This window comes from Prunus dulcis, chromosome 1 (genome assembly GCF_902201215.1).
Source record: "Prunus dulcis chromosome 1, ALMONDv2, whole genome shotgun sequence".
NCBI lineage: Eukaryota > Viridiplantae > Streptophyta > Magnoliopsida > Rosales > Rosaceae > Prunus > Prunus dulcis.
This window is the reverse complement of record NC_047650.1, coordinates 14591840-14663127: the sequence shown is the minus strand read 5'-3', so window position 1 is coordinate 14663127 and position 71288 is coordinate 14591840. Positions and strand designations below refer to the sequence as shown.

Genomic DNA, 71288 nt, shown 5'->3' with positions numbered 1-71288 from the left:
ACAAATAAAAGTACGAAGTTAATTTCAATTAACTTCGTACATCACAACACATTGTGCTACGTCACACACAATTTAACAACATAATATAAATATAACTTCACAAAAAAAAATGTACACATAACAAACTAACTTTAACATTTTTAATATATAAAACGAATAAAATACCTTGTCAATCGTTCTCCACCAATCGCTAATTACAAATATCCCTAACGAGAACAAAATTAATAGCGTTAGTACGAATTTACATTAATACTTATAAACTAACGACAAAAAATACTTACCCGATGAACGTACTGAATTTCCAGCAGAGACAGCGGCAGAGAGGTTGAGAGAGAGGCAGAAAGGAATTTTTTTTCCTTTCTGCCTCTGCAATGACAGAGTTCTGATATGAAGAAGAAGGACTTTGCGCTACGAATCATACTATTCGTCGCGCAAAATGCCGTTTGTGAAAAACCATTTTTTCGTCGCACAAAACGAGTTTTTTTCGTCGCGTAAAAACTTGTCGACAAAAAAACTTTTGCGTGACGCAAGATGTTTGCGTCGCACAAGATTTCATCGCGCAAATTCTTGTCCTCGTCGCACAAAAACAAAATTCCGTCGCGTAACAATTATGTTTCGTCGCGCAAGAATGTACCGACATCTGCTTTACATGACGAAATATAGTTCGTCGCGCAAAAAAATATCTCCCCCTCAATTATTTTGGCGCCAAATTAAAAATGTCCTTCGTTTTCTTACGCGACGATAAATTGTTTCGTCGCGCTAACTTATCTTTTGCAACGAAACCTGTCGTCACATGAGTTTTCGCAGCCAAATCACCTCGCTTTTAAGCGACGAATTGTCCCATCGTCGCGCTATGTTTTCTTACGCGACGATTGCTCTCGCCGCGCAAGTGTTTGGCGCCAACAGAATACTCGGGTTTTTTTTCTCCCCCCTTTGCGCGACGAAGGTGTTTATATGTCGTGCTAAGAGGTTTTGTGCTTCGAAAACTTTGGTCGCGCAAGTTTTCATTTTTTTGCGCGACGATAGGTTTTCTCCGTCGCTTTATTGCTTTTTGCGCGACGAACATATGTACGTCGCGCAAAAGTTTGTCGTGCAAATAGTAAAACGTAGTAGTGTAAGTCCTTCAAAATATTCTGAATCCAAAGTGTCTCACATATTCCCAATTCCATGCCTCGATATTCTGCTTATGCACTAGACCGAGCAACTACATTCTGCTTCTTGCTACTGTAGGTAACCAAGTTACCTCCCACAAATATTAAGTAACCTGATGTAGAACGTCTATCATTAATCGATCCTGCCCAATCTGCACCTGTATACCCTTTAACTCTAAGGTGATTGTTCTTCTTGAACAATATTCCTTTACTTGGATTTCCTTTTAAATACCGTAATATTCTTATTACAGCATATGTTGCTCTCTAGGACTATACATAAACTGACTGACTATTCCCAAGACATGCCTAAGTCAGGCCAAGTGTGTGCCAAGTACATCAATCGCCCAACTAATCTATGATATCGTCCCTTATCTGTTGGCACTTGATTCATATCAATCCCAACCTTCCTTCTTCTAATGGCGTCTCAACAGGTTGACAGGTCAACATGCTTGTTTCCGGCAACAAATCTAGGGTATACTTCCTTTGAGACAAGAAAATCCTTGATTTGCAGCGAGATAATTCAATTTCCAGAAAATACTTCAAATCACCTAGATCTTTTATCTCAATTTCCAGAAAATAATTCAATTTGTAGATATTGAAATCGACCCACCAAAAATTGGAATTTCAATCTAAAATTTCATACCAAGTGGATCTTGAGAGTTAATTCAACTCAAAAACTACAAAAGAATATAAAATCTAGAAAATATTAGGCTCAACAAGAAATACAAAAGAATTTATAAAATAAAAAAAAGAAAAGAAGAAACAAAATCAAGGAAAATAATATTTGCTAGAAGGTGATGAGATGAGGTCCAAGATTGGAATATACAGCAGTAACACATCATACCTGGGCTAAGATGAGATCGAAGATGGCGTGTGCAGTTTGCATCAAGCCGTCGTCACTATCAAGAGAAAAGAGAGCTAAGCAATCTGTACATGGGAGGAAGACTCAATCACCATCGTCAAGAAATAGAGGAGTTGGCAGTTGAGATGGGTGGATTATTGGTCGCTGTCGAGAGAGTGATAAAAGAGCAGCTTTTCTATTTCAGAAAAACAAATCTCAAATTAGGGTTGAGATGGATAGATATGTTAGGATGTGGAGAGCACCATCATAATCTTTTCTATTTCTTTTTATTTTAATTTTTTGAAATATAATATTACCTATTACTTGCTGTGGCAGTTTTGAAAAATTGGCGCATCGATGCGCTAGGTCCACCGTAGACGTTGCCTTGGATCGAGCCGACTCGTCAGATACCCATTAGAAATATGTCATATTCATACAGGCATGTGACGAGACGAGTCGAGTCGAATATCATAGTGTTCTAGCTTGAATTGTTTAAAATTTGAAGCGTGATTTGAATTTTTTTTTTACTAGTTGAGCTTGATATGAGCTCAAATTGTATTGAGATAACTTACAATAATAAACTAACATCAAAGAGATTGATATTTAAAAAATACTTTTAAACATGAGATTCAAAAAATAAAAATACAAACATAATATATTAAGAATAATACAAAGTACTTTCTTTAATATAAAAATTACAAAGTACTTTCTTTAATAATAAAAAAAATTACAAAGCAGATATAAAACTTCAAAAAGAAGAAAGCAAACACAAATGCTTTGAGGTTTTTTTTTTTTTTTTGGATGTTGTTTCTTGGAAATTATTGTTCAATGCACAATTTCAACACAAAACTCTTATCATTGATATGTTTACAAGCTTATCAACAAAACATGTATTTGTTTCTTAAACGAACCAAGCTCGATTTGTCTTGTTCCTTTTATGAGCAAATTCGATTCAAATTCAATGTGAACTCGAGCTTTCTAAAGCCAGCTTACACCCTTGTATGTTAGTATTAATTGTTTTTTTTGGGTTACATTGGGAGGAAAAAAACTCCTTGGGGTTTCAAATCTAGGTGTCAAGCAGGAGGGAAGGGGGAAGCCGCCACTATAGTACCTACTTAAGAAACTCATCAGTGACTTGTGAAGAAGTAAATATATTGTGTTTTTTTGATTTTTGATTTTTTTTTATACTTTTGATTATTTAATTTGGACAATTTAGAATAGATGTTTCTTATGTATAATGTTTAGACAATAAACTTGTTGTAACATATAAATTTTTAAAATGATTTTTTTTCAAATTATAGATGAACCTGTCGTGTCACGTTTGTCTTTGCAATTCTTCACATGTTAGTTTAATGGGTGAGCTAATTTTTACTCTACGAAACAAATCTGCAAAAATGTAACATGTTGCCAAATATAGTTATAGAATGATGGTGTAATATGTGCTAAAAGTTTTTCTTTTCTTTTCATAGAATGTCAAGTAACTGAATACGGCTCTCACTGTTGACTAAAAAATTAAGAAAGCATATGAATTCCTAAAAAAATACTGTCTTTTTTTAATTCATGAAATTGTAAATGCAATCTCTAAAAAAGTATTGGCCTTTGTGACTGACGACCTTCAGGCCTTGGATATGGTTGAAACGAGTTGAGATCTTCTATTCTATACCAATATTTTATTTCTCCTCTCTGCCCCTTATGTATTTGAATGATATGTGTCCCAATTTATTATTAAAGAAACACTATATTTTTTAATTCATGTTGTTGTATTAATCAAAAAACAGATCTGGCTGAATGTTCCCCTCCTCCATCGTTCTCCCCCTCTCCCATCGTCCCTTCCTTACCAATGGCAAGGGTAAAAACGGAACTACAAAATATGGTGTTTCTTTAATAATAAATTGGGACATGTGTCACTCAAACACATAGGGGATAGAGAGGAGACAGAGAAATTGGGTACAAAAGATTTCAACTCGGTCAACCCAAAGTCAAGACACCGCAAGGACCAATTAGTAATTGTTTAAGGAAAAACTAGAGTCCAAACGTAATTGTTGAAACGTTTGTAGACATATTTGAATTACATAAAATATTGGGGTCCAAATTGTAAACAATAACTTTTCTAAACCTAGCCGCACGCACCATCTCATTCACAGCTGCAGCAAATTCGACTTGCTTCTTCTCTTCTCTCCCTCCCTCCACAATCTTTCGCTTCTCGTCTAAATTTCCTCTTGTTGTTAGTTTTCTCCGTCTTCTGAGTTTTGTAACAGTGGATTAATAAAGATTTGGTACTATGTCGGCAACGGGTTCTCACACCAACAAGACGTCGCAGAAAAAGGATCGTCCTCAAATAATTAAATTGAATAAAGCTTTGGAACTGGTATGATAATTTAATCCTCCACCACAATGTTGCTGCCTTGTTTGTGCTTCAGAATTGAAAATTTACCTATGTGCAGGCTAAAAAATGGGTTAATGACATGACTGAACCAGCAGAAGATGAGCATTTTGAAATACAGAGTCGACCTGCTAGGCAAGTTTTTTTTTATATAAATTTTTTTTAAAATTTTGGGGTGAAGGGAGTGTAATTATCTTGATTGGTTTTCTCAGGCTTGGACTAGGTGCTAAAGTTCCCCGGCCATCCAAATTTGTACCTTCAGATGATCCCCTTGAAAGGAAATTACACTACAAATTGGATGCTGGAAGAAGAGCTGCTGCCAAATTTGCCGAGGAGTCCGCCGCCGCATCCGCTGCTAGCGATGATGACGACGATGAAGATTTAGACAGCAGAACCAAAGCGTTTGAGAAGAAAAGACCTGCAGCTCCGGTGACACCATCGTTAGGGGGAAAGAAAAGGAAGAAAGTTAACCATAACACCCTTGTCAGAAGTTAATTTTAGAGATTGGGTTCTGTTGTTCTGGTAACTTCGTACAATTTCTTTATCTGTAATTATAGATGTTCAGTCAAGAAATCAAAGCTTGTGGATTCAGAGTATTTGCAAACCGTATCCATTAAGGATGTTTCATGCGACAACTGTTGCCCAGGATGCCGTGGGAGCCATAGTTTTTCGATGTGGCAGATTCTATGCACTATCTACATGATTTCAGTTGACAAAGTTGCAAAGCCAATTCATCTTGGATCCAGGATACTCCAGGATAGCTAAAGAAGATCTCCTCCTTATTGGTGAAATGTTGTTTCTCAACCTCTGGATGCACATATATGACTTGCTTTCCAACTGCCTCAACCAGAAGGTGGGTTGGTTTTCGGCATGGACAATAAGCCAGATTGTGTTTCACAAGTTCAAAATGCTATCTTTTTCATTTGACTCGGCCATAACTAAAGCATTTTCACTTTTGGGACTTCCATCTACATAGCTTAATATGGTATCTTCCATCAATTCTTGGAGAATGGCGTCACCCATGTCAACACCAATGGTCTCAATATCAAATCGAAGGTCCATCCACGTTCCAGTTCTTGACATGTCTTCTGTGACAATCTGGTCCGAAGTACGAGGGAATGGAAGCGGAAGGAGATGCCAATAAACTCATGTCCAGACCTCGTGTATAGCAGTTTTCAGGTATGGTACTGGCCTGTAGTGGTTGTATTGACAGCTCTACTGCAAATCAGTCAATGAGTTAACATTAACGAAGAAGTGCTATGAAAAAAAAAGGAATTCCAAGTCAATTTGTATTATAATGAACCATACCTCGTTGAGAAATGGTTTTTGAAGTCATCATCTTTGAATAGTGGCTCAAGAACTGAAACAGGGCTTGGCCGCTCTGCTATATTAATAGCACTTTCTAAATTCTTAAAATGCTTGGTGGTTGAAGAGCTGGAAAGGGATGCTAATGAAGAAGATTGCACTGGCTTCTCTTCATTTTCTTTTTCAATCTCTATATCACCTGCAGAAATTTTGTAAACGCTAACTAAATATCAAAGAATTTAAAAACAAGCGCAGGGACTTATCAATATGCTTGTCATTGAATATTGAACAGATGAAAGAATCGAAACCTTCAGGATTCATCTCATCGACCATGGTAGGATTGGTTTCTTCTACTTCATCATCATCAACCAGGTTTTCTGAGATAATTGGTATTGAGTTAGGAGGCTGTATTTCAGAATCAGGGTTGCTGTCAGAAACAGATGGCAGACTCTCTAAGTTGGGTGCTACCTGACCGATAGGGCTGGCATTTTTCTCTTGCTCAGGAGACCATGTATTCTCATTGGCCTTCCAAACTTTGTCATAGGCAGATAATCTCATCTGTCAGTAACAAAGCCATGCTCCAAGTCCTTTCCAGAACTGCCAAAAGGAGAAATGTTGTACTCAGGAAGAGAGAATCCTTCCCAAGGATTCATTTTGGCTTCAATGTGGATGTTAGATACCGCCTGGAGGCCCAGGATTCAGAATGACAATTCTCTTTGAAGTTTCAGAATTCTCATTTGCCTTCGTTGGTTTTTTTTCTTTCTCCTGAGGCTTGATCTTTATGACAAGCTCCTCAGATTGCTTTAGATCACCAAGCTTCTGTTCTGACAACTTAGACTCTGCAAAGGACTTGGATTCTTCGTCTTTCTCTATCTGAGCATCCTGCAAGTTTTGGACATATTTTGGCAACAGTGAGTTTGCATCTCGCAAAAGTTTAAAAAACAATTCCTCATCTGAACTTAAGACCTCAAGTGCATCCATTAGTTCTCTGAAGTGGTAAATTTTATCTTCTGTGAGATGTTTCCCATCAGTAAACTTCTGATTCATGATTCCTTGATTGCCACACATAACTCTTCAGAATCAGAGCGCTTGTAGTTTGATTTTGCAGGAGCTTCACCATTCATATGAGCGGCTTTTCTTGCTGAGTCTTTGTTTTTTTTTGTGGTCCTTTCTGATCTGGCTTGAATCAGACTGTTTAGTTTCTACTTCATCATTGCTCACTTTGACATTTCTTCTTCCATGAGTTTCTTCACACTAGGCTTGCAAACAAGCATCGGCTGTCACTATTGCTCTTAGGACAGCTAATAAAATATGTCCTGATAATTCGCAACACCCAATTTTACCAGTTCATATATTTTAGATATGTACGTTCTAATTTTCATTCGACGTAGAAAAAGCAACATAACGTAACCAAATCAAAATGATCTGGAATACTTTATCTAAAACGCAATAGAATTCCCAATGTTTAAACTCCAAAGCTCAACCACTCATCTAGCTCCAATCAGTTCACTGCCCATAAATAAATAAATAAAAGGCCAAACGCCAAACCAGAGTACTAACACAACCAAATCTGCTATTCAACCTACAAATTTTCACAGCGCCCTGAAATCCAGCTATATTCCCAACGGCACTAAATAAAAATTGGCACACCAAATCATCGAATCTGACATCAAAGCACCATAAATTGAAGCAGGAGACAAGGCTAGGGTTTTGAACAAAATACCAATTTTCAGGCAGGAGAGCTAAAGCTTTGAATTGGGTTTTCAGCTGCAAGTGAGGCTTGGGTTTTCTATGGAAATGGTGTCAAAAAGGCGAACACTTTCGGACAAAATTGGTGGCAAGTCTGGAGTAATTACTTCAGTGGGCAAGGTTCTAGTTCGAGTCCTAAAAAACTATCTTAACAAAAAAAAAAAATGGAGTTATTGATCTCATTTCCGAGTAAAATTGGTAGGGGAAATTATGGGTGGCATATGCAAATTCGAACGCATTCCTTACAATTTAATGTCATTTTTCCATGGTAATTATATATTTTTTTAAAGACTAGTTGATCGGTGATCCGATAAGTGAGTTATTCGATTTGATAAGTGAGTTGTTAAATACCAAAACCCTTACGAAACTATCAAACTTAAAAAAGAGAAGGGGGATTATATAATGCTACTCTTACCACATTTATATACCACATCCTTATACCATCTTATGTGACAGCTGAGGTGGACAGCCACATCAATTAAAATTATTTGATATTTTCTTTTCTTTTCTGATTTATACTAGTATTTGTTTTTCTAATTGTCTTAATTAAAATACACTTCATTGATTTAATTGATGTGGTATATAATATGGACATGCCACATCATGTGGTATAGAAATGTGGGATAAAAATGTGGTAAGTGTAGCATTACTCTAAGTTAAGGAATGAGGTTCATGAGGGCAATTTAGAAAGAAAAATGAGGTGTAGTGAGTAATTTTAAATTTTACTAAAAATTTTAGTGGGATATAAAAAGAATGTGGGTGCAAAGAGCAAATTTTAGGGTGCCAATAAAATCTTCCTAATAAAAAAATTATCTTCTTTAGACCATTCACAATGGACTCCCTAAACCACCTCTTTAGTTAAAATTTAGGGAGAATGTTCACCCGTTTTTGGTTTGATCCTGTGAAGGTAAGGTGAAGTTCCCTATTGACTCGAAAACCATTGACTGGTCAACAAGCCAACTCTCTTTTTGGGTATGAGCGTGCCACTGCTAGTAATAAAAAACCTCTAGCAGACTTTAAAAATAGATAACTTGCGCCCCAAGTTACTGATTTTGAACAAGCAATTGTGAATTTGGGTAAGGAATATCTCCCAAGTAAGTTCTTTTCCTGCCTCAGGCTGGCGAGGACTTTCACAATTTTTCACAGTACAAAAACTGGTAGTCCTGACCATAATAAATGATAAGAAAATAAACTGTTTTAGGCAGAATTGCCTATTACAAAGCTTAGAAAGATAAAGACCAACTCCAAGAAAGACCAAAAAAAAAAAAAAAAAAAAAAAAAAAAAACTTTGGACTTCAATTTCTGCCTGGATAGCTGCTTTTGATATGGACTGGACTGGGTGTATCTGTACTGCATTTGGACCATCAACACCTTCAACTGACAAGTTTCAGTTGTAGATCGATACCAACGTTCGAGTTTGGCAGAGCTTTAATCTATTTCAAGCCCTGGAAGGCTTTTGAACGGGCAGAATTGGAGCCTCTTCAGTCTGAAAGGGGCAGAAGTGGCTGGATTTAACGATTACTGAGCTGGAGCTGCACTATAATACCTGTTCTGCTTGATCAGGGCTTTCCATAAATTTGTTGAGGTTTTCATGTTGTGAGAACCCAAACTCTGCTTGACTTGGCCTTGTGCTGAACCAAATTTGTAACAAGAGAAATCTCGCTTTGTAAAACTACTTCTTTGAACTGAACCGAAACCAAAGATTTGAATTATAGCTGACTTGTTTCTTGTGGCTCAATGAGCTTTGGTTGCTTCAATGTTTGAAGGTTTTAAGATCAGTGGATCTTTTTGAGTTTGTTAATTGTGACTTTGACAGTTTTTGTCTTGATTGATCTTTTGGGTGTGGTGCTCTGTTCACCTCCTCTTATATTTTATAGGAAATGCTGGAGTGGGGTTCCAAATCTTTTTAATAATGGGTGGCAAATTTTTCAAAAGAAAGATCTTTTATTTTAAATGCCACAAAAAAAGGGGCAGTTTATCTATTCTGACAAAGAAAAAGTCATCAATAGTCAGTTCCTATGGTTATCACTTCCCTGCTTTTCCTAAAAGAAAATCTAATCCCTGCTTATTCTCTAACTGCCCTTTGGAAGAATGCAATCTACCACGATGGTCAGTTTGCTTTTTCATGATGAACAACTCCCTTGCTCCCTACTTATCTTTAAAAACGTAGTATGCTTATCTCTTGGAAATGCCACCTGCTTTGGTGCGGAATTTCTCTGTATATAAAAAGGGATTTTAATCTTCCTTTTGGCTGCGAAAATGGAGAGGTCTTCCTGTAAGACCATTCTTCATTAACTCCCTATCACTTCTTATGTTTCAGTTGAGAATTTTGACTTTTTCAAAGTTAGGAAGTCACGTGGGGGCTCTTTTGAGAAGAAATCTGCTGACTTGCCTTTTTTGGGGTAGGGATCAAATGGTGAGATCTTCTCAAAAGTTGGGTTTTTATCCAAAACTATGTGTATTAGTTCTTTGATTGCAAAATAATAGGATTTTATTCTTTTCAGATCATGGCTATATTTGTAATTTGTTCAAAAAAGGTCTGGGCTTTCCTAGTGTCTTGATTTTTCTTCTGATTCCTGTAAGTGAAAGCTTAAATGTTAGTTCATGGGCCTTTTGATAAAAGTGGGCCGCCGTACAGAGTTTTGGCCCAAACATAAGGTGAACTTTGGTGGCTGCAAAAAATGGCATGGGTTTCTTCAATTTTGGGCTGGGCGTGCAGAAATTAGGCCCAAACAGAGAAATTGAAAAAAACCACCTCCAACCATACTCCATATCCATATCCTAACATAGGGAGCATCCACAATGGACTCCCTAAACCACCTCCTTAGACAAATTTTAGGAAGGAATCGTAAAAATGCAACTCTAACCACGCTCTCTATCCACCTCCTAAAATATAGAGTCCTCTAGGAGCTCTTAAAATAGGGAGTCTGAGGAGAGAGAAAGGACTCCTAGTGGCTTCATATAATTTAATGCTGCTTTATTTAATGAGTATTTCAAACCTTTATTTAATGTTAACTATTTTATATTTTATATTTTAATAGAGATGAAACTATCAAAAAAGAGTTATAGTATTTATGACTCTCCAAATTAGGGAGTATGGTTGGAGTTGAAATTTTTTAGAGAGCTCCTAAAATAGTTTTCTTATATTCTTAGCCAAATTTTAGCTAAGAAATAGAGAGCATCGTTGTGTATGCTCTAAGAGCTCCTAAATCTGAGGAGAGAGAAAGGACTTCTAATGACTCTCTATAATTAAATGCTTCTATATTTAATATTATTTTAAACATTTATTTAATGCCAACTATTTTTTATTGTTCCTTTTGCATCTACACTTTATTCAAAAATAGAATTAAAAAATATTACAAACATTTATGACTCTTTAAACTAGGAAGTATAGTTTGAGTTGAAATTTTACAAAGAGTTTTTAAAATAGTTTTATAGTATTTTTAGCTAAATTTTAACTAAAAAATGAAATGAAAAAAGTTTATAGAGAGTATAGTTTATAGAGAGTTTCTAAAATAACTTCGAGTGCATGACGGTAGATGCTCTTGTAAGTTATATAACACTAAAATGAAAAAAGTTATTTTTTTCTTATAATAAAATAAGAGATTTTCTATTTAAACCCCACACTTCTCTTAGTTCACCTAATATTCTAAGTTCACAACAACTTTTAATTTAAATTTTCACAATTTCTAAGAAACCCCACTATCTTCATAAACTACCCTTAAATACACCCCAAGCCAAAAAATAAGAAATAAAAATGATTTTCTATTTAAACCCCATGATTTTCTTTGTTCATCCTAATATTTAAATAATTAAACAATATTTGTAGTATACATGAGATTTTGTTTGGGGTGAAAGTTTGAAGCAAAAGTATGTGCTAGGCAAAGGACGGTTTGAAGGCATCAGTTTGAAGCAAAAATACATGAGATTTTCTTCTTGTGCTAGGCAACAGTTTGAAGCAAAAGTATTTGTAGTATACACGAGATTTTGTCATGATTGATCTTTCTCTTCAAGTCTTGGAAAGAATCTTCTACATTTATGGAGTCTAATCGTCTAGCCGCACATAGTGCTTCAATGCATCAGATCTCAAGGATGTCAAGAGTGGTAAGGAATTTGTATTTTTCTAAAATTTATTATGAAGAGTAATGGGGTGTGTGTATAGATGTATTAGGATTAAGTATTAAGTTGGATGATATTTTTTGTCTTTTTACACTATAATAAAACTTACCGCTTAATGATTGAAGTATTGGGGTGAACAAAGGGAAATGCAGGTTTTAATAGAAAATCTCAAAAAAAACAACCCTAATACCCACACCACCGCCACCGCCTTCTTTCTCTTCTCCGCCTTCACTTCCTCCTTCCTCTCTCTCCGCCTCTCTCTTTCCTCGACAACCGGTCGAACTGCAACCAGCCATCGCCGTCGAACACACGAGCCATCGCACTGAAACCAACCCTCACTCTTAAAACCATTGAAATCGGAGTTTTTTCGCGGTTCAGATTCAGTTGGATGTCTGGAGTAGTTGTGAGAGAGAGACGTAGAGGGGGTTTCGGTCGGTGACTCTCAAAGTTCATTCCCTCATTTGGGTTCTATCGAATTTTGTAGCTGTTCGTTCTTGTACTCTCTTTCAGAATTTCACACACTCCGGAAAAAAAAAGGAAAAAAGAAAGCTTAGAGCATTGATGAGAAGTTGAAAGCTTACCTAAGAAGAAAGACAAGGACAAACTTGGTTGAGAAGATTTGAGAGCTCAATCTAAGGCTAGAGATGTCGAATTCGTGGATTTGTGAAACTTGTGGCAACAGGGAGCTGGTAGACGGCAATAATGGCTTCTTCTACTGCAGCCAGTGCAGCTCACAAGCGCAGGACTACAAGGACACTGGAGTGGCCGATGAGGACTTTTACGACGAGACTGGCGATGCACAGGGAGGCCTCTACTCTGCCCGTAACACCCGCCGGGTCAACATCTCCGCCGTCAAACCCGAGCTCCTTTCCCAACCCCTGGATAATAACCCCTTGAGTCAAACCAACATGGAAAATGACAATGCTGCTGCTGATGCCGTGGGACCCACGGAACCCGAGGATTTCGGATTCGACACGGTGGAGGGCTATTACAGTGAGGTTAGGCTTAGGTATGTGAAAGGAGTGCAGCGGATGATTGAGCTCCAATGCGAGGCTTTGGTTAGGGAGTTTAAGGTGAACCCTTTGATTTGTGGGTTGTCTGGGTCCATTTGGCTACGCTTTTTGGCTTGGACTCGTGTTTTTCAGGATGATTGGGGTGACCGGACTTTCGATGACGCTGAGATACGCCAACAAGGTTTGTTTGCTCATCTTTACCGAATTCAACCTATGTATAGTATAGTTCATCTGAATTCAATTTTCTTATTGTGGAGCTTGGTTCTTCAAGGAATGCGTAAGTACCAAAATATAAATAAATAAATAAATAAAAACAAATGTTGCATTGTAGTTTGATTCGTATGCGCAAATATGATTTCTATATCAATTAATGTTAATTTTGAAACTGATGTCTGTGGTCTGCATTAGCTTTTTGTTTAAATTCTTGTTCTCTTGTATTGTTGTTTGATTTATGTCGTCTTTAATCATTGAGTTTCTTTGTTTCAGGGGAACCACCCGAAGATTTTAAGCCACGCTCTAAATACAGAGACGAACCTCACACAAGGTTTGGTCAGCGAGCAGTAATGATATGGTTTAGGTCCTTGAGAAACACTATACCATTATCTTATACTTTAGCTATTTCCTTTCTGGCTTGTCATCTTTCCAGGGAAGCAGTCCTACCGACAGACATAGTAAAATGGTCAGTTGAAGGAAAGCTCCCATATTTTTCTGCTTTTCTTGAAATTGAAAAAGAATTGGGAAGGCCTTCACGTGCCTGCCCAATAAGTTCAAGCTTAATGTTTAGACCTTCTGAATCTGTGCCAGTGCAAAAGTTGGAAGCACTGGCAGCATCCATTGCTGAGTCCGTAGGCTTGCACTTACCTCCAGTGAATTTTTTTGCTATAGCTTCTCGCTATCTGAAAAAGTTGTCTCTTCCAGTCGGAAAGGTTCTCCCTCACGCACGTCGCATATATGAGTGGTCAATGCCTCCAGATTTATGGTTATCAACAAATGAGTTGAGGCTTCCTACTCGTGTGTTTGTTATGTCAATACTGATTGTAGCAGTAAGAGTTCTTTATAATATTCATGGTTTTGGAGAATGGGAAAAAAGCTTGTCCAGAATTCATACTTTGTCTTCCACATCTAATCAAATGGGAGATCTGGATCCCACATCCAATTCCAAAATGCGGTCTGGTACTGCAGAGGATTTAGGTTCTCCATCCCACAATTTGGATGATACGGATACAGAGCTTGTTAGAAATTTGTCAAATGCTCAGAACTCTGAATTGGACGCTGCAGAACTTCTATCCAGCCTTGAAGCAAAGCATAATGAAATTGCTGATACTTATGGTAAATTTGAAATATATTGGAGTAGTTCTATGTTGAAAATGATGATGCAATTTAAAAAAATTATTTCTTCATATTAATAAATCACATAGGCTAGATACTTTACTTCTCCCCAAACCCTTCCCTTCAATTTGTTAATTATGAAGTTTTAAATTCTTGCCTTATTGTTGACAGAATATTGCAAGGACTTACCAACGTATCTTCAGTTCTGCAAGGATGTAGTCTTTGCTGGATCAAAATCATCATTCAAGGATCACAAGGAAGAAGAGCTAATTGAATTGTTATGGAACTTTTATCAGAGTAGAAAGGTAATGTGTAGCTTGAATGCAGTTGTGATATGGTCTTCTCAAACATATGTTTTGTTGCACACATTATACAAAGTTTTCTTGTAGTCAGCTAAATAGTACTTTGTGCTAGCCCTTAGTTAGATTTGATTGAAAAGAGGCTTTACTGATATATCTCCCATACAAGCATAGGAAAACAGAATAAGAAGTCTGTATTCAGCATGATTGATATGCCTCGTTCTTGAATGTTATGAAATTTTCTTTGTTCGCATCACCTATCTGAAGTATATAAGTTCCTTGTACCAAACAACTGGGGAGAGTGGTCACTTATGTTTACTGATCTAGAACACAAAACAAGAATGCCAAGGGTAGACTATGGATATTATTGATTTTTAACTGGGGAGAGTGGTCACTTATGTTTACTGATTTAGAACAGAAATCAAGAATGGAGAGGGTAGGCTATGGGTATTATTTATTTTTAACTGGGAAGAGTGGTCGCTTATGTTTACTGATTTAGAACAGAAATCAAGAATGGAGAGGGTAGGCTATGGGCATTATTGATTTTTAACTGGGTAGAGTGGTCGCTTATGTTTACTGATTTAAAACAGAAAACAGAACGGCGAGTGTACTATGGGTATTAGAACTAATCTATCCAACATCTTGTAGATTTGGATGATCTTTGTCGTTTTTCATAAGCATGGGTGATTTTCAGTATCCTGGATAAACATCCTTTCATGAATGTTTAAATCAGTGTTGGTGATGCATGGTCCTCTGACTCTTACTAGGCAAATATATTTATAATTTAATGTTTGACGGTGTATGATGTATATCTAAATAATAGCAGCACCAAGTGTACTCTAGGTAGAATTAATTTACCAGGGCTTGTTGTGGATTTGAACAATCTCTGTTATTTATATGTGTTAGAAGTATATAGTTATGGTATTCACTATGTTGGCCAAATCAATCCTTGCTTTCATGAATGTTCAAATTTTAAAATTTTGATGGCATGCAACAGTGACTGAGTCCTGTGACTGTTTTTTTTTGGTCTTGATAAGCGTGTTCACTTTCAGAAGCTTTTAGTTTGACATGTGAATAATACCACTTCATAATGCATTTTGTTGGTTTTCAGGATTCTGAAACAGCAATCGAACAAGGATTGCTTTGTGGTGAAACTGTTAACCAGAAAAGATTGAGGGACAGTAATGATATATCTAAAGAAAAAAAGTTTAGTAATAAATGCCCTGTTTCTAGCCCTTACTCTGGTGATGAAACTCCCTTCGCGGATGACCAACAAAGGAGCAAAAATGGCGATAATTCTTGTAGTAGCTCACAGAATAGTCAGAACTCAGAAGTTAATGACGCAGAAACTCTCAAAGAGGAAGCCATTGCTCGAATGAAATTAGACATGGAGGAGAAGAGATTCTTTTATATTCCACCGAGGGTCAACCTCAAAAGATTTGATTACCTTCACTATGTAAGGAAGAAGGATGAAGGTGCCTACACTTATGTTGCACATGCTGATTATTACATCTTGCTTCGTGCTTGCGCTAGAGTTGCAGAAGTTGAAATCCGGTGTATGCACATTGCGGTGTTGAGCTTCGAGAGGAGGCTGGCTTGGATGGAAGAGAGAATCAACCACTGCTTGCACTTGACCCCTCCTATTGTCTCATGCGAGTATTGTACTGGTGTGGTCCCAGAAAATACAAATACAGAAAATGATATTGAATCGATTGGATTTCCAGATTTGAATTTATGAGTTTTATTTTTATTTTTTATATTTGAATATTACTCTTCTTTTTCCAAGTCACTATAGAGCATAGATTATAACTCACAATTGTCATGTCTTAATGGAAAGAAAGAAAAATAATAATAGGGGCAAGGTCCACTTCACTGTAGCCAGGAAGTTCTTTATTCTAGCCGTAGCCATAATTAAAACGAAAGTGAAAGGATAGACAGTTGGGAATGCGAATCTCTCTAGGAAGTCCTGTTTTCATACTTAATGTTTCAATTATAATTTTACTTTGAACTTTAAAAAGATATTAAATTCCATTAGAGTTTTAAAAATAAGCCAAATGAGAATCTGACCCAAAAAAAGAGAAAAGCCAAATGAGAAATTTATTAATTTCCATCGTTTTGAAATTCCTTATTTTAAGAAGATGACTGTGCAAGTGGGGTATATCATAGTTAAGTTCTTCCATCTCTATTTATGTGAATTGAGGTTCAAAATTTCTAGATATCTAATGAAATATTTATGTAAACTTCCGTTTCCAAATTGCTTATATTATTAAAAAAAAAGAAGACTAACACTACTAAAATCATAAATTTCTCTTATAATATTAATTAATAACAACACGTAACGGTGTGAAGTACAAATGAAAAAAAAAATTGGACCATTGACACGAGGCCTATAAAATGAAAAAATGGAAACAGCGGGCCAATAAGCGGTCGGCCAAATGCTGTAGCTGTCCAAATTACAAAGATAGAATAACCACCCGCACCAGCCCCGGAATGTGGAATGATGAAATGCATACGTACAAACAAAGCAAGAGAGGCGGTAAGAGTTTGGTAATCAACGTTTGACTTGCCAAGCCGCAGCATGCCACCTTTTGTCCAAAGTCAATATTCAACTGTGAACAACACCCCTTGCCCTTCTTTTTTTTTTTTTTCTTTCCTCCTTTTATTATTTATTTATTTTTTCTTCTCTCCTGTTACATCATAAGACATTTTTCAATTTGAATACGAATTTTATGCAACCAAACAAGAAAAAAAGAAGAAAGAAAGTGATTTTCAAAAAAGCACATTTGAGAAAGCAACAACCCAAGAAATTATTGGAATTTTTTTAAATCCGTATATTATTCTAATTTTGTACGTTACAAGAGGAATCTTCAACGTTCAAACCATTTTCCAGTTTTTTCCTATCTAGCAATTATTACAATATTTTGTTTAATTAGCGTATAAACTTAATAAAAATAAAGTATACGCAAGCGGCGTACTTGGTTGACTTTTTTTACAAGCGTGATTAAATTGTTGTACAATGACGAGTACACTGATTGAATGATTAGTTGGTGGCTTTTTGGAAGGTGTCAAATTCAAATCAAAGACGTTTGACTGGTCTTTGAAAGCTAATCTATTCCACCTCTTCTAGATTAATCAGAGGCATTTTTGCTGATTTGGGTTGAAATCAGCAGATGGGTTGATGTTATTTCTTGTGATTGTTTAGGGAGAAGAGAGAGAGAGAGAGAGAGGGATGAAAATGGAGGCTACCCAGAAGCCCATAGAGGTGAGGGCCTTGGAGGCTTTGGGGCAAGGCTTTGATTTGAGCAGTGATTTCAGGTTGAAGTTTTCCAAAGGGTTGAATGGAAGTGATGGGAGGTTGGTGGTGCTAAACGAGGCTAATAAGAGAGACATTGTGATTCCTAGTGGTGGAGGAGTAACAATTCATGGAGTTCCTGAGGATATTCGATGCGATAAAGGGGATAGAATCCGGTTCAAATCCGATGTTCTTGAGTTCAATCAGGTGAAACCTTCATTCTTTCTTTATTTAGTTTTCGAATTTTGCTGCTTTGTGTTTGATTGTGGTGACCAAGTTGTCAATTTCGTGGCAAAATCATGATTCATAAATGTGTGTTCCACACTGTTTTGTCTGTTTAAATTTGGGTGCCCAGAAAGCTTTAGGTTGATTTCCTTAATTTATCAAAGCTAATTAAGTTGATTAGATTTGCTTTCGTAGAATCAACTGTCTAGTGGAAGCTATTTGAACTTGCTAGTTTACTGTGACTAATACTTGCTAAGAAGACCAGTAGGGATCAAAACACAGTCAAAGGGGACTGGTTTTCTGGTACAACTACAAGGAAACCAGGAAAATGAGAAGAAATCTTCTTCCTTAATTACAACTGCAATCTATCGGGGAATTGGGGGAAAGAGTGCACCAAGTAGGGGAGGTGAAAAGGCAAGAGATTGGGAATTAAGATCCCCTTTATAAAAGTAAATCCTAATACTAAAAAAAGGCTAATCTTAACTGTATGAATAATGCGAGTAAAAATAAAAATTTACAAACAAATTAGAAACTGAAGGAGCCAGCTAGTTTACGCTTGAGTTGACTAGAATCTCTTACTGCTGTATAAAAAGTCATGGATCAAATCTTGTAATTATTGTGAAGTTCGTTATCTGAGTATTGCAGTTAATTTTTTTATTTTATTTTTTGCCAAACTGAGTATTGCAGTTCTCTATTACTCAAATATCAAAACCAAACCTGACCTACACACTTATAGGATCATAGGAGAGACTTGAGGAAAAGTCACTTGTGCTAGACTTTGGAGTGCTGCAGTAGGGAAAACCAAGTAGTATTGCTAAGGCAGATTATGTAATGGTAAAAATTAGACAGTGATGCATCAGGGCAATAAGAAAGCAAGATGCAGCAGATGGTGTTTAAGAAGGCAACAGAATATGATGCTATGGGGAACACTTTAGTAAAATAGATGATGGGGGTGATGAAAGTTAGCATGTTTGATTTGTAATCCTGATCTTTCCCTTCCTTAAATTCAAGTAAAAGGAGAAAGTTAAATGTACCTAAAGTGTTCTATACCACAATGAAAGAACGTTTATTCTGTTTGTGTTGTAAGACATAGTTAACATTTTGATAGGAGTGTGGCATAGTTAAGGTGTGATCCCTATTATACTACATTAAGGATAAAAATGTTTGCATGTGTCTCTGACATAGAGCAGCTTCCTCTGTGCGCGTCTCAATTTTGTTGTGGTTTAGGTATTGGGGCAGAGGGTTTTGGAAGGATATAGTAAAAAAGCAAGTAGGGCAAAAATAGGTTGCTTGAAAGTCTGGACCAGCAACAATGCTTTATAATTTTCGAGTTGTTTTGGAGGTTACCTGAGGGTTAATGGATGTGGAAAATATTGAGGGTTTAGTTTTCCAATGGGGAAGAAAAGGTCTGGTTTGGGTTACTGAAAAGTAATTGACTTTATACCAAGGTGGAACAGCATGAACAGTGCATATGAAATATAATAGAAACATTGTTTTTGAGGAAATAAGAATAAAGGCAAGAAGAATAAAGGAGGAAGAATCCCAGGCTTATATTCCTTCCATGAACCAAAACTCTCACTTCATTAATTAAAAGTGACCAATTTATATGATTACACAGGTATTGTTATAGTGTTTTACCTTTTTTGTATAGGGTTAAGACTGCAACCTCTAATTGGACTAAGGAATTAACTGAAAGGCTAGTATAATTTCCCAACAACTTCATTAGCCCCCAAAACCAATTTGCAACGGGTGGAGAGGTCGAAGACGTTATATATTGTACAGCTTAACTGAGAATTCCTGATGTGGGATTCTGTACTTCCAACAGTATCCATACATGAAGTTAATACGAATGGAATACTATTATTAAAATAAAAGAATGGAATACTTTGTTGTACTATGGTCAAGATGATTTTAGAAGTCGATTGACAACAAAAAGGGAAATTCTGCAATACAACCTTCTAATCCCCAGCCCCCTTTTGTTTTTTGGAAAGTTCTGCAATTCAATTTTGCATTGTGTTGTATACATGAGTTTGCCATTTTCAAACACTATATTAGGTTGCTCATAGGTATGAATGTATATATGATTTATTGGTTGATGTGTACAGCTTCTCTCTTGTTTGTCCTTTCCTTCTGTTTCTCTCCTTTCTCTCTTGTTTGGTGGGATTTTAATAAACTATATTAAAGGGTCAATTATGTGTAAATAATGGATACTTCTACATGAAAAAGATCATATTTAAGCCTTACTTATCCTGTTGTTGTTTTGGTTAAAATGTTTTTGCAGATGTCTGAGCTACTTAATCAGAAATCTTCTGTACAAGGGAAAATTCCTTCAGGCTATCTTAATGCCATTTTCGATTTAACTGGAGACTGGCTTCATGATGCTGCGGAAGCAAAGTATCTTGCTTTTGATGGTTTCTTCATTTCATTATACCATTTGCACCTAACAGCATCTCCATTAAGTTTGCATAGCAAAGTACAGAAATCTGTTCCATCCCATTGGGATCCAGCCTCATTGTCTAGGTACTTTTTGTGAAGTTGAGATCTAAAGTTTTCCCTTTACTCCTTTGCACAATAGGAAACGTTTTCATATGAGGAAAATGCATAACCATGGAAAACATTTCATAAGAATCTATTGTGAAAGAAAGAAATCTATATTGTTTGAATTTGATTTTAACAAGAGTAGAAGTATATTATGTGAAGCTCTCCGCCTGATAGTTGAAGCTTTTCGATTAGATGTCCATTTTTTCACTCATTTATCATGGTATCAGAATCTGGTTGCAATTGGTCCTTCACACTGCAAGTCTCACCTGAAGTCCAACATTTGTTGGCTCATAGAGCATTTGGGAACTGCAGAAGACTAAGCTTCTTCACCAACCTTTTGCCTGACTTATAAAGAACTTTTTGGATGAAAACTATTTCACCATTTCACCATTTGAACATTTGAACAATTGATTATAGTCATTGAAAATGATAGAATAGCCCATGCATTTATGTTCTTGTTTCTTATCTAAATACACACACACACACACACACACACACACACACACACATTTATATTCACACACAAAAAAACCTTTGTTAATCATCCTTGAGTTTATGAGAATTATCACCAATTAAGCTGATAAGCTTTATAATGCAGGTTCATCCGTTCATACGGGACACACATAATAGTAGGCATGGCTGTTGGAGGTCAAGATTTAGTTTGTGTCAGACAGAAATCTTCCTCACCAGTTCCTCCAGCTGATGTTAGAAGACATCTGGAGGATCTTGGTGATTTTCTGTTTTCAGATGGAAGCCCTACTTTACTGCGGGGAAAAACAAGAGATGGCAAACATAAAGTATAGTGCTTAATCTTGTAATTTGATATTTTCTACGTTTTTCTACATGAATATAATTGATGAAGGCAACCATTTCTGTAGGTTCCAGATGTATTCGACCGTATTTTGCAGTCGAACACCATGCAGTTAACCACTATTTCACAAACATCAAGCAAGGATGTAAGCAAACGGATCGAGCACTTTAATATGATGGACACCATCCTGGGCTGTGATTAATTTTTATTTTCTTTATTTAACTTGGAACAGGGTCTTACTATCGTTTGCTCAAAAAGAGGAGGGGATGTATTCTTGAATAGTCACTCCAATTGGCTCCAGACGGTGCTTGCTGAACCAGAAGCTATCCGCTTCAAGTTTGTACCTATTACTTCTCTTCTTACTGGGATTCCAGGCAGTGGCTATCTTAGTCATGCAATCAACTTGTATCTACGTTGTAAGTTCTCGACTGCCCAACCAATGGTTAAGTTTTGCAGTTAGGGTTCATATTCATTGCACACCTTTCTGCTAGTACATAATTCCACCCAAAAGTCTTTCTTCTTGAATTAACTGTCAGTTAAAAGGTAATTTGTTGGGATTTTGGAAAAAGAAGTTGAGATTGAGATAATTATAGTGAATTCTGATAAGAGAAAAAAACGATTCAACCTTACACCTTGCTCCCAATATTGAGTATTTTAACTGGTCACAATAAGACTGACTTTTGCTTGAACTAGAAGGTTCACGTGACTGTTAGGAAAATGATAATCGTGGCCTCTTACATATCGCATTACCTTTTCTTACATTAAATGGCTATATTCTTTAAGCATGTACCCAACAATGAATGACAAATTTTCCTTGAGCTTGTTTACATCAATATGGGCATTTCATTGATCCACAATCCTCCTCTCAGACAAGCCAGCTCCAGAGGATTTACAACATTTCTTGGAGTTCCAAGTTCCTAGGCAATGGGCACCTATGTTTTGTGAGCTGCCTCTTTCACATCGACAGAAAAAGGCTTCGTGTCCTTCCCTGCAATTCAATTTAATGGGCCCTAAGATTAATGTTAGCTGTACACAGGTGCGTAGATTTCTCTCTCTCTCTCTCTCTCTCTCTCTCTCTCTCTCTCCCCACATGCACAGACAGGAATTTGGAAATTGATAGATTTTGAAACTTTGATTAATAAACTTAAAGTAGAAGAAACCCTAAATGATTCAACTAAACTTTGTTGCTAATAGAATAGGAATATTGGCCTGCTGTTTGAGCATATATCTAGTAATTACAATTGTCAATGAAATAATCTGACTCAATAGTCAATAAGCTTTGAAGAAAAAAAAGCCAACTCTGGATTAAAAAAATAATTACTAAATGAAACCATGGACGGTTATTATTGGACCAGAAAGGTTTATTGGTTGGTTAGGAATCAATCTGTAATCTATAGTTGTGACGTCAGTGTGTCAAATTATTAATAGCATACCAATTTTTAGTCCCATTACCAAAGTTGATCTGAGGATAGCTGCATGATCACCAAATCTTATCCATCTTTGATAGATTCTGTGTCGTATAAGCCAGGGTTCTCGTAGGTATGCATTCATAATTTCCTCATGCACGTTTTACTATTTCGTACAAAGAATATTTTCATGCCTTTTCTCCAAATACTGGATTGTCAAGGCTGGCATATACTGGCTATGTGCAAACATGCAATATCAGTTGGAGTGGGAATGGAAAGTTGTTATAGATGCTGAATGGTGCCTCTTAAAATGGACATCCATATTTGATATAATTGCAGTGTGTGTTCAGAATCCTCAATCTGTTATTTTGGATCTCTTTGTACCTACAGTTGCACGTCAGTCTGACATCTTAAAATTCCGATGGGATCTTCGGGCTTTCTTTAGCAGATTTGGTTTTGGCCCACAAAAAGGCACTCTTTCACAAACATGCACTAAAATACAGATTAAATTAACCTGCATGATATACTATCATTATTTTATTTATCAACTTCTGGGGGGAAATCTTCATTTACGTTACTGCATTGGCTCTATTTACCTATAAAAGCTTAGCAGTATACAGTTCAATATTTTATTATGGTATACTTGCTCAATTGGTTATGGTGGGTCTAATTTTCTGTCTATTCAGGTTTCAACTGGTCAAAAGCCAGTTGTTGGCCTACGCCTGTACTTAGAAGGGAAAAGACGAAATCGGTTAGCCCTACATGTACAACATCTCTCAAGCCTTCCAAATACTATGGATGTTTCTGTGGCTAACACCAGCACAACAAGGCCGTGCTGGTGGCGAGGTTCTGATGACTCTGAGTTGAGTGAACAATTCTTAGAGCCAATTAAGTGGAAGAGATACTCAAAAATCTGTTCATCCGTAGTTAAGCATGATCCCAACTGGTTGAAGGGAGATTCAAATGGTGTGTATATTGTAACTGGTGCACAGCTCATTAGCAAAGGGAAATGGCCCAAGACGGTACTTCACCTTCGTCTGCATTTTACCTACCTACCTAATTGTGGAATCCGGAAGACTGAGTGGGCTGCTGCGCCAGAGGCTTCACACAAATCAAGTTTCCTTACGAATCTGAGTACAACGTTTACATTCACTCAGCGGACAGTAACTGATCAGCAAAAGCAGGCTCCAGCTGCACTGAATTCAGGTGTGTATCCAGAAGGACCACCAATGCTAGATCGCTCAGCAAAGCTGCTTAAATTTGTAGAAACAGCTGAGGTTGTTCGTGGCCCACATGATGCTCCCGGACATTGGTTAGTAACAGCTGCTAAACTAGTAAAAGAGGGTGGTAAAATTGGTTTGAATGTAAAGTTCGCGTTGTTAGACTACTGGTGAATTGCAGTTTGCTTTTGTACAATTAGAATGGAGAAAATAGTGGGTCAAAATTTCGTTGATTTTTTATTTCATTTCCAGTTTTTTGTAATTAATAAATATTGTAAGAATGTATGTAATAGGAAGGAGTGGTTACAGAGTAAAATTATATATAAGGTTTGACAAAATAGTTTACAAACCAACAAAAGTCTGGCTTGGCTTTACTTCTGCTTTTTGCAACCACCTTGGAAATTCTAAAGTAAACTCTCTCTGTTGTGAGAGTTCATTTGCACAATAGGCTTGGCTTCATGTCTCTAATAACCGTTCCATTCCTCCATCAGATCAGGGAGATATGAAACACATTACTAATAATTGGACTAAATTTAAGAGAGTAAAATTTTCCTTTATCCTAAATTTTTGGATCGAACACAACCAAAACTTGGATTTTGTTGTCTGACAAGGAGGATGTAGCACGACTATTCATAAGAGATTGATGACTAAAATTTATCCATCATAATCCCACCATTTTCGGAATGGATACACTTGCATATTCCAACTTTTTAAATTCTGAACTGATGTGACGTACTCTCCTTTGGCAGAAGCATACTCGGTCTCATCTATTAAATTGATTCCTCATGGAGGATTTGCAAAACTAAATTTTGCTAATCTTTCAATAATGATGGATGCCCTTCTGCAGGCTTCTTATCCAGAACCAGAACAACACAAGAATTTGGCCACAATGTGCCAGAAGCTTTGGTTGTTCAAGTGTTTTGGAGGTTCTTCCTAAAGTTGTCATCAGCTCTTAGGAGGGTTTGATGTGGGCCTATCAGCACAATTTGCAGACCCTGGTTCTCTCTAAGGTTTTTTCATCAAATTTTATTGATTTAATGATTTAACAACAGCCAACGCGATCTAACCTAGTGAAACATCGCCATAAAAAAGAATGATTTAGCAGCATATTGAACTCTAAGAACACTGGAAAATTTGGTGGTTAGTCCATGATATTTAATTCCTGCACATCATCTATTTTCTCATGTTCGGTTAGCACGTACTTATCAAGAGGTCAATTATGCCGTTGATGGTGATAACTTGGTATTTTGGGACATGACATTTAATCCTTTCTATCATTTGGCAACATTGCTTTCCCTCAGTAGTTAATCATACATATTATTGATTGATCATGCACCTAATTCTGGCTTTTCTTAGGTCCCACTTATAATTTTTATTGTTGACATAAAAAAAATTTCTCTAGAGTATATTTTCTTGGAAAACATACTTCATTCTTCCCTCTCCTTCCTTAGTAAGTAGTAACTTTACATTTATGCCAATTGCAGTATGAAATTTGTGTATTAGTTTCATTTTTAGTGTTTTTGATGAATTAACTTTGCACATGTGTCAAATTATAATTTGCAAGAAGAAGGAGTATCTCTTTTTAAAGAAAGAGACAAGCAGTATCTCTTTTTAAAGAAAGAGACAAGCAGTATCCGATTTTCCGTTTTTGTTTTAGGGGCAATGTTTATATATAAATCCAAGAAATATTTAACATTTGTGATATTAAGTTTTTGTTTCACCACATGGCATAGAAATGAGAGGTTTATTCCAGGTGAGAGGAGGGCAAGGAAATTATATAATGATAGTGTCATGTCATGTAATCATCAAAAAGCCTTGAAGGGCTGCGTGAAATAATTCGGTTACTTGCAAAGTGCATTGCTAACCATGATTGCTTGTCTGGTCAGCCGTCACCAAGAATAATGCTATATAGCACAAAAGTAGTCATGCATGCATATTATGCATAGATGCATATGCATGCTTATATGCATGCTTGAGGCAGCAACCATGCCGAAATCATAGTCGTCTTGTTTTTATTGAAGGCATATATTGTTGACCATACCACATTTTTGATGATATATCAGCAGCTGTAAAGACTTGAATGACAATTCGTGCAAATACATTATCTCATGTCTCTCATATGCATTGTTTACGATAAAACTAAAAATTATTTAACAGAGTTAACGGGATCTACCATAATAAAAAAGGGTCTTGAATTTGATGCAAGATTGAATTTAAAGTATTGTCCATCTTAACCGTTGGACACTTATCTCTGTTACACTTGTTCTAACACATGAAGAAATTGAACTCTACATTACACAAATCATTAGATAAAGTATATATCTATTTTAACACTTAGATGCATATGTCTCCTAGCGGAAAGTTTCTCCATACATAGTAAATTATTTCGGACTAATGCATCTTCTACAATGGAGCTAATGTCGAGATTTTTTACCTCAAACATTTTGAAGAACCAATTCTTTGCTACAACTGATACTAAATTCAGGTCAGATGTACATTGCTTTGGTTTTAAGTAGACCTTGCTCATGCTACCAAACAGCTCATGCTCTTAACTAACATTATCATTGTTGAAGTGGTTTCTGAACAACTAAATGAAGCCCTCAAAACAGTGGGAGATATTGAAATCAATGTTTTATTAATGGTTATAACTGAGGGTGTGAATGTATTCAAATAAAAAAAATTGTACAATTTTTATTTATTTTAGGAAAAGCATAATTTTAGAGAGGAAGAAAGAAAGAGATGATGATAAAGATTATAAGAAAGTTGATCCTTTAGTGTTCTGTTGTTAATTACTTTATTATCACACACCGGATTCAGGATTTTACTCTACTCTGGGTCAAGGGAGATAGTCTTGTAGCACCTGATCTCTGTTCTTCTTGTCCCTCCTGTTGGCAGAAGCATGCATTCATGTTATCATATCATGACATGACAAAAGAAGGGTCTGCAATTTGGACCACCAAAAAAAATAAAATTGAGATAGCTTTTGAGCGCAGTTTGCTCTGTGAAAGCACAAGTAGTAGTTAGTTAGAGGTTAGATTTATTTATAATCACATGGGGTTCACTACTTTAATGTCATTCTCATCCCTTCAGGAATTAACTTATCAATTAGATGTTGAGAGGCATCTTTGGTGGGGAATGATACTCACTACCAGAACTTAATCATAATATCAAACAAATAAAGGAAAATCAGAAAGTTAGAGAAGAAATTAAAGGAAGTTTGCTTTTTTCAGCTATACAATTATAAAAAAGAAAAAGGAGAAGAAATTAATTATTTAAAAAAGAAAAAAAGAAAAAAAAAAGCATATGCATGCCTTGTCATATGGCAGTGCTTTCTCATTGAATAAAAATATGGATTGCATTGTGCCAAGTATGATTACAAGATACAACATTATTCACTGAAAGTGCTCATTTGAAGCATTTAGTACCAAACCCAAAGCTGACAAGAAAGTACAAATGGAGAGATACACTAATTAAACATGCCATTTGATTTTGATGACCAAGCCAATGCTCATAACAGATGGAAAGTTTCAAGAGGATTTTGGCCAGTTCTTCTGGATTTCAAAGTAGTAACTCATGTCCAAGTAGCATTTTCCATCATCATCCAGAAACTGAAACAAGAAAATTAAGAAAATTATATATTAAAAAAAACATTTAAAAAAAAAAAAAACCAATGTCAATGAATTAAGCCTTACTTTTGTTCTCACACAATACCAGCCCCTGGCAAACATGCTTGAAGGGACAGTTTCTTCTTCAGTCTCATATGTATAAGGATCTTGCCTAGGGCTAAAAGTTCCAAGCATTCTTTTTGAGTTGTCCACTGTCAAAATTTTTTGAACAATTAATCTTAGTAATTTTTGTGATTATATTATACAATTTTTGTTTTAATTATGAATGTAAATTTATTTATTTTTACCTCTGACACCAGTCTTCCACACTGTATTGGTGTACTTGAGGCCTGAGACTATGTTTTTTGAGACAGTAAATGTAAACCTGATGCGGTAATGGCATCCGTCTTTGAGTGTGAAGAGGCTGCTCTTGGGTTTGTTTGTGAATGGAATTGGGAGGACAAGATCCGGCCGGCCCCGGCACATGATTGTGAGGCTTAAGACCTTCACTTCTGGTTCTTTGCTCTCTGATATTTAGGAATTCCAAACAATAATTAATGCAAACCCAATTGAGAAAAAAAATAGCAGAGAAAATTAAATACCTCCAGCAGTAGAGAGATCAACACTCCCAAGAAGTTGTTCCTTCCATTTCCTCAAACTCTCATCATCCTTAGAAGAATTATTATATATGTGAATGTGATGAATTGGACAACATTAATGAAAGACTTAATTAAAAAAAGAAGGAAGAAAAAAAAAAAAAAAAAACAGAAGAAAAGTGGACACATACTTTATCTTTCTCAAGCTGCTCCTTGAGAGAAAACTGAGGGCCAAGGACCAATTCCTTTTCAGATTTCAATGCGGCAGCCTCATCATCCTCTTCGTCTAGGTCACCCTCCTCAGCATTATGTTCATCACCTTTGGGAAGCTGGCTTAGGCTTGGTTGATCATCACCATGTGCAGCCGTGTTTTTCATGTCGTCATTCTTAACTAACTCCTCTTCCGCCCTTTGAGAACTGAAAGTAACATCTTTGGTTGCAGAGATAGCTCCCACGGCAGCCGACATTTTTATCAAAAGAGAGTAAGAAAAATACCCCAAAGGCAAATGTATGCTTGAGCTAGCGTTGAAGAAAAAAAAAAAAAAAACTAACAAAAAAAAAAGAGATGAAGAAGAAGAGTATATAGACAAGACAAGATTTTGGTCTGGTTATGTTGCCCTTCCAAATTACTTGAACCAAATTCAGAGGCTGTTTACCATATTGGGATGCTTTCACTCGTTTTCAAAGTGTGCTGGCAAGAGATGGAGGATGACTGGTTGAGCAGGGAATTATGGGGCTTCGTCGGATATGAAGAGGATTTGGAGCGAATTTTAGGCAGTTGAATATGTGTGTATATATAATGTTTGGAGGACAAAATGCTTAGTTTTGGGCTGGTTACTAATACTAGTAAGTGAGTGTGAGAATTGACCTTTCTACCCCTAATGTTTCCTTCATAATAACCTTCCTAAGTGTAAGTTCAACCATTTATGTAAGTGTATGTATATGCACACTCTGGTTGATTAAGAATTCTTCCACAGTACAATTTGTTTCCTTTATAAAGGAAAAAGAAAGTTCTTTGATGGTACAGAGCAGCATGCAGCCATGATGGCTTGATCAAAAAGCAGCATGGAGTCATGATGACTTGATCAAAAAGCAAACAGAGAGAATAACTTGAAAATAAAAGAGAAAAAAACAATTACAATTTGGTCTAGTGGCACTCGGTCTTCACTTGTTAGATAAAACAATAAATGTCAAAACACACATTGGATGATATGTTTTCAAGATATATTGGCGGTCTTTAGCTAGACTCGCAACTTGAAATGGGTACTGAAATGCTATAAAAATAAAATAAAAAATAAAAAATGAGTATTGAAATGATTTCGAATCTTGACTTTCATTGTATTCACTAACAACTTCCCCTTGCGTTACAATCCATAACCAATACCAATAAATAAGGAATTAGATTAATTAGGGGTAGTTGATCCCATACACATTCACGACTTCCTTGATTCATTGATTAGGAATTAGATTGATTTGGGGGTAGTTGTTAATCAATGGAAGTATGATATAATTTACATAATATTCTTCACCTCTTATCCGGGGGGGTGCCCATTTCATAATTTTGGGATGATGTGAATTCTCACTCAGTTGAGGAACTGTATCTGCCAACAACTAAACATGATGGCCAATCTACAGAAATGCTCATTCCATACCAAGGTTCATTGTGATAAAACCCAACACCAACTTAAAAGTGGTTATTAGCTTGCCATCCACTTCTACATAAGAAAGTTGAATTGTTTATGGAGAGCTCTAAATAGTATCCTTCCATGTAAGTTGGACCTTTATCGCTGGAAAATTGTGCAGTTTCCGTAGTTACAGAAACAGGTTGAAAAGATATGATCTGAACACACAGCTTTTATTCTTTTATACATCTGTCTATGCAGTTGGTAGATAAAAGTTGGTTGGTGCCTCTGCCTCCGGGCTCAAGTATTGCAACTGTGGAAGTTGTCCAAGGTCATAGAATAGGTTCTTTTTTAAAAAATAATAATTTTATATGCAGTTTCTTTATGGCTTCAAGTTACAGAATGATCGCAACTCCAATCTACATTGATCCTCATCCAAGTGTAAAAGCCTACCCATGCTATCGATAAAACGAATGTTTATTTAGCTGCTGTCGAAAGGCCCTCTCCATTGTATAAATCATGCAGGACGAAATATGCTATAGCCTTGTCCCTGGTGTAGCTAAGTTTCTCTCCTCTATTATGGCCACTGTAACAGAACTTTTTTGTTTTTTTTTGTTTTTTTGTTTTTGAGACCTTTCCTATTGAGAGGGGCGATAGCATACTAAACTCACACACACAACACGAATGCTAGGATATGGGTGTTTACAAAGGAAAAAAAATACCCGTCAGCATGTCCGCTTTAGTGAAGAATTGAAGATCGATATATTAGACATGCCTGATCCAAATTATTATTTATATAAAGCACGGATCATTATTTTGCTTGGCTTTGATAATGATGTTATCATATGATTACAGAAACCCTATAAGTGATCAAACATACAACAATACATCAGAACTATGAATTATTCAGATTATATCCTTTCAACCTTCCACAACCTACGGAAAGTTGTCTACTTATCATATCTATAAGCATACAGAAGCCATACACAGACGTACCGTTCAGCAAACAAGCATACGAATGCAATACTTTCTATATACCGGTACATTCAGCAACTGCAAGAGAGTCGTTCCACTGAGTTTCCTGAAGATCATGCATACAGCAGCTGCCTACATTGAGCACCCAAACATGGCACAGTTTTTGGAACCACGGGTTACCCAGATCAATGCTACCTGGCTCGTAAGGTTACAGACAGATTTTATAGGGGCTGCGGTCGTGTCTGGACTATATAGATATCTTTGCCAACAACACATCCTTCTATGTCCTGAGGGCAGCCAAACTTCTGCTCAAGGAAAAATCCCACTGTACTGAGGCGCTGACCAAGCTGCTGACGGAAAATTGGATCAACAGTTAATGGTTTCTTGCTGTAGTCTACAGTCAAATGGATGACCTCCCCATCAGCAGGGCCTGTACCAAGTAGCTCCTCACTGAAATTCGCAAATGCGAGTGTTCGCACATTCCCATCAAATTTCCCAGATGACAGACGCCAAGGTGTGCCCCTAGTGCCTGAAGCCAAAGTTTCACCAAGGCCAGAAGCAATTTCAGCCTCAACAGAATTATGATCTTGGTCCGTTGGGCTGACGGTATGAAGCACAAATGATAAGTCTGGTGAAAGCATTTCTTGCACCAGAATTGCCATTGTAGCTTCCTTCTGAGGTACACCGGCAGATCGACGGCTCAAAACTGCCCTCCGAGTGTAAAGTGAAGCCCACACTCTGCTAATAGCATTTGCAAAAACTGTTGGATTTGAAACACTAACATTGGGTATCGAGTCATATAATCCAGCTGCCGACATTCCAGCCAAGTCCTCGACATTAGCACTTGAACGAACAATTAGGCGTGCATTGCCTGGAAATATTCTCCCAATGCCATTAATGATGTCTTTCGGGGGCTGTAGGGAAGAGACTAGTTCCTGGAGCTGACTGCAAAGTTGGTCAAGTTCCCCACCTTCCGGCTTCAGTGTTTCTATCTTATCTAGAAAGGACGAGAATAAATCGGTGGATTTGCTTTGCTCTAATGCCAATTCCATAGAGCCAAATGGTATCACTGCCCCCACAGGGACGTTAAATGAAGCTGGTACCCCTTGGTCACTATAAACTGCCAATGAAAAACCAGTCCTCAAGTCAATGTGATGGAATAACAATATATGCAGGAAAATGGCTGATATCTATTGCTCAATCCACAATCTGTTGTTCATCGTATGCAACAATTGTCTACAGGACATCCTAATGCACGCCTAAGATAATTTTGTTTTTATTGAAATTTAAATGGCTTCATTTTATCATAAATCACATTCATGGAAAAATCCATCATTCATCATGAATCAATTGTTAAAAGTAGAAGCAAAATTCATAGCACGGTTATCTTTAATTTTTTTCTTTTCTCCTTTTCAAATAAATATCACTATTTACTTGATGGATATGGACATTTGATAAATTCCCTGCAAGATGAATAAGTTCATTAAAATTCAAGGGATGTCAAAAGCTGTGCAAGTAGACAAGGATAAAAAGAAAACATTTATTTTATCAAATGCATTAAACTCATAACCCAGCAGTCCCATAAGGCAAAAGAAACATTATTTCTGTAAAAATTTGAACACATCCACTTTTCAATCAAGGGTCATTTACCTTTCCAGCCAAAATGCTATTCTTTGCTTTAAAAAAAATTTCTTATAAATTTTAAAGAACAGATGCACACTTTATAAGTTTACAAGTTAATGTTTTCTCTGTGCCAAACTCAAATTGAAAGCAGAATTCAAAATAAAGACAAACTGAGGCCCAAGAAGTGGTAAAGTGAACTTAAAGGCCTGTATGTTGTAACTGGAAAAGAAGGCCTGTATGTTCGTCCCATCAAATTTCAACACCTCTATTCATCTGGAGGCAATATGTAATGTATAAAGAATAAAAATAGGGATTTTGTGACTGAACATGTCTTGTCCATGTCTTTTCCTATGGTTCAGTACAAATGAGCAGTAGGTATGTGGAGTGAGTGAGTTCGGATCCAGTTTGGTGCTAAGGGTGAGAGGATAATTCTATATAGGCTACACAAGAAGTTAGACTCACGCTGTGCTCTAATTTGATTTATTGCCTTTTTACTGTATGGAAGATGGCTTTGAATTGAATTTTTCAAGAGTCTATGGTCCTAATGGTGTCAGTATGAGGAGGTAGTTGTGGGAGCAGTGGGGAAAGGTGAGTGGGAGATCCGGAGAACCTTGCGGGGTGACGGGAGATTTTAAAGTCGTAAGGTTCAAATTACCATAGCAGATTTGAAACATAAACCATGACTTGTTAAAGAGAAAAAGTCTAAAAGAGGATGAATAAGGTTTTGTTTGGAAGAAAATGCGGTCGTAACCACCATAAAAATTACCTTTGTCAGATACTGCTGCCAAAGAAGCTAAACGACCACAAGCCGCAGCCTTTGCGCCTGAAGTCTCTGCTTCTGCATCAGCAAGTAGTAAAATTCCACCAGAAACACCCTAGATGAGGAAACAACTATTAACATAGTCACAGGCAACATAATTTCTGATGATGAAAATCAACATCAATGACCAAAAGAAAAAGTTAGTTAACATTTTGGGATTGAGGAGAGAGATTAAAAATAAAACAAAACTCTACAGTACCTTCTGGAAGTATGGGGCTTTAGTAGGAGACTGGGAAGGATCATGGGTGCCAAGGGCTTCAATCTTGGGTGCAGCATCACCTGAAAGATTTTTCACTGCAAAACTGCCATTGCTGTTTTCTGATGAAGGATATATATCAACACTTGTAGGGGATGCTTCTAACCTGAAAATTTCAAAAATTTGAGGCATAAAAGTAAATAACAAAAATACTGCTACAGCTGTAAGTCCCAAAGCATCAATTACTTGATGCATGTCAATAATAGGAGATGAATTTTTTAAGCATGTTTCAAAGACTCTTCAAAAGTTTAGAAAAATTCACCTAACATATTTTCCCTTATGTTTTTGTATATCGGAAACTTTGTCATCATCTTCACATGTCACGAACACAACCTTCTCCTGCAGATCACCATCATAGTTTATTTATTAGAAATATATATCATATGTATATGTATACACAAATTCATTTTAAAAGCGTATAATGACTTGAAAATTGGACAGACAAGACATACTTGTCGAGCTCTGACACCAAGATGAGATAAGTGGGGAAGCTCTTGCAGAAGTATGACTCCCACAATGTTACTCCCAGCAGCTGTAACCTGCCAGATATATGAACTGTCAGAAAAGAATGGTAATTTGATTGTGTTACATTGCTACTGTCAGGACTAAAAATATAAGAATAAGCGAAATGGAAAACCTCTTCATCTCCATCTGCTCTGTTGACCATGAGAACGATTGGTCCTTCCACAGTAGATGGTATTGACCCAGGGACAATCCTCTCAACCTGAGGTTATAGTCATATGGGTAACTGAGAACTAAATAATTGCGACAATGCAATCATTACTAGGTACTTATTGTTTTTCTGTATGCATAAACACATCATATGTACATTTTATCTAGTTCATATGACTTTAAAAGTTCTTTCACCTAATTTAATACCTAAGAATATTCTAAGTTTCCAAATAAATCTATTTATGTCTATCACTTTTATTATTCCTTTTTTCTTTTTCAAAATATGTCGATATTTGATCTCTTAATCTGTACTTTTTGAACTTTATGACATGATGTTCAACTTCAACATTCCAATCCTTGTTTTGTACTGAGCCCTGATAAATAAGTTTAAATTCCAAGAAGACATATAAGCTGAATCTTAAACCTTTTATTTTAGGGATGTATTCAGCTAGAAAGATATTTTTGGATAGAAAAACACAAACTTTAAATATTATATATAAAACTAATGGGACATTCTCCAATAAGTATTTAAGTTAAGGATTTGTTACATACTTCTAATCTCTACCAACACATTTAATGAATGCAATCCAATACTTATTGGAGAATCTCCCTATAACTAACTAGAAAGATGATACTCGATGTTGATGCTATTTCGCACTTAAGGCGATCAATCATGGAGGTTACCTGAACTAATGTTCCCAGAGCAGCTCCCGGCACAATAACATCCCAACCTTGAGAACCAATGATAGTTCTAACAGCTTTTAAAAGAAGGGTGCAGAGTTTTGAAACCTGGAATATTACACTGGACATGGCATTTGTAGGTAGAAAGTCAGACAATAATAGTTCCCATATAGCACCATTATATACATGCCTAAAAAATTATGTTAAATGAACAAAGATATATTTAACAGATAAACATACCCAGCGCGAATCTCAGCTTCAGCATATGTCCTTACACTGTTCTCAGGGATTCCAAAAGCTCTTCCTAATATCTGCAAGAATTGTTGTAAGTCCAGTTGAAATTTGTACTAGACTTTTAGCAATTTTCTTACGCTGATGAATTAAGTCGACTGGTAGAAATAATATCGAACAGATAAGAGAGAATGAAAAGGCTCAAAGAAGATTTATCAAAGAAATACACATCATTGGACCACAAAATAAATGTAGTATATACGCCCAGAATATTTGGCATGTATTTTCAAGAAATGCTTCAAATCAAAACATATTGTGGTTCAATTGTTTATAAACAAGGATTTGATGCGTTAATCATCATCCAAAGAGATTCCATACAAGCTTTGTTGTACAGGACGCCATATTTGGCCTCATCAACCAAATTTTATTTTTCTTAAAAGATACCTGGACGTTTTGGGGAAATATTTGAAGAAGTGCTTCAGAATATTCTTCAGTTAGCCTCCTTGCTCTATCAAGAGTAGCTTTATGCCTCAGTCCCCAGATTATTTTGCCATCTTCACTTCCTTCATGAACAGAACAGGAGGAAAATTGAAACAAAAGGTTGGGCTGTTTAAACACTATCAAAAGTATGCCAGCTATATGTTGCAAGAGTTAATGCACGACAAAATGATAAGAAAGTTACCTTCCCTTTCAGAAAGACCTCTTGCTTTCCATGAAAGGAGTTCATTTTCAATAGCAGCACATTCTTCAGGCTTCCAACCAGATAACCTTAGCTGATGAATACCGACAATAAGTGCACCAAGTGGATCATTCCAAGGGCTTACATCCTTTGATTTCACGTTTTCTGCCAGCCAATGAGCCCCTCCCAAAGCATCAAGCTCATTAAGGAATCTAACCAAATCAATGATTGTCAATAACGTAATTAACACCCAGAACATTTTTCTGTAAACTAGACTAATTGACTAGAACATATTTCACGTTTTATTGTGATCCTGAAACAGTTATGGTTTTCTGAAACACAAGTTTATGATAGTACTATAGCTAAATGCTAACTCATACTGAACGGAGGTTGGATCAGTCTTCCATTGACAAGTGTCAAATATGCCAATGATTCATGAAAAGAAGAATGTCTAGGTTTTGGGGAAATTACATAAGAACTTTTGATTCGAGCAGTGTTTCCCCTAAAGTAAGATAAAATTTTGAATTTCTCATATTGCCACATGAACATGTCACCACTCAAAGCTAAAGTAACATACTAATGAATAAATTTAAAACAAAATGAGACAATTAAGAAAACACAGGACATTCTTCTTTGCAATATTAACAGTGACTAATGCAAAGACAGGCATCCTTATCTGTGAGCAAACAACGTACCCACCATTACTCAATAACTTATGATAAGTTCCCGTGAGCACAAAGGTATTATAATAACCAAAGAAACCAAATTGTAACAAAGAATTTTCCTGCACAGTTTCTGTGCGTATGATGAACTCAAGTTATGTGAGTCAGGTTCGACCAACAGGAAGCAACTCTATGGCCACTGACTGGTGGTTCCACTGTAGAGAAGAACCAGTTCTGAAGGTACTGAGTCTTCAATTCTCAATGTGGTGAAATTTGGGGAGATAATGAATTAATATTTATTTTAAAATTATTAAATATTTTTCCTATATATCATTTCAGCCTTGAATATCACATGCAAGTCACACAGTTGGTAGCATTTGACAGGTTGTGATGAAGGGGCTATAAGCCATTTTCCATTTTCAAGGGGCGCATTGCTCAAATAGAAACTTCGAACACTACTTAGACATAGGGGTGCAAGTCCAGGAGGGATTAAATTTCCCTAGTATTTATCATGTGAAATGAAAGAAACTTAAATAATACTATCCAGAATCTGGTTTTAGAGCAAGGTTCCTACCTGCTTAAAAGAATAAATGAATAGTCCTCAAGTCCAATCTCGCAAAGACGCCACTGTATTTGTTCACAGAGAGATGAAGAAAGAAACAGATAAACATTGGGAGCAAAATCATGAAATTCTTAACTAGTTAATTGTTTCAATCGAAGCTTTTGCTAAATAATTACGAAAAATGATCTCACCTTTTGACGCATAGCCACTGCTGTATCAGGAGCATCATTTCTAAGGCCACTTTCAAGACCCTTGGCAATTATTTCTCTCAGGTCACTCAAAGATTTCATGGTCTTGAATAACAGATCTGTGCCATTCTTCCCCAAGCCTTTGTTTGATACTTCTAAAGTATCCAAACTCTGGAATTTTTTTATTGAAAATAAACATTGTTCATAAGATTATGCCATCATAAATCAAACACCACTGACAAAATTAAACTCAAAAAGGAAATACCAACAGAAATTAAAAATCCATAGTAAACAGCACCCATACTTATAAATCATGACTTTGTTGATTTGATGAAAAAAAACTGTCATATCCTTCTTTTCAAGGGGTAAAGGGAGGATAACTTTTTGCTTAAGCAGTTAGATTATGTTACACTTCAGGAGTGCAGTAAACAAGATAATACCTAATCCAACTACAAAATAACTCAAAAATATGTAAATGACTTAGATGTATATGCTCCTTAAGGAGCTGAAATTCTTAACACAAAAAAGGCCTCGATCCAACTTCAAGCTCAGAATTGATAAGTAGGGTGCCAAATTGACAACAGCCTCAGTTGTCACCATCTTAGATTTTATAGGGGCACATTGTGAGAGGGCCCAACCCAAAGATGATGACGAACCGATGAGGATTAGTATGCCAGCTAGACTTAAGAAAAAGGCAAGTACGAGAAGAGAAAGTGTATGGGATGAAAATGGGTGGGTTGGATAATGTATATTAGTAACCTTAGATTGTAAACTAAGTATTAGTTGGCCCACATGACGATTGAAAAAACAACTCTAGGCGTCATGTATTGAATGCTATCTTTAGGTGTCACGTAAAATTGAACCACTGTCCAGTTTGTTTTATGAACCCCACACAACAACAATAACAAAATTTAGGTGTGCAAGTTTTATGCTTAATAATTGTAGGCATAAAATTTTGTATCAGCATGACCACAAAACAAAAAATAAAATAAAACTAAACAAATAAGCAATAGAATATTGGCCGAAATTGAACTTCACATAATTCATATCAGAAGGATCTTCATATGCCTGCTTCAAAACATAAAATCACTCCAATACATGAAATTGAAGCAAATTAAATATGAAGGTCTACCTTTTTGCACTCCAAAAACAATGCAAGAGCTGACTGGCCTTTATCATCGATAGAGTCTTTGATGGATTCAAGCTGTTCAGCGAGGCTAGCACATAGTCAAAACCAAATATCACATCAGCAGCACTCAAAATTCCAATTATAAATCAAAGCATATTAATAAACAAGCAAATTTAATAGAAGATCAATCACTCCAAGACAACCATTGCAAACATGAAGCTGAGAGTGGGGAGTAGCTTTGGTCACTCCGAGTTTAACCCAATTATCCTCATATACAAGTTAATCAAGTTTATTTTGAACTTTAGGGAAATATTTTGGTTAGTACATAAGTAAAAATAATTTCTAAAAGCATTGTTAAACTACAAGATATATTAATAGTTTTTTTGCACATTGTTTAAAATTGAACTCTTAAATCTGGTTGAAAAAAGTTTTTGTTAAAGTTTTTTTTCTGATATAAGCTGGTTGAAAAAAATATATGGAAGTGACAAAAGCACCCAAGTATGAATCATAGACAACAGAGTGGATAACATATATAAATTTCCTAATCGACTCATCTTCGAACATCTATTAAGAGCCTAGTTACCTCCTAAATTTCTCCACATAAGGAAAAGAGGTTGGAATTCAAATTCTTACCAGGGTCCCTTAAACCATTATATTCCACATGTTCAAGAAAGGTCAAACATGCTTTCCCTCACAGATTTTCTATCTTTTATCCCTGTGGATAAAGCAGATCTCCCAATATCATGCCTATGAGGGGTAAGGCTCTACACACTTCTCCTCTGCCTTACTTTTTGATAATTTAGTTGTAGTAGAGTAGGAATTCCGCATCCATAGTAGCATATACTTTTATGTGAATTTTGAAAATGGAAACAAGAACCCTATAAGTAAATAGAAGTTCAAGTTTTAAGAGGTTCAGCCACACTGCATGGATATTATTTTCTCAACATCTTGTAGAGAAGTTTATGTTGATGTAGAATATCATTTAAACTAAGTTCCATAATATTTTTCTGAAATATTATTTTATTCATCAGAAAAAGATATGTTACTGGATGCAAAATTTATTTCATGTCAGAACCTTCCAGCATTGAAGAAGTCTTTGAGTTCATGATGGAATATCTTGAACTGCTCCACAAATGCTTCATTATACTCTCCAGGGTTCTTTGTTATTCTTGCAAGCATTGCTTCTGTAGCAACTAGATCTTCAGGGCCGGCATTGCGGTGAAGCTTGTTTTGTATAGTATGCTTAATTTCTTGCTGAAGTTTATAAAATTGTTCAATATCAAAACAACATTAATTGTAATAGAAATATATGCACCAATCGACAGAAAAGTGTAACCTTGAGGTCATGAGGGATATCATTCCGATGAGCAATGTCTCTTATTCGTGTTAGGGGAACAGATGCAGTAAACTCTGCCTTGAAAGATGGCAGACATGGATGAATTTTGCGGACAACCAGTACTTCCTGGACATTAGAAATAAAATATTCAACTGAGAACCAGTAACCAAAATAAGAAGTTACAAAGCAAAAGGACAAGGTGCAGATATGAGTATGCAAAGATATGTGAACTCCTAGTGATTCTGTCTCTGCATCATTATTTATCAACAAAACATTGTGCTTTGAAGGAGAAATGCCAAGTTTTGTTTGTATTAACATGTGATGGAAATATCTGGTTTCTTTGGCTGGAAAGAGTTAGTAGGATTTGTTAGGGAAAAGATGGGGAGGAAGTGAATTTCTAGTGGGATAGACTTTAGACTTTGGGCGCTGCTGTGGGATTCAAATTTAAAAATACTCCATTGCCTTTTCTTGAGTGGTTTTGGGGAGCAGCTGTATCTTAAGTAATTTCTGAAATCTTAATGGTCATCCCTGTTGGTTGTATAAGATTTGATTGTATCTTCTTGGTGGACTGCTGTTCACTGTTGTTCAGTTTACATCTATAAAATCCTTTTTCCATGCTTAAAAAGATAAATAAATGTAAATTTCTATTGCACTTGATCATTTCTGCATCATATATTCTTCCAATTTCTAAATTTTAATGCTAGGTACAATTTTTCAATGGACATCTAAACGTTAATATTTTTTGTCCTAGAACCAATCAAGTCCTAGCACTAATGTATTCTACTATCACTATTTACAAGTTTGAGTAACCAGAGAAACTATAGGACTATCTATTGCACTAGACACGTTCTTTTCTCTCTACACAAAACTTAACTGTTTTTCTGGTTCCCAGAATCAGACATATAAAACAAAGATTCACTAAGCTACCAAAGGAACTATCATGATAGAGTTAAATTATTTGGGAAATTTCCTAGAAATTAAATTCTGGAAGTGAAGGCCCCCAACGTCATGAATAAGAACTAATCTTATCCACTATTCAAGTTAGGGTCCATTTGGCATAGCCCTGATGAGATTATCTTTTACATAGAAGTCTATTTCAACAAAAAAACATATATAACTCATTTCACAATTGTCATTACTAAAAAAAATTTAAAAAAAACCACCAAAATCAATGGTTGGTCCAAATCCATGTCAAACAAGACGAAAGACCACCTGGGGTGAAGTATCCTTCCTACAGGAAATTCTTTCCAGTTCTCGAAATATAACCCTGGAAATCTCTGCATGCCGATTTGGTCGATGATGACCTCCATCTTCAAAGCAAGGAATCTGGCCTGTGTTTATCCACTGCATTACCAAGAAAATCTAAGTATTGCCAGCAAAAGCCAAAATAAGAATGAAAGTCGAAAATAAAATAACGAGAAAAACCTTCAAATAAATGGCAGAATTTATGAGAGCATCCAACCGGTCCTCACTTTGTGAACTTCCAACAAGTAGATCGCGTACAACTTCAAGCTTCAACATTAAAAGGTGTACAATTAAAGCAATGAAAAAAAAATGGATTTTGAAATTAAGAAAACTGACAAAATAAAACATTTCAACCATGTAAAATGAAATTTGGATTTAATTAATCTATGAACTGGAGCAACAACTTATAATATAACCACCTTTTATCTTTGTTGACAAGGTCTCCTACATATAAGGACTATAAATTACATAATTAGAAGCTGACTACTAGCTTTAGTATACCTAAATCGTTAAAGTATTATCATATTATTGTAATTTGATATTAATTGTAACAGCCAATGGCCATAATCAATTAGATGAACACAGAAAAGTTCTGGTGGTTTATGATCGGAAGAAATTTCAACAAATTAACATTTAAAGAAAGAAAAAAATTCACCAAAACTTGAGCCACATAACATGAAGAACAATATATGAGCACTAACCATGTTTGAAATCTAAAGGTATCAAATAAGAAAACAAGTTTGGCAAGATCCCCTCAGCAGTCCAAAATGAAAAAAACAATAATAAAGATACCGTCATGACAGATTTCATATAAAACAACCCAAAGGCATAACTCCCTGTTTGAATTCAAACATCAAAGCTTCTTGAACAATGTGTAAAACTTTAAAACACACAACAAGAGATAAATAAGTATTCAGAATGCAATTGTTAATGTAAATGGTATCTCAGGAAAGCTGAGACAACATTCAATTCCATATTTACTGAATAAATCTCATAGATTTTGAAAATTCAGATAAAAGTCAATCAATCGAGGTACCTTTCTCCACCAATTCCTTGCATTTCGATCACCTTCAACTAACTTCAGAGCCAAACCTTCAAGACCTGAAGTGTCCAATATTCTTCCTGCTTCACGGTTTCCATGCTCATTCGACCGCATAAATGAGATAGCATTCCCCTTCCACTGACCAACAAAAGGACTAGTCCCCACCTCTGGAGTACTAACAGTATCAACAATTGTAGACCCATTATTTCCTACATCCTCCTCTTTCTCCAAAGGCAGCAAATCCACAGCCTCCCCTGTTGCATTCCAATGACTAACAATCCCAAAATTTCCTCCTTTGGGAAGTTTCAAGACACGGTTATCACCACCCTCCCAAAGCACAGTCTTGTCCGCCCTCACAGTCAAAAACTTATACTCAACAGACTCACCCCCTTTGAACTCCAAGCTGCATACCCATCCGCTCTCGGTCCAATTCATAGGCACCTTCTTCTTCCATGATCCCAATTCCTTTATCGATCCCAAAATCACAACACTCTCACCAAATTCAACTTGGTGATCCAATCGAACATTAAGCCGAACCTTCTCATTCCCAGACTTGGACTTGGACTTCATCTTGCTTTCCTTCTCCTCTTCTCTGCCAACAGAAAAAAGTAATAAGAATGACTTTATTATAACTTGTCCTATTCCAATCCCCAGAAAACTAGACTTCAATGCATGTTTGGTCGTCTCTTTGGAGTAACATTGTTGCAATTTTCAAATGATCAAACATATTTTATGCAGCACATAAAGAACATAAGTTGAACCGTTTTCACTAATTGCACAACTTGAAATTAATCCCTAAAGTTGAATTTATAGTGACCAAAGTTATTCTCAGACAACTTAAAGTTCGTGCATTCAAGTTACTTCCGGGAAGTTGGTCGATGAATTTCTAACCTTAAATGCCATCTAAAACACAGCAGAACAAATCTATTGCACAAGACATTTAGCAAAATAAATAACTCGCCCAAAAAAGGTTAAGACTTTAGTGTGCCTAAGAAAATAAATATCATATTCTACTTGTGCAGTAAGATGGGTACCCAATTTCCGTTTGGTAACTGAGAAAATGCACAAAACAAAAAATGAGGAACTAGAGCGAAAAATACAGAGGGAATTAAGAAAATTAGACAAAAGCGTATTACGTGGATTGAGCTGAGGAAACACCAGCACTACAAACGATCAGACGAGCGTTGGATTGATGGCAGAGAGGACGAAAATTCCTCTTATGGCCGAAGAAGGGTGGCGCCGCAAGGCTTCCAAGGCATTGATGCTGATGGTGGAGGAATCGGAATTGCTTGTGGCGATGGAGTTGGGAGGAAGCGGAGGTGTGCAGCGAATGCAAGCAATCCATTCGACCAAATGCCAAAGAAGAATTCAGAAGCAAAGACTAGAGAAGAGAGAGAGTGTGTGTGTGAGTGACAGAGAGAGTGAGGTCTGGGTTTGGAAACAGAGATCAGTCCATCATGATGATGATGAGGAGGAAGATTGGAGAAGTGAGAGGTACTTGTCTGTTTTTAAGAGGTACTTGTCTTTTTTTAATTTGATTAGGCCACTTGTCAGTAAGCGAATCGCAATCCCTAAAATAGATCCAATTTTGTCCGGGTCCTCTACGCAAAAAAGCTCACCAAAATTTAATGGTTGTGTTCCTTTCCGCTGAAAACCACGAAATAATTATTCAGAAAATAAAAAATCTTCTTTTTTATATATCTGTTTGACTTCAACTCTTTTTTATATAGTAGTTGGTGTCTAATCATCCACACAAATGAGATTTTGTGAACAAAAAAAGAAATTTTTTTTTTGAAATTCCCCTTTGGTATTCTATTTAAGTAGGAAACTTAAAAATTTTGATTTTAAAATACAAAAGTAGTTTTAAAAATTAATTTTATAACATTCAAAACTCATTTGGTATCCTATTCAAATAGGTAACTAAAAAAACTTTTAAATTTTCTTTAAAATAAGGAGTTCTAAAATTCACGTTTTAAAATTCAAACACTTATTTGGTCTGCAACTTGAAACAGTTTCTAAAGAAAATTCTAAAAAAACATATTCTTTCTGTTTTCAAGTATTTGAGTTTTAGTGTTTTGAGTTATTTTTTAGTTTCGGTTTTCAATACTAGGACTACTAAACACATTTTTTTTTATAGACTCAAATTTCGTTTTTAAACTTAAAAAGTTGGATTCAAATAAAATACCAAACATGTCCGCATATTTTTTGTAGAGCATCCTTCAAGGATAAGGTGTAATTTGGAGTTGTGATTCGACTATTTTTGTGGCATTTTGCCTAATCATTTTAGCAAAAAAAATTCTTCCTCCAGGTCATGAGGCAAGGTCATTTTAGTAACCATTGTAAAGCTGTGTGAACCTTAATTTATTTAAATGTTAGAAACTATAAACATGTAGAATTATTAAATGAATTTTTTATTACAAAAATTGTGTGAGGCCTAATTTAGTAATAATTAAAAAAAATTGTGTGATGGCTAATTTACTTCATGTTTCTCAACAAAGTATAGTTCTCTAGTGTGATGTATGGGCAAGGTATAGGTGCCTAATGTGAGGAATGAGGCAAGTATAGTATGATGGGGCAATGCAAATAAGTATAGTTGTCACATGAATGTTGATGTTCATTTTTATATATGAAGGATGTGAATATTAAAAGACAATATATTGACGTAGTGTCAATATGGGGTCAATATCATCATTGTGGGTAAGATGTCAATAACAAAAGATATCGACATGTTACCGGTACATTATCGATGCAATTCTCGTGTTTTAAATATCTTTGTGTGTGTACATATATGTATGTATGAGAAGTTTTAAGTGAGGATATCATATATCCTTAGATGATTATTAGTAGTACTCCAATATTTTTATCATGCACTTGTCTCCCTATTTCGTTCATTAGTAAGGTGTTCAAAATGACTAATTTGGAGTGATAATAATAACTCTCTATATTTACACTAGAATAGGGTTTGTCATTGGGCTAAGCCAGGCCAGCTTGTCTTGAAAGTTTTAGGCTTGGGACGGTCCTATTGGGCTTTTTGGTTTTCTAGGCCGGGTGAGGCTTGATAGGTTCATTATTTCTTATATTTTTATACCATATATACTTGGTTTTTAAAGAGAAATTTGATTAAAAAGAGGCTTGTCGCTTTATTTTCCTTATTTGCAGCTTTCCTGCGCATTTATAAAGTTTTTTTATATACGGAAATTGACATTTTAGAGGAATTTTAGTAGCTAAGACATCGAAGATATCATTATGTTAACTTTTTATGAAGCGAACTATTCTAGAATTTCCAGTCAAAACAACCTAAGTTGAAATTTTGCCAGAATCGTGCTACTATGGGAGATTGAAGATTTGAAGACTTTCCCGATTTTTCCAATCGACGTGTGATATATGGAAAGCTAATAGATAGGGCTACAATTCCCATATATTCACACATTTTTTTAGAAGGTGGACGGACCCTAAAACGGGCATGGAAGATGGCTGACGTGTTTCATAGTCAAAGAAGGATTGCTCTCCTAGTTAGTTTCCTTAATTGTTTAGGGTTTTATTTTGTGTTGGGAGAGTTTTTCCAAACCTTTTTAGAGTAGGTTTTAGTTATTTTGCACCATATAAGGTCACCCTGAGTTCTTTCTACCAACCCCTTTTTACACAATTTACACTCAACAGAAGACTTGGAACTTAGGCGTATGCCTTACCATTGTTTTCCATGTTCTATCTTTTGTCATGATTTTTCTTGTGATTTTTATTATGACTGTGTAACTAAATTTCTTCCTAAGGTTTATGATGAAGCATGACATGATTATTTCCGAAGTACTTTGTTGACTTCTATTCAATTGTATGTCTTGTTAAATTCTTAATATTTGTGTGAAATCTATTGTAGGTTTGAATTTCTATTAATTGAACACCACTATAAACTTTGCATCTAGATACTTGGATAAACTAGGAGAGAAACGTACCCACTACTAGCTTTATTTGAACTAGGATTAAGAATAGTAGATAGATAGGAGAGAAACGCCATCCACTAGCCTTACTCAATTGATTGAATTTTAACACCTTGACATGGTAGAATTGAATATAGGGATACACGATTTATGACATTGCCATGCTTAATTCATACCGTAGAAAGAAAAACCTTTAACATTGACATTCTTGTGGGTTTGACCTAGTGTTTGCCCTTGCTATACTATTATTGATTTTGTGCACTTGCGAGCAATTTAATTTGTTATTTTTGGATATTCTGTTCTAGGTTTTCGAAAGTCTACATCAGGGCCAAGGTTTGAAATGTATGAGCCCAGGCCCGCCCGTTAGGTTGGGCCAAACATGGGCCTAGACAGGCCGAGCCTTTTTTTTTTATTTTTTTTATTTTTTCAAACTCTTTCATAATTTTTTGTTACAAATTTTTAGACAACAGTAAAAAAATTAACTTAATTCATAACATGTGTTAACAAAAAAAAAAAAAAAAGAAATTTATTAATTCATGCTACATATTATATTATTTCAATTAACTCTAAAATGATGTTGGGGAGTGCATCACTATATTTATTAAACTTATGGCGGGTCGGGCTGGTCTAAACAGGTTGAGCCTAGATGGTTCATACAGAATGTACCCAGGTTAGTCTAAGATTTCAAATCCTTGACCCAAGCCCTACCCAATCTTAGAACAATCCGGGTCGACCAAGCCTATGAGTCGGGATGTCTGATCTCTAGTGTAGCCTTTATTTAATACTTGAGCATCGTAACTCAATGTTGGAAAAGGATATTTGGTCATAATGTTCCATTCAAGACGTATGGGCAGTATATTCTTGCTGATTATAACAAACCTCCCATAGATGTTAACATGACTAAAGAATACATACAAGAATTTACAAGCATATAGATGACGACGTCATGACGTATATAGATAAGTTTCGTTTGAAACTTACAAAGTTGCCAGATGGATTTCTCTCAGAACAAGGGAAATACGACATATTTATGTTGGGATTATGTGAGGAAATTCAAAAGTGAGTGAAGGTTCAGTTGTCTCACACCACACTGCAATTGATGATGTATTTTGCATTGGAAAGGGAAAGGAAAACTATGAGTTGTGAAGAAGAAAAGAAAGGCTCGAGCACCAACCTCTACAAGGACTAGGAGATGATATAGGACCCCTTTACTAGGCAACTTTTTGATTTGTTTTGCTTGTTGTAATGCCAACTTAAACCTTTCAGTTTTAAGGAAAAAACTTATTTTTAAGGGGAGGGATATGAGACCCTGAAAATTTGGAGTGTGACATGATAGGTCTTACTTGTCAAGAGAACACATAGCCAACTGGCCGAGCCTAGCTTTGGCCCATTAGGTCTAAGTCGACCTACTTTGGCCCATCGGCTGTGGGCCAAGTATCGATCCCTAGTGTAGCCTTCATTTAATACTTGCTTAGCTGCTCATTTCTTGGCTACTGTATGAAGATCTTGAATATTGTGAGACAAAAAAATCTTGAGCACTGCAACTCGATAGATGCCTCTGCCCATAAATATAGAACGTCACCAGCTTAATTTGATGCAGGTCTGCTTGACGAAGGCTTTTCATTATTTATGCTTGAAGATGGGTCTTAAATACATCAAAATTTTCCAGCTTCAACCAACTTGGAACAATTCTATGCCGAAGAAGGACATTCAGTCATAATGTTCCATTTGAGATGTATGAGTAGTATACTCTTGTTGACTATGACAAACCTCCCATGTGGTTAAACTGAGTGAAAAATACATACAAGAATTTTACGAACTCAAGCGAAGAGATGATGATGTCGTGATGTATTTTGATAATTGTCATTCGAAACTTACAAATTTGTGGGATGGATTTCTCTCAAAACAAGGGAAAGGCAACAAGTTTATGCTGGGATTATATGAGGAAATTCAAAAGTACCTGAAAGTTGTCTCACACCACACTATGAGAGGTGATGCATTTTTAGTTGGAAAGGGAAAGGAACAACAATATCCTCATGAAGGAGAAAGGAAAGACTTTAGCAAACCCACCTCAACAAGGGCTAGAAGACAATATCATACATTTACTTGTGAACGTCTTAGACATTCTGGGCAACTTTTTTGGTTTGTTCTTGTTTTGTTTGTTTTAACCCAAACTTAACTCTTTTAGTTCGGAGGACGAAACTTATTTTTAGGGGTAAGGAATGTGAGACCTTGAAAATTTGGGATTTAACATGGTAGGTCTTACTTGTCTAGAGAACACATAAACAACTGGCCAAGCCGGGCTTTGACACATCGGGCTCGAAACCCACTTCGGCCTATAGGTTCCGGGCCACATGTCGATCCTTATTATAGCATTTATTTAATACTTGCTCACTTATTCACTTCATAGCCACTAGATGAAGCTCTTTCATATTGTGAGGGAAAAATGTCTTGAGCACTGTAACTTGATAGTTGGTTTGATGCTCTAAGCTTGCCTCTGCCTACAAATATAGCACATCAATAGTTATGTGGTTGACAAAGGCTTTCCATTGTTTATGCTTGAAGATGGGTTTTAAATACTGCTAACTTCATCCAACTCGGAACCATTCTATGTCGGAGAAGGAATTTGGACATAATGTTCCTTTCGAGAAGTATAAGCAGTATACTCTTGTTGACTATCACAAACCTTCCATGAATGTTAACAGAACAGAAGAATACTTACGAGAATGTCACAAACTCGAGCAAAGAGATAACGATGTCATAATAGATATCGATGAGTTTAGAAACTTACAAAGTTACGGGATATGGATTTGTCTCAAAACAAGGGAAACACGATAGGTTTTTGCTTGGATTACGTGAGGAAATTCAAAAGTTCGTGAATGTTCAATTGTCTCACACCACGCTGCGAGAGGTGTTGCATTATTCGTTGTAAAAGGAAAGGAACAACAATATCCTCGTGAAGGAGAAAGGAAAGGCTCCAGCAAACCCATCTCAGCAAGGTCGAGGAGAGGATATAGGACCTTCTTACTCGTTAATGATTTACTGACCAACTGAGATCAACTTACTGGATAAACATGGAATAAGTAAAGTATTAGGCAATGACAGAGAGGACGGGAGAGCAACAGCGCCAACCCCTATCACAGCATAAGTAACTTCATTGGCATTTGCAATACTAGTTTGTCTGGGTTAGGTGGTGCTCAGAATATCTCAGGATCAAACGTTATATGATTGGTTGCGCTAGAGTTAATGATCTATCATGTTGAATCACTTGTATTCGAAGGATGGAATACGTAACTAGAACCACTTGTGGTGGCTTCACGCCGTCTTCGATCTTTCAGTTCACCCCACTAATCGGGGTAGCCATTCAATTTGAAACAAGTTTCATGAATGTGTCATGGATCTCTATAGTATGTGCAATCTATTCCATTTGTCTAAAGATTTATTCAATAAGTCATAATACATGCAGCGAAAAATTCAATTGGTATAGTCTGGGTCGGTATCTGGGTCTGGATCTGGGACTGAGTTTGATTCAGAGTCGGGATCTGAGTCTTAGTTAGTATATGGGTATGAGTCTGAGTCTGAGTCGGAGTTTGGGTCTGGGTCTAGGTCTTTTTCAATAACTGGGTCATTCTTGACATTAATTCTTCTTAGACCGGGGTCAAGGTTGGGGTCGAGGCCTGGTTTTGTATCTTCAAAAATTAGGTGGTCAATTCTTCAAGGTTCTGGGTCGGGGTTTGATTCTAGATTTTCAAAATTGGGTCATCTGGGTCTTCAATTCTTCTAGTTTCTAGGTCTAGGCAGTAGAGAAATTAGTGGTGCTACCTCAATGGGGGATGATTGGATCTTATCCCTTATGGCGGAGTCAGCATGTGGTTGGCTAGAGTTTAGCAGCAATCCCAAGATCGCGCTTTGATACCATGCTAAAATATGAAAACCTATGAAAGAAATATTGTTTGTGGGATTTTTATGTATATGCTTCTCCTCATATTTATAATACAATAAATCCTTGTAGGTTAAGGAAAGTAATAACTCATAATTCTATTTATAGTAGGAAATCATGAATTAAAGTAAATCAATTACATTTAATATAGGAATCCTTGGTGTGTAAGGAAAGTAAATGTAGGTTCACAAGTCATGCCAACAACCGCTACATCCCAATAACTACCACCAGTTTCACTACTGCCATCGCCGTCGAAACAGAGACAGAACATCAACCATAAAGTATCACAACTTTTCTGAGGAGAGACCCAATCCAGCATCACTACTGATGCCGCCACTAAGACAGAGACAACACAAGCCACCTAGAATACAGCAAAAATGAACACACAAACAAACCTATATCCAAAGAGATCAAGGCTAAAAATCCAAGTAGATCTGGGAAGGAGAAGAGGAAGGGGAGAGAGGGGCCAGCAAGAGCCCCCAGGAAAGTGGAAAAGGAGAGAGAGAAAGAATGAGAGGGAGGGAAAACGATGGGAGAAAAGGAGCGAAAGGGAGACGATGGGCGGAAGGGAGGAGGGACAGTGGTCACCTTCCCAACTGAGGAAGGGTTGGTTGTCGGCAACCCTATTCGACCTGATATCTTATTATATGTGTCAGATTAGTGGTAGTTATTGTATAGGAAAAGCTACTGAAAATTAAGGACATATTTTTTGTTTAAGAACAAATTCTAATAACTTGTGTACTCTTAGGGTCTGTTCGGTAACATTTTTGGAGAATGTTTTCTGAGAATATTTTCAAAAAATGAAAACGAGAAAACGAATTTGCATTTTTTAGATTTGAGAATGCGGCTGGTACGCTAACTAGAAAACATTTTCTGAGAACAAAAACGCAAAACATCATTAAACATTATAGAAATATAACAAGAGCAACCCAAAACAAAACACATAACAGAAACTACACAACAACTTGACATGAAATGGAAGTATAAATAGTTGAGCAGAAAATAGAAAAAAGAAACTGCTCAACTATTTATACTTCCATTTCATGTCAAGTTGTTGCGTAGTTTCTGTTATGTTTTTTGTTTTGGGTTGCTCTTGTTATATTTCTATAATGTTTGATGATGTTTTGCCTTTTGGATTGCTCCTTCTAAAGGAGAAAGAGCATCAAATATATCTGTTTGAAAAGAGAAACTGCATTGCAATTTCTTTTTCCTATTTTCTGCTCAACTATTTATACTTCTTCCTTGTAGTTTATCTGTACTTGTCGTAATAGTATTTTTCATCCTTTCTTGTTGCAAATCACAAATGGAACAAGAAATATCCATACAAAAAGAAGGAAGCTCAAAACCAACCAAAGCGAAGAATCAAAACGATGGCTCAAAAGAGTAAACCAAAGCCAAAGCCAAAGCCAAACTATGATTGGAAAGAAAAGCACTCGGACTATGTCCAATTTTGGTGCAATGTCAATGCTTTCAACTACATCATTACAGACGTAAAGGACAAGCTCAATGAAAGGTAGAAGAAGCTTCTCAAGAAAACCCCCTTTTGGAACTTGATCTAGCTATTTTACCACCAGAGAATTGACATGAATAAGTCGGACCTTGACTTAGTACAGCTGCTCAAGAAATTTGATCCAGATACAAAGTCCTTCAAATTTGGAACCAAATCATTCCACATCACAGGCAATGCTGTGACTCAGATTCTAGGACTGCCAAATGAAGGAAAATCTGTCAATGATAGGTACACTATTACCTTCAGAACAAGGCACTTTGGAGAAAAGGGAAAACCATCAAAAAACCAGGTAGAAGCATAATTACAAAAGACAATTGCCTTGGCAAACCAACCGAAGAAAGAAAAGGCCCAAGGCAGAGCAAAAGAAGAAAACGAACAAAGGAAAAGAAAGAAGTTGACTACGACAAGGAGGTGGTTAGCCTAATATTGATTCCGCTGTGCATGACATTCCTTTTTGCCAACTCTTCATCTACTTTGCATTAAAAATTATTTGAGCACTGTGTGAATCTAGACACACTTTCAAGCTATTCGTGGGCAAGAGCTGTTTCAGCATACATGAATGAATCCTTGATTGCAAAAGCAAAAGCAAAGAAGGGAGGAGAAGCCTCTATAGGAGTTGTTTCGGGTTGCACTATGTAATATTGTGAAGTAAACAGTGGCTTATTCAATGCATTTTGAGTTTAGGCAATGCAATTTCTGTTTTATCATATGCAGTTTCCAACTTAATTTTGGATATATCTTGTTTTTTAACTGTGCAGTTTCTACTGTGTGACCAATCCTTGGCAAGGAGAAAGGAACTCCTGCCATTCTTAAATGGAGTCTTGTGGAACTCCACACAAGATTCAACCAAATAAAGGACTTGAATGACATCGAGGTATGCAATTTATCGCATGTTCTATTTAATGTATCTTGAATGTGAATCCATGCTAAATCATTCTCATTGTACAGGGTATTTTCAAAACTCCTAAAAAGCAAAAAACTACCAGGGAAGTGGAAGGCACTGTTGAAAAGGTAATTAAAATCTGTATACAATGCATTGCAGTTAGTGTTTTCTACATTGCAGTTTGCATTTTATCCAATGCAGTTTCTGAATCATTCAATCTCATTGTACAGGGTATTTTGAAAACATATAAAAATAGAAAAACTACCAGAGAGAGGGAGACCCTCTTGACAAGGTATAAGAATCTCTAAACAGTTAATTATGCATTGCGGTTTCCGTTTCCTATAACGCAATGCAGTTTCTAATTAGTTTCCGTACAATATGCAGAAAAAAGAAAAAGAAGATGACGAAGGACAACAAGGAGAAGTAGAAGACCAAGGAAAACCTAATGATGCTAATCAAACTCCAGAATTAAAAGAGGCTGGAAAGAAGAAAATGTTTGAGAGTGAAGCTGGAAAAGAACATCTTGCAATTCAAGACCTCTTGGTGAAGTCCATGACAGACAAAATCAACTACCGCCAACGTCAAGATCCTAGCTTCGTTTGCCCAGAAGGATTACAATTGTGGAAGGATAAAAAAAATGAAGGCAGTGAGAAGAAAAATGAAGGAATTGTGGGATATATTTATCCAAGCAGAAAAGAGATCAAAGGAGATGGAAGCGGAGTTGGCAACATATGTCTAGAAATTAGATAATGAAGAATGTGTGACTGCCACCATGACAGTGGAATCTACAATTCAACTTCATGAAATACAAAATCTGAAAAGGAGGATTGCAGAATTGGAAGGCAAGGAAACTAGTATTGACATGGAGAAGATTGCCAAGAAAAAGGAGATTGAAGAAAAGTACAAGGTAGAAATTGAAAGCTTGTTGTCAGACCCAACAATCTTTGAAATGGAGATGGATCTGCCTACAACACAAACAGTTGAAGAGAAAGAAGAAGAAGAAAGCAACAAGAAGAGAAAGAAGAAGAAAAGCAACAAGAAGAGAAGCAAGATGCTCCAACACCTGATATTCCTTCAAAACTAATAAGGCTGAAGAACAGAGAAAGAATGCTATGTGTACGAAAAAAATAAGAAACCAAAAAAGTAGGCAAAAAAGGATGATGAAGAACTACCACAATTCAAGTTTATCTCTTCCGAGGAGCAATCAACACACGAGACTCCTCAAAATCTGAAGGAGGTATGCAATTACTGCAGTTCAAGCTGCTGCTTTTTTCTGTTATAGGAATCGGGTGTTCGATCCTTATTAAGACTCCACTATTTCATTCATTCATTCTCGGTGCAAAACCATCTAGCTAGGGAACTCTTCACCAATTGCTAACTCAGAGGATTCGTTTGTGACTTCCACCTTTTAGACATCCAAAAAGGGAAAGCAAGGAAGCTTTGCCCTTATTAACACATGGGCGATCACTCAACTCCTACTTTAGATAGGAAGCCCAGCTTAGCCTAGCGCAACTATGGCCTACCTTTTAGTAAGAGATCAACCTGTCGAGCACTTAGATTCCTCCATCCCACAGGTGAAGACCAATCCAGAGAGGGAAGAAGATGAAACATAAAAAGCCGAAGGGTCCTAGGGAGTGCTAGACGAGCTACTCGAACAACCTCCACGCTTTCCGGTCACCCTTGAAGAGCACATGCCTCCTATCGTGCTTTCCTCTCTGCCCTCTTACTTAAGAATCCAAAGGTTACTTCTCTCCTAACTAGTGGGAAAATGACTTACTTGAATGGGGAGCTATCTTATAACACTAACAAGAGGGGACATAGAAGGATAACCTCTTTGAAAAGGACAGAGTCGCTTGGCCGCTACTTACACATCTGGAGTTCCAGACTAAACTACGGAACGAAATTCAAGGGCTGGGCTTAGAAGCCCCTTAGATAGCACTTGCGCTATGAATATAAGAGAATTTCTTTCTAGTAGAGCTCATCACGACCATCATAACCTAACTCTAGGATTGCTACAGGCACTGATCCTTCTATTTTCAAAGTTTCATTTCTCCTGATGAATGTAGTTTCTCCGGAAGCGAGCTATTGACTAGTCGCAATTGGGATAGAGAGAAGACGAGAAAGCTCCGGAAGGCCCTAACAAACCGACTCTGCTTACCTTCATATCGAACCCGAATAATGCCTAATATTAAATAATTCGATCGACAGTCAACGATAACCAAATTCAAATCCGAGTATACCTTCATGCTCGGGACGACATGGGGATCATTCTAGCTTAAAAACCCAAGCTTGACAACCTGTTGACGCTTCGCCACCTCCGCCGGCTGTCTAGAGGAATTTTTCGACGATCGAAAAACTCCAAACCGTCGGCCAATAATCATACCATCAGATCAAACGCATCAAAGAGGAGTAACTTTATACCTTTGCTCGAAGATCAATTCAACCGTTAAGAGCCTCGAACGAACGATTTTCTCTACGAAAAACCAAGAAATTTCTAAGTTTGGATTCGATGATTTCAGGATGGAATCATGTCGGGTCTTCGAGGGAAATTACAGAGGGGAGGTAGGGGAGTGTTTTGGAACCCACTTGGCGGCTGGGATGGCCGGAGTTAGCTAGAAGCAACGTTGGAAGTCACGGTTAAAAAGTGACCAAAATAACCTTAACCCCGAGGGCAAAATTGTAATTTTGTAATTAATTTAATTTAAACGAATAATTAAAATTGGGTCGGGATGTTACATTCGTTGCCCCATTTTCTAAGTTAGTGAGAACTAGGTCCAAATCATCCCAAAGGAGACGCAAGTGCTAAGGTAGTACTCTATTGTTCTCCAGCAGCTATGTGTTTTGTGTTGATGTTTTCGGCAGCTTTGAAAATGGGTGAAGATGATTTGCTTATGTTGAACTGAGATTATATGAGCTTGGCATGAGAGCTTGGAGTGTGGGAGTTAAAGACCGGCAAGTTTAGCAAAAGAGAATGCTTGTTCTTGGCTTGGTGTTTGATATGCTTGAGTTTGAGTGTTGAGAATTTGTTGTTCGAAGCTATGGCTTTGGTGATTTAAGAGTTTCAAGAGAATCTTAGAAGAGTATGAGGAGGAAGAAAAAGATTGGAGTTATTCTTGGTGAGGCTTTATAGGAAAGATGAAGGATTTCAAGGCTAAGGAGGTATGAGAAATGGCTGTGATGGCTGCTGGGATGCTTGCAATAGCCAGGAGAATGGGCAGATGGTCACTGGATGCTTGCAGCAGCTAAGAGAAAATGGTTGCTGAGAGGCTTGTAGCAACCAAGAGGAGTTGGTTTTTCCTGGGCAATGCCTCCCAATTTATAGAAGGGAAGGCTCTCTTTGGTTTCCAATAGGTAAAAGAAAGTGTAGGAACCAGTCTATTTCCAACGGGTAAAAGGGAGCATTGGGACATTCTTATTTCCAGCAAGTAAAGTTAAGTATTGAAAAATGACTATTTCATATGGGTAAAAGGAAGTGTTGGAACCAATCTATTTCCAACGGGTAAAAAGGAGCATTGGGACATTCTTATTTCCAGCAGGTAAAGCCATGAATTGGAAAATGACTATTAAGGAAGTGTCAGAATTGGCTTGTTAACAGAGGGTAATAGGGAGTGCTTAAAGAATATCTCATTTGCTCACCCATATTGGAGAACTCTAAGTAATAGGCTTGGACTTTGGTGCTCCCAAGTAGCTAACCCAAAGTCTCCATTATCCAAGAGCTTCCTTGGACTTGTGGACCTCCGTAACCTTCCACACCACAACCCCTCGTGCAAGCCCCGTGAACCACATGACTTAGGTTCATGTGAGCTTGGTAGGTTATTGGCATAGGAAAAATGTATTAGCCTGACATGAAGTTATTTGGCATGTGCTTGGAAAGCTTGGGCATGTGTTATAGTGATTTGGGCTTTTGTGACCGAGCTTAGTGATATATCGGAATTAAAGGAATAGGTTTTTAGCATGACATGAATGCTATTAGAATTTGTATAAAAGCTTGCGTACATATTTATTTTGTCGAATTAATTCCCAAAAATATAATTGTAATTAATACATGACTAATTTATCCCCTCTTTCGTACGCCATTTTGGACTTTAAATGCTTTTGAGCTTGTCATGACTTTTTGGGCCTCAACACCTACAAAAATCACTAACCAATAACCAGAAGCAAAAGCCCAAGCCTCAAAAAGCACAGAAGACCATCCCAAATCAAACAAAGAAGCTTCAAACATGAATAACAACAAATCACAATCAAACTCCGAGATATGACAAAATCTCTTCCTTCAAGTCCAATAGCAATTAAATATATCACATTGCAGTAGAAGAGAAGCATGTTTTGATTGCAATGCATGTTACACAGCTGTTAGTACTATGTCATAGAAGTACACTATGAATGCTATGTCATAGAAGTACACTATTAATACTATGTCATAGAACTATGTGTCATCTTACTTATGTGGCATCTTTCTTTTGTTTAATTAAAGTAACTTATTTGTTTCATTTAGCAGGTAATAGGGAAAGAGCTAATGAGGTTGAAATTCGGATAAAAAAACTTGCAAAAGGATCCTAAGCCTGGAAGAGCACAAAAGAGCATCAACAAACACATAAGGGACACCACCAACAACATCAAAAGCCAAACTTCCAACACCTAAAGCTAATCCAACTACACCAAAAACCAAACCTCAACAAACAACGACATCCAATAAACCTACAACAAGGTCCACAGCTAAACAAACACCAAAACCATCCACAACCAAATCCAAAAACACAGTGAAACCAAAGAAAACAACGAATGCAAAAAGAACATCCCAAACACAAAAACATCTGCAAAAAATACCCAATGATCCAAATTATGTGCAGATGAAGAGCAACATGCTCACATTTGAAAATGCATTGCAAAAGGCAAAGGACAAGCTTGCATCAAGGAAGGATGTCCTTAAGATCCTACAAGAAACACCATTCTAGAGCATCATCGAGGCTTACATGGAAGGACATCTCACCAAGATAGGGTGCCAGAAGTCTAATTATATGAAATAACATAATTAGACTAATCAAATTCTACAACCCTGCAACAACAAAAATTCAAATTTAGTGAAGGCAATGAGTATCAAATTACAAGCAAAGATGTGTTTGATATCTTTGGACTGCCAAACAAAGGAAACAAGTTGCCAAGCTCAACAACTTCCTCAAGAACACATTTGGACTTTGAAAAAAAATACTTCAAGACAACAAAAAAGATCACAAAAACTGATGTTGTAGGTGTCTGAATACAGTAATAGCATATGAGAGAAAGCAAAATGCAATGGATGTTGTAAGGTTGTTAATCCTAAAGCTCTTTATCACAAATCTCTTTTGCAACTCTGGGGCGACACTAGCTTATACCTTTTTTACTATAATTGACACCTTAGAAACAATGAACTACTACAACTGGGAAAAAAGAGTCTTAGATTACATGTATTTTGGATTGGACCAAGCCAACAAAAATAAGAAAGACAGGACAAAGCAGCCAAGTGTCAGTGGTTGCCTTGTGCTAATCCTGGTAAGAAACGACATCCATTTGTTAATCCTGTTATATTATTTGTTTTCATGTGCACTAACACTTTATATTGAAAAATATGTGGGCAGTGTTGGCTGTGTCAAAGAACTAACCTGATAAGTCCAATTCTTAGAAGAGAAGATTACAAACCAGCGGCTACCAAATGGAGCCTTCCAAAGCTCAATATCAAGCTGACTATTACAAAATGTGAAAACATTAAGGCATTTTCTTACTTGCATAAAAATATACAATATATATATATATATATACAGTCCCCTTCTATTGAGAGACACACTTTAAGATCACCTACGATTTTTTTTTTCAACAATCCAAACCATCTATTTTTCAAGTCTATATTAATAGATCATCCTTGCAAAAAATTAGACAAATCAGAAACCATTTTGACATCCAATTGTATCATACAAAATCAATGAACACGGTGCTTCAAGAAAGTACTAAAATTTCAATTGAAACTTTATATATATATAGACGATTTCATGTAATTTTTTGTAGAGATAATCTTTGAATGATTATCTAAAAAATAGATGATTTGGATTAGTGAAATACAATGTGGAGCGGGCCCTATAAGGGTGTCCCTCAGATAAGCTTATTATAGGGATATATATATAAGATAACTCAATTATTGCTGGACCACCATCATCTCTTAATTTTTTCAACCTATCCTGATATTCCTCATGGTGCATACAACTACTTATAAAAGAGCCAAAAATATGATCCTTGAAAGAGGAATCAACAGAATTTGGATACTTTTTTTTTTCAAGTTGTCCTTCAAATGATATAGACAAAAACCATGGGGAGAAGTATGAAAAACAGTCACTGTCAATAATAGCATCATGCCTATCTGAAATGAATGTAAGTTGTTTACCTTCATCCACATCATATATTCTTTGCAGAAACCACCTCTAATTGTCCACAGTTTCACCCGACACAATCACAAAAGCAAAAGGGAATACCTCTACAAGAAAAATAATAATGTTAGTTAGTGTGAACGTTGCAAAAGCTAATAATGTTACCGCATGAAGCAGCGTAAAACTACAATGCATAAAAATACTCAGATGCAGGGTATGAACAGTATAACAACTATTCATACCACTCAATGGAAGTCAACAACTAAATCATTTCATTTGCATAATGGGTACAATAAAAGTGTACAACTCCATACTGCTTAACATCAATTCATTTGCATAATGGGTAAAAAAAACTGTAACAACAACCGTATAAATAAAAAAAAAAACATTGCATACCTTTATTTTCATTATTTGCAATAGCTCCTAGAAAAGTACCCTTATGCTTGTTTGTGACGAAATTACCATCAATGAACAGCATAGGCCTACACCATCAGAAACCATCAATGAAGGACTTGAAACATATAAAGATCCGTTGGAAAAAAGAACCATCATTGCCATAGTCAAGCAAACAATGAGATCCAACATTGCTGGCCTTCAAAACATCCACATACAAAGGCAGGTGAGCATAAGACAACTCCTCATCACCATGTAAATCCTTAGTAGCCGACTCCTTCCCATACCACGCAACATGATAAGGGATATCTAATACATAATTTTTCTTCAAATCAGTAATCAACTCAATAGGCCTTACCAAAGGATGGCTACGAACTTTATCATTGACAACTGAAGACACCAAACAAGACCCCATTGCCTTATTTCTCTTCTCACAGATCAAACCACTGCAATTGTGTACGTTATTTAAATTCTTAATATATAAAATTTCACTTATATTGGACTTAACAGCATGCACATGCCACTCACAGTCATTTGATTCCTTCTTAGCACACACGACAGTAACACGACGAGGCTCATTTTTCAAATACTTCATCTTAAAATAATTCTCAATCAAATACTTAGCCAACTTATCACGGAATTCACAAACTCCACCCTCAAACTTCTGACCCTCACGAGTAATATAACCCTCCCAATTAGTAGACAAATACTTACAACCTCCACAACTTCCATATTTGCCTAAATAGTCATTTCCAAACTCACTGCTACTACCATCAAAATCAATACTCAAACAAGAAGAAGAAGCTGCACTTGAATCAACAATACTACCAACCACACTTGAATCTTTACATATATCCTCATCTTGCTCAACACTGCCATTATTATGTACAACCTCCAACAAAAAAGGAGAAGCAATTATGTTTGTATTAACTGTTTGAACATCATTCACTACAGCCTTATCCCTAACAACAATGTGAATTAATTGATCCTTCATCAGTCCGCATACCATAAACATGATTTTCAAATCATCATTAGATTCCAGTAAACAATTGGAGCAATCCATAAAAGAGTACCTCAACTCAAAATGACCTAACTTAAGCTTAAACCTACTGCACAACTCGTTGGACACCCAATCAAAATAAAAAGTTGGAGACAAAATAAGCATTAAAGTTCCAGCACCACAGGTGCACTTGGCCACTCTCAAATCACCCATATCTCTACAAAAAAAACAACAAAGAAAATAAAAATGACTACTAGCGATAATAGTGGATGCCGAATGCATTAACAGCGAATTATAGTCCACTCCGAAACCAATAGTGCATTAACATAAAAAAAAACACAAATATACTCAAATTCAACTGAAAAAACATACCTCAATTAATATGAAAATCGAATCAAATATCATAGATTTGTAACTACAGCTCAAACCAAGACATAAGCGCAAATCCACAACCAAACAGAATATGAATCAATACAAATTATAAACAAAAAGAAATTAAAATCACAATTTAAAACCAAATGAGAATGAAATCAGAAAATCCAATAACTTACCCCCAAATCAGCAATAATAAAGATAAACAGATAAATGAAAAAGAATTGGATTTGCATTTCAAATTTAAACTCCAAAACTACAAAAATAAAAAACGAAAATCTGATCAACAACTTAATAATCGAACATGAAATCACCAAAAATCCGACTACAATAAAGAATTCACAAGATAAAATCGAATACCTCAAAATGAAGATCGTAGATCGCACATCACACATGAATAACAAAACTCCAATTGCATATGATGTAGCATAATATCACTCCAAAAATACCAATCCAACTAAAAGTAAACAAGAAATCAAGCAATAGAATCTACACCTCACACTAAAAATCAAGCTCAGAATAATCAAAAACGGAGATCTAGGAACAAAATTAAGGGAGAATAAGTGAGGAGAGGATGGTTAATCAAAAGATAGATGGCTGGGTTAGAGCTTGCTGGTTAGCTGGGAGAGAAATAGAAAGAAAAATAGAGAGATGGAAAATGAAGTAAGCTTGAGCATGCGGAACCAGTAATGGATCAAAGCAAGGGATAGCTTACTGAGCTTCATTTGAAGAGGTGAACGAAGCTCGTTTCGTTTGGAATATTCAATTTGCTCCAACAGAAATTACTAGGCTGCCCAAACATAATTTCAGTTCTGAGGTCACCAACCTAATTTTTCTGAACTTCCTATCCAAGCCGGAGAGTTATGGGCCTGTTTCTCAAAATTCCATGCAAGAGGGCAAAATCGTAATCCAACATAGTCATTGAATTGAAAAATCGACAGCTGTCAATTTTTGGGTTTATTTTGGGTGTGTTTATATACATTAAATGGTATAGGGTTTCTTTATAGAACTATGTCTAGGAATGGGTACTGAACTAATTTTCTATTTATATAAACCCAATAGTTCCCTCCTTGAAGATAAGTTCTAACCCGTGGAAAAACAAAGAGCATTTCCCCAGTGTTACAGGGTAAATTTTCCCCCTAATTTAAACCCTTGTAATGGCACTATGCACCAAGCACAGTCTCAGCCACCCGCACACTCACACACAGATAATGGCTAGGGTGAAATTTTTTTTAAATTTTTCGACCCTTGCTCGGCACTTAGACTCCTCTTAAGTCAGCCCTCTCGCACCTCCAACTCGTAGGCCTCAGATTTCATGCAGAGGAACAAGGAAATGTCACACACCCAAGCAAGACTTGTCTAAATAGGAAAACTCACACACAATTTACAGCTAAGTTCCCAACCTTCTTTTCTTTCTCTCAATAACAAGGAATACAAGCTTCTTACTTTTGTTGGACTACCAGATCACTTGGTATCTCAACTCAACCTTCTCAAGGTCTATTAAGCATAAAACTTGTAGATGACATCTATTAGGCATTGCTGGCAGAACCTAGGTCTGCCACCTTAGTCTTTCAGTTTCCTTGCGAAAATATCTAGGCCCTTCTTGGCACCTCCCCAGCAGCCCACTACATAGAGGCCTAATTTGCCCACAACTTGGAGCATGTAGCCACAACTCTTGCAAACTACTCTCAACCGCTCCACCTCTTATCCATATTTGAATTTCGAATCCCAGCACCTTTAGAAACGCCAAAAACTTCCTAGGACATGTCACAGCAACTGTCCAGCATGCTGCCTACACATGCCACGTCTGTTGCAAAGCCTGTCAACACAATGAATGCTCGCTGCCGAGACCACCTGCTGCAGGCTGTTGAGACAAATATTAACAACTGCAACAACGACAATTTAATAATCCCAACGGGCAGCACACACAAGATAAGACACACACAAATTACACATGGTCTATGGCCTCAAATTCAATCCTAAGTGGGAAACATCATAGCAACTAATTGAGTTAAATTTACAAAGTTAGTTTCCAAATAAACAACAAAAATGGAAAATGCATTTTCCTACTAGGTATAACTACAAGGACTTCATCAACGCCGAAGTAGCTTACGTGATCATCCAAACTTTGAGCTATCTACTTCCTCGGGGTGCAAAACAGTACAAGCATGAGTGGACAAAAAGAAAGTTTTTCTTGAAAGTAATTATACAGAACATACTAACCCCTCTGTTTTCGCAAACATTTGAAAACTCATTAATACATTTGTAAATACACATACATGAATGAGATATGAAATATAAAAATATACGTAAAACATACTCGAAATTAACTGGTAAGCAGATATACAGTGAACACAGTCTTTATTTCAAATCATCAATCTAAATCCAACACATCAAACAATTGTTCAACAGAAATCAAGTTTCAAACCATTCTTTGAATTCAGTAAATCAAGCAAGCTCAAATACAAATCATCCGAAATCTAGTCTTAATCCAATTAATACAAAAACTCTCCACCCAGGTATACCTATGGGGAAAACTGGCCAACCCTGTTTAGTATATCGGTAGGGTGGCAGGGGAAATCCTAGTCGGGCACCCACATAAGCAGGTACAGGCGAACCACTGGCCAGACACCTACAGAATAATCTTACTGTAGGTACAGGCAAACCACTGGCCAGACACCTACGTAGTCAACACAAGTACATGAGATATACTCTGGCCAGACACCTACAGAGTAGTCTCTATGTAGGTATAGGCAATTCTAGTCATGTGCACAAACTTTACCGAAGGCAACTAGGGATAGGTACCTAGGGTGGGTTTGAAATTCACTTCTCGACACTTAAATATAACAACTCTCTTTTTCACAAATCCCTTTTTCAAACTCTTACCCAAATCCTTTCTAAACCATTCAAAATTTCAAATATGCATCAATAAATAATTAAATAAACGAAACCCCATTTTTAAACCGTTAAATAAACCCAAATTTCGGTGTCTTGATTTCCAACCAATAAAAACTTATCAAAACATTCTCGAAGTAAAACCAAATAAAAACCCACAAATAAAATCCTTACTAAATAATTAATCGACAAACTCGCATAATTACCACTTATAAATCCTCCCGAAACATATTGTAAAATTAAATCATAGAAAAGCATTTTAATATCAACCTCAAGAATTAAACCACGAATAAACTAAATAAAAATCATTTCAACCAAAGCCAAACGCTCAGAAAATAAATACCATAAATAATTTATTAACTTAACTCAAGCCATGCATAATCCTTCAACACCATTCTCAAACCAAATTCGAATATGCATAATATACTATTTAGAAAACTAGTAACTATAAATCATCAATTCCATAAAACAACACAAATAATAATCACAATCCAAGAGTTTCATAAAACTATTTAGAAAACAAATGTCCACTCACTCAAGGTCCAAAGCACAATTAACTCTCCCCAGTTTTGTCCGTAGCGATTCTTTGCGCTTGAAAACATATTGAGAGAATACTAAGATTAACTTGGTAATCAAACCCAACTCCGAACTTTAAAGATCAAACTCCAGTTTTCGGGACTCAATAGTGTGTGTACTACGAATGGGAAGTTCCTAGTCGAACAATAAAAACACATGTTATTATAACATCCCTATATATATAGTAACAAAGTTTCCACAATTTGTCCTTTAATTTCTTTTTATCATTTCTTAGACCTTGAGACTTTTGTAAAACCAATTAGGTCCTTAATTAAACCATAATTACACTTATGTCCCATTAACTTTTGAATTACAAAGTTTACCCCAAACTTTTGGGTAATTACATTTTGGCCCCCAAACTTTGAATAAAATTACAAATCTGCCCAACATTGTAACTTCCTTTACCGATTGGTCCCTGGTTCCAAAACAGTAAATGTCTAGGCTAAAATCCAGAATTTCCTTTTACCAAGTTTACTTTCAAAGCCAAGTTAAACATTCAAACTCAAATAGTCCGCACTAGTTTTTCTAGATTGCACTTAACTTAGCTTTAAACTCGAGAATACATTCAATTCCATGAATACAACTTTTGTAACACTTCGACTCCAAATTTAATTATATATTTAAATTATTTAACTGAAATTATGAATTTACGCTTGGGTAGGGGTAATTTGGTCATTTTCTTATCCAGTAGGATTTTGGGACAATGAGTGGTATGGTTATGTAGGTCGTACTGAGACGAGTCCGTAGACATGTGGTAGGCTTGAATCGGAGTTGTAACAAAGAAGTTACGAGCAAAACAAACTCAGTGGCACGATCGTAATTATTTCGAAAAGAGAGTTAGAGTTGATAAAAATCTCTCTCTCTCTCTCTCTCTCTCTCTCTCTCTCTCTCTCTCTCGCCTCCTCCCTCTCAAAATGCCATTGGTGGCTTTTCCGCTGCCACTGCTTCCTCCGGCCAACATTCGAGGTGGCGCTGGTCCCAAAATGACTGGCTGGTCTTCCAACCCCAGCCAAGCGCCGCCGCCAGCAGCTGCGAGTTTCGCCGGAAATTGTAGAAAATTCGGCGATTTTTCCCGAATTTTCAAACTGCTCGTTCTCTCTCATTTCTCCACCAAATTTGACGAGTGAGGTATGCTTTCTCACCTATTTTTCATGATCTAGCTGATGGTTGGGTAGGATTGCATCAATTTTGAGCCTAGATTGTCTGATTTTCGAATTGGATTTTGGCCCATTTTGGGATCGTGATTCCAGCCACTTCCTGTCAGTTTTTGGGGTAGGTCCAAGAACAAAAGTGACTCCAAATAGGGTGTTAAACCTAGGGCAGGAACCTTGAGCCGTGATCTTTAGATTTTCCAGCGATGCGTAATTGCTTTGGACACCCACATGCTGCCGGCGTGTGTGGCGTAGCATGGGCACTGTAGAAAAGGGGCATTGTGCCCCGATGCGATCCCTTTGTTGTTTCAAGCGCTTAGGTGTGCTCGGATTTCAATTTGGATACCGTATGAGTCTCGAATGGGTTTCGCCTATTGTGCGTTATCCAGGTTTGATAGGTTTGAACCGTTGGATAGTCTTAAAATTAATATATGTTAATTTAGGCATTTCTAGGATCGTGTAGGAATTCACGGATTCTAAGTCGGAGCACCGGATGTTCCGATTTAATAACTTAAAGTTTGTGTTTTACAATAACCGTCCGATCGTCCGATCCGGACCAAACTTGCAGGACGTGTATCCTAAACCTGGTGGAACCTATAGGAACTTTCGGATCGGAATTTGAGGGTTGTGAGCCCGTTTGACCAAGTTGGGGTAGTTAGACCCCTCGGTTGACCGTGAGTCTTCCGAGGTATTTTCACCTTTCGGAAGGTATTAGCATAACCTTTTTATCGAATCTTAATTGTTATTTGAGGTTAAATTGAAAATTGATTCGATTTAGGATTTTCCTTAGAGATTGTTGCTTATCATTAATTAGTATTATTTGATTATAAATACAGTATAATGTTCTAGTTGTGTGATACAGTATTTTATAGAATTTGTGTGAAACAAGCGTTGAATAATATTCAAATTATTCTATGATTTTTATGAAATTTATGTTTATGTGCTTGATCGTTGGTCTAAAAATAATATTTTTTTCCTGATTAAATTACGTTGCAGTCTACTATAGACTGGAATCACTAAATTGGGAATACCTCTATTATTAGTTTAGATAATTGAGAGTATGTCAGTTTGAAGTGCTATACACACTACCCTATGTACCTCCCGGGATATTGAATACACTGTAAGTATTATCCAGTGATTGTTAGGTCACACATGGCGTGGGTTATCTGACGTGTTGACATACCCCATACGTGGCGTTGGATGTTTCGACATATGGGGAGATTTTGTGATTGTTAGGTCCCACGTGATGTAGGTTATCTGGCGTGAGGAAAGACCCCATACGTGGTGTTGGATGTTTCGACGTATGGGGGATATTATGTGATGGTTAGGTCACATGTGGCGTAGGTTATCCAGCATGTTGACAGACCCCATACATGGCGTTGTATGTTCCGGTGTATAGGGAGATTTTGTGATTATTAGGTCCCATGTGGCTTAGGTTATCCGGCGTGAGGATAGACCTCATACGTGGCGTTGGATGTTTCGGCGTATGGGGGAGATTATGTGATGGTTAGGTCACACGTGGCGTAGGTGTTTCGGCGTGTTGACAGACCCCATACGTGGCTTTGGATTTTCCGGTGTATGGGGAGATTATGTGATTACCAGTGAGATGAATAAAGGATTGTTATGTTATATTGGGAAAGACATATTTGTAGAAAGAACTACGTGTGGCTTGATCCCTCAGTAAGGGTACGTAGGCAGCCTAGGTGCAGCCGAGGGTAGCGCCTAGGTGCAGCCACGGGCTAAATTTTACTTGGATGGTTTTATTTAGATTGGTTTCGACCTTGTTGTGGATCCTGAAACTCAATTGAAACTGAGGTGTGATTGAATAGTCGTTCCTACTCCTGTTTGGCTAAGGGAGGGTTGTGCAAATGTGTTCGGGTCAAACAAGTGTAAAACTCGTTTAGGATTGCTGTACGAATTGGGCTGAGGCCTTAAACTACTTGTGTTGGTGTTAGGATGTTAAACATCACAAGATGGAATTTGGGAGGTTATGTTATGTTGGTTACAGTGGGCATTCATAAAGTTGTTGAATTCATTACCTGCATCGTTTAGAGTATTATTTGAATTAGGAGCGTTGTTGAGGGTTTTGCTTCAGACCATTTGAAGGCCAGAGGCTACCTATGGGAATTGCATGTGGTTATATTGTGCATGCTACCAGTTGTGGATATTAAATATGTTTTATATAGGTTGAAATTTTTGGGATTGTTCAAATTACAGGGGAGACCCTACCAAAATTTTGGCAGAGTTTCCACAGGAGACTACAGTTTTAGTAAGTGGTCTAGTCTCGTGCCCTTATTCCTTTTGGAAAAAGGAGACTACAGTTTTAGTAAGTGGTCCAGGCATTTGGGTGATGTCGGAATTTCCACAGGATTCGTCCCGGGTTTCAGGAAATTCGGGGCTGGTCCTGTCAGCTTTAGAACAGATTTTTCCAACAATTGAACCAACTTAAACTTTATCTCAATCCTTTGAATCTTTCTGCAATGCACAAAGAAGGCCCCCAAGGAGTAAAACCACCAAACAACACTTGATAACAAGAGAGGAGCTTGTTTCAGTTATACTACGTCCGAGAGGCCTAAATGTATTGTATGGCCACCGTCTGTGGCTATGTTGTAGAGAACAGAAAATTGAGCAACATTCAAGAAGCAATCTTGGTCATCGTATCAAGGTAAATCGACATGCAAGAGTGAGTAAGGTGCTGTAGAGTTAAAACAGCATAACAGAGGACTTACTAACCTTGAACAAGGTTTCAGATGTTAGAGAACTCCAATTGCTGTGAATTTTGGATATGTCATACTTCTCTAATGAAGGAACAACCTGTATGAAGAAATTATTCTCGAATGATCAGTATAAATTGACATGCAAGAAAGAATTTGAGCCTACATCAATACAACAGACAAGAATGAATAGGCGGCATTTCAACACGCTTTGAGATGACTACACTTCTTGGATGAAGCTCCCATCTTGATAGATTATAGCCAAGACATAGATGAATAATATTGATGAAGGGTAATATTCCATTAGAGCAGAGGAATGCTACATGCAAGAGTAAATATATTTACACTAGTGTGGAACCAGTAAACAGGAAGTAAGAGAACACTTGTCTCAATGTGAATACAATTTAAGGTAGATAGACATCTCCGATTTCCTTGATGTTTGGATATGTTGTAGAACTCGACCTCAGAATTTTTTTTCGCGAAGGAATAGAGGTAAAAATCGCAACAGGAACTCGCATGAAAAACCAATCCGTGCATAAAACAGAGTACTAGACAGAGATGAGCTATTCGTCCTCCAACTGAGGTGTGAGGTGTTTATATTTCTCCAATTGGGCTAATTCTCGGATATATTCTACTAGAGAGGCAGATGAACAAGTCTGAAGAAGGAACGATTTCATTTTGAGCTTAGGAAGTTAATGCTTTGGACCTGTGAACAGGTCTGTATGGTATTGATGAGCTTCTGACGGGTTTGGAAATTATGATGAGTTTGTGGGACTTTATGAGGGGGAATGAAGAGAATATTTATGGGACTTCTGCTGAACAGACTTGGGACTCATCAAATACAGGGGTAGGAAGGTCTGGCTTGGGGTATTTTAAATTTTGACTTCTTCAAAATTACGATTGTGCCACTGCACTTTCGTAGATCACAACTTCATCTTTAAGACTTATATTTGAGCCCACTACATGTCTATGAATTCGTGAGAGCGAGCTCTACGCAATTGAGCAACTCTAACTTCCAAAAATAATTCCAAACAAAAAGTGACCAAAGTACCCAACCCCCAAGGGCAAAATTGTAATTTCACAAATATAAATAAATTGATTAAAACCATTAAATTTGGTCGGGATGTTACATCCATGGCAAACATATCCACGAAAACCTCAATTACCTGGTTGCACAATCGTATCCTCTCCCAGTGGATCTTCAGGTGGGATCACTCTTAGTGAATTCAATAGCACCATTCGACTCACTTGGAGATTACTGCCCTCTTTAGCACCTCCCTCATTTTCCGTCACGATTGCATTCAAGTTCTGCCACCTCAGACAGTCCTTCACATGATGGGCTCCTTGGCAAAGAAAGCAACCTGAGAATAGTCAAGAGAGTACAAATATATAATTGGTTCGCCAGAGTCTTAAATTGAAGTGCTTTAATTTAGGATTATCAATTGTTGAATCCTGGGAGATTTATGCATATTGAACTGCGAGCACAAGGACAGGGACGAAATTTGTGTTTAGGTGCAATTCTCATAAGCCTCAATCGCTAATGTTTTCAATATTTCTACACATTTATGTTTGTTAGTTTACATGAGTTCTATGTAAGTTTGCTATCATGTGTTTGTTGAGAATTATTATCTTTAAATTCATATGTCCTATTGTTCTGTCAACACTAAATGCACCACAACAGTAATTGCAGGTATTTAAGCACTAGGTAACAGTATGTTTTGGGTTTGTATGAATTTTTATAAGGGAAAATTGCAAGAAGAGTTGTGGGATTATGCCATAGATAAAGAGTCCTCTTTATTTCACCCAATCCAATCAAGATTTTGTGGGAGGAGTGCAACAGTGGGAGGAGTAAATTGACCATATTACGAAAAGATAAAATGAGTAGTTATGTTCCATAAAAATAGGACCCATTATTAGATTTTATTTTTAATTTTAATTTTTTAAAATAAAAACCAAAATTGACCATATTATCTTCATTTAATTAATAATTTCAGAGATGGATTCAGTCTTCATTGGTCCACAGATGTCTGTATGAACCAATTCCAAAGGACTTGTAGCTCTCCAAGTGGACTCCAAAGGGAAAGAATCTCTGTGTTGCTTTCTTAGCATGCAGCCTTTACATACTACTGAAATTTGCTCCAAATGAGGTAAGCCATGTACCATGCCTTGATCCTCAAGTAGTTTTATGCTTCTTTCGTTTAAGTGCCCCAATCTCTTATGCCATGTCTGCAAACAGTGTGTAACACTTGCCTTTAAGGCCAAATCACTTGTAGGCATCATTGTAAGTAGAAAGCATCTGTTATTGGTCATTTGAACCCTCACAATCAGATTTCTCAATGACTGATCATCATAAACATTCACCATATTCTCTCCAAACACAAGATGGTACCCATGCTCCATCATTTTCCCAACACTAAGCAGATTTTCTTCAAGACCAGGTACAAGCATTACTTCTTGAATGTGCTTCTTACCCAACTTGGTTTTTATCACAAGAGTCCTTTTTCCTGCAACTGGAACTATTTCTCCAGTACCCATCTTTACTTTAGAAGTCAAATTTCTTTGTATATTTGTAAGATCCTACATCAACCAACGGAGAGGGGGTGATGTGCCTTATATGTGCACATCCGCATCCATCTAGCACGAGGCCTTTTGGGAGCTCACTGGCTTTGGAGTCGTAGAAACTCCGAAGTTAAGCAAGTTGAGGGCTAAAGCAATCCCAGGATGGGTGACCCACTGGGAAGTTGCTCGTGTGCTCCCAGAAACAAAACCGTGCGGGCAGAGATGAGGGGCCTAAAGCGGACAATATCGTGCTACGGCGGAGCCGATCCCGGGGTGTGACATTTTGGTATCAGAGCCACTCTGCCGTGTGGTGCGAGTGTGCCGACGGGGACATCGGGCCCTTAAGGGGGTGGATTGTAAGATCCCACATCAACCAACGGAGAGGGGGTGATGTGCCTTATATGTGCACACCAGCATCTATCTAGCACGAGGCCTTTTGGGAGCTCACTGACTTCGGAGTCGTAGGAACTCCGAAGTTAAGCGAGTTGAGGGCTAGAGCAATCCCAGGATGGGTGACCCATTGGGAAGTTGCTCATATGCTCCTAGAAACAAAACCGTGCTGGCAGAGAGGAGGGGCCCAAAGCATTCAATATCGTGCTACGGCGGAGCCAATCCCGAGGTGTGACAATATTGAATAACAGACTCTCATCACCTGTCATGTGGTTACTACAGCCACTGTCAATGTACCAAGAATGATTTTCCTTCACATCTGTCACAGCATTGCATGCATAGAACAGGATTCCAGTTTCTTCAACTTGATTTGCATATTTCAATTTCTGTACATTTTTATTTCCAAGACACTCTCTGAGCATATGTCCAAATTTCCTACGCCCTTTGCATTTAGGTTTTCCTTCAAACCAACATTTGCGAAAATGCAATTTCTCACAGTGTTTACAAGCCTTTTTATTCCCATCGTTAGATTTCCAATTCTTCTGAGGTTTTTGATCTCCAGAAGATGCTCCACTCTTAGATTTTTTTTCCTTCAATATTCAGACTAGTAAAGGCCCTTTATGTAGAGTTCTCATTGTGTCGATCCAATCTGAGCTCAAAGCCCTTCAGAGAAGCAACTACTTCTTGAATTTCAAGAGTCTCAAGATTCTTGGAATGTTCAATAATAGAGCAGATGGAATCATATGATTTTGGCAAACTAAATAGTAATTTCTGCACAACTCTCTCCCTAGATAGTTCCTCACCATAACTCTTCATGTGATTCAAAATATCAAACAATCTAGCAAGATATACAGATAGGGATTCACTGTCTTTCATGCGAGTATATTCAAATTCTCTACGCAATCCTTGCAATTTTACATTTCGTACCTGTTTATCTCCTCTGAATTCCAGCTTCAGAATATCCCAA

The 71288-nt window shown here is 36.8% G+C and overlaps 6 protein-coding genes across 7 annotated transcripts in view; 3 read left to right on the top strand and 3 right to left on the bottom strand.

The window, feature by feature from the left end:
* The first annotated feature begins 4131 nt into the window (after positions 1-4131).
* On the top strand, positions 4132-4962 carry LOC117616681. The gene is made up of 3 exons (XM_034346069.1): positions 4132-4360; positions 4437-4510; positions 4588-4962. Exons 1-3 carry the CDS (start codon positions 4274-4276, stop codon positions 4868-4870), a joined length of 444 nt encoding a protein of 147 aa, XP_034201960.1. The 5' UTR covers positions 4132-4273; the 3' UTR covers positions 4871-4962.
* A 6786-nt stretch (positions 4963-11748) lies between these two features.
* LOC117616463 (TATA box-binding protein-associated factor RNA polymerase I subunit B) lies at positions 11749-15954 on the top strand. Of its 2 annotated transcripts, XM_034345790.1 has the most exons (5): positions 11749-12742; positions 13048-13105; positions 13208-13890; positions 14062-14195; positions 15301-15954. In XM_034345790.1, exons 1-5 carry the CDS (start codon positions 12193-12195, stop codon positions 15925-15927), a joined length of 2052 nt encoding a protein of 683 aa, XP_034201681.1. In that variant the 5' UTR covers positions 11749-12192; the 3' UTR covers positions 15928-15954. The 2 variants fall into 2 exon arrangements, with proteins under 2 accessions (XP_034201681.1, XP_034201680.1); XM_034345789.1 differs by having other exon boundaries at positions 13048-13890.
* A 1176-nt stretch (positions 15955-17130) lies between these two features.
* LOC117615545 (MACPF domain-containing protein At4g24290-like) lies at positions 17131-24058 on the top strand. Its single transcript, XM_034344645.1, has 7 exons — positions 17131-17688; positions 19988-20226; positions 20846-21044; positions 21126-21203; positions 21291-21474; positions 21928-22094; positions 23151-24058. The coding sequence occupies exons 1-7, from the start codon at positions 17419-17421 to the stop codon at positions 23856-23858; spliced, it is 1845 nt and encodes a 614-aa protein (XP_034200536.1). The 5' UTR covers positions 17131-17418; the 3' UTR covers positions 23859-24058.
* Positions 24059-26992: 2934 nt separating this feature from the next.
* On the bottom strand, positions 26993-28673 carry LOC117614422 (rho GDP-dissociation inhibitor 1-like). Its single transcript, XM_034343224.1, has 5 exons — positions 28077-28673; positions 27892-27958; positions 27598-27816; positions 27377-27501; positions 26993-27292 (listed from the first exon to the last, which is right to left on the bottom strand). The coding sequence occupies exons 1-5, from the start codon at positions 28350-28352 to the stop codon at positions 27212-27214; spliced, it is 768 nt and encodes a 255-aa protein (XP_034199115.1). The 5' UTR covers positions 28353-28673; the 3' UTR covers positions 26993-27211.
* Positions 28674-30270: 1597 nt separating this feature from the next.
* LOC117634920 (phosphoglucan, water dikinase, chloroplastic) lies at positions 30271-43098 on the bottom strand. The gene is made up of 19 exons (XM_034369205.1): positions 42745-43098; positions 41603-42200; positions 40747-40833; positions 40534-40665; positions 39322-39447; positions 39061-39239; positions 37989-38073; positions 36860-37027; positions 36681-36733; positions 35448-35656; positions 35210-35328; positions 34775-34845; positions 34538-34655; positions 33819-33905; positions 33634-33720; positions 33444-33520; positions 33125-33287; positions 32872-32980; positions 30271-31602 (listed from the first exon to the last, which is right to left on the bottom strand). Exons 1-19 carry the CDS (start codon positions 42951-42953, stop codon positions 30704-30706), a joined length of 3576 nt encoding a protein of 1191 aa, XP_034225096.1. The 5' UTR covers positions 42954-43098; the 3' UTR covers positions 30271-30703.
* A 27841-nt stretch (positions 43099-70939) lies between these two features.
* LOC117614843 overlaps positions 70940-71288 on the bottom strand; it is a 648-nt gene continuing 299 nt past the window's right edge. The window contains exon 1 of the mRNA XM_034343760.1: positions 70940-71288. This exon is cut by the window's right edge and continues 299 nt beyond it. Coding sequence (XP_034199651.1) covers positions 70940-71288 — 349 coding nt within the window.

Bases quoted from the DNA above. Each gene is read 5' to 3' on its own strand.
- LOC117616681 (XM_034346069.1), top strand. From the start codon at position 4,274: ATGTCGGCAACGGGTTCTCACACCAACAAGACGTCGCAGAAAAAGGAT. The intron at 4,361-4,436 runs GTATGATAATTT...ACCTATGTGCAG, and splicing joins TGAATAAAGCTTTGGAACTG to GCTAAAAAATGGGTTAATGA. The intron at 4,511-4,587 runs GCAAGTTTTTTT...TGGTTTTCTCAG, and splicing joins ATACAGAGTCGACCTGCTAG to GCTTGGACTAGGTGCTAAAG.
- LOC117616463 (XM_034345789.1), top strand. From the start codon at position 12,193: ATGTCGAATTCGTGGATTTGTGAAACTTGTGGCAACAGGGAGCTGGTA. The intron at 13,891-14,061 runs GTAAATTTGAAA...TATTGTTGACAG, and splicing joins TGAAATTGCTGATACTTATG to AATATTGCAAGGACTTACCA. The intron at 14,196-15,300 runs GTAATGTGTAGC...GTTGGTTTTCAG, and splicing joins ACTTTTATCAGAGTAGAAAG to GATTCTGAAACAGCAATCGA.
- LOC117615545 (XM_034344645.1), top strand. From the start codon at position 17,419: ATGAAAATGGAGGCTACCCAGAAGCCCATAGAGGTGAGGGCCTTGGAG. The intron at 20,227-20,845 runs GTACTTTTTGTG...TTTATAATGCAG, and splicing joins GATCCAGCCTCATTGTCTAG to GTTCATCCGTTCATACGGGA. The intron at 21,045-21,125 runs GTATAGTGCTTA...CCATTTCTGTAG, and splicing joins CAAGAGATGGCAAACATAAA to GTTCCAGATGTATTCGACCG.
- LOC117614422 (XM_034343224.1), bottom strand. From the start codon at position 28,352: ATGTCGGCTGCCGTGGGAGCTATCTCTGCAACCAAAGATGTTACTTTC. The intron at 27,817-27,891 runs GTATTTAATTTT...CCTAAATATCAG, and splicing joins TGATCTCTCTACTGCTGGAG to AGAGCAAAGAACCAGAAGTG. The intron at 27,293-27,376 runs GTAAGGCTTAAT...TTCTTGTTTCAG, and splicing joins GGTATTGTGTGAGAACAAAA to TTTCTGGATGATGATGGAAA.
- LOC117634920 (XM_034369205.1), bottom strand. From the start codon at position 42,953: ATGGATTGCTTGCATTCGCTGCACACCTCCGCTTCCTCCCAACTCCAT. The intron at 38,074-39,060 runs GTTCTGACATGA...ACTATGTGCTAG, and splicing joins GACTTCTTCAATGCTGGAAG to CCTCGCTGAACAGCTTGAAT. The intron at 33,721-33,818 runs GTTTTCCATTTC...TATATCTGGCAG, and splicing joins GAGCAGATGGAGATGAAGAG to GTTACAGCTGCTGGGAGTAA.